Raw genomic sequence first — 72,089 nt, forward strand, 5'->3', positions numbered from 1 at the left:
GTGGTACAATGAGATGAGCTCTTTCCACTTGCCCATAGAGAGATGTTATTGATGCTTTTGGATGTCTACCAAATTTTATACCTTTTGATCCATGGAGGGATGGTTATATATGACATGGATGAGGGTGTGGATACTTTGCACCAAGGAGTACATGTCACTTGGGATGAGATGGATGAATTAGATGTAGTGTTACCAATAGTTGTGGGAGTGGTGATTAGTGGATATGTCTATCCAAACAAGATGACACATGGGTTGGTAGCTAGATGGGGATGGGTTATGGAGAGGATGATTACTGAGGGGACATGGTTTTCATTGGGGCCATGCCTACTATCTCACCAATATCATGATCTACATATGTTTGTGTACCTAGGACGATGTAGGTTATTAGCAAGGGTGATGCTACTACATATGTGGGCCTATGAGTATATTGTAGTGACTAGGCTACTTTGTTATAAATTTCATAATATAGGATAGTAATATGTGCACATGTACAAGATGATCATCTCCAAGACACAACCTAAGAAGATGGAGTACTGGAGATGAGATATAGATGACATAGACACTATGATATGGAGACCATACTTGGACTATGAGGTTTGGGAGGAGGGAAATGAAGTATTGCCTTATTAATATCAGACCTAATGCCTAATTAGAAGGACACCATACATTATAGAGAGGAATATATTAGATGTGGTTTTGTGGTAGTTCTGTAGCATATAGGGACAACTAGTGGGATTGGGTCAGCCTATGAGGATACAATGGGAGGTATCATTATGGGAGTTGACACTATATTATATGAGGTGGTTGTTGCAGAATTTGGGGCTCTAGCCTTAGTACAATGAGACCTACAAAGGGATGTTCCAAATGTAGGGATGACTCTAGAGTTTGATGGATACTTCCAGGTATACCCCTTCCCATGGTTAATAGATCTAAGTGAGATGCACTTACAGATAGATGATGATATAGACAAAGTGGCTCCACACACAAGGAGGAGGTGCATGAGAGACCAATGAGGATGTGGCCAAGGGGATAGAGGAGAGGGAGACGATGAGGGTGATGGATGCAAGGAAGTATGAACACCTAAGGGGAGGGGAGGATAGGAATGAGGAGAACAAGGTTCTCAGAGATAGGAATAGGTATAGGTGTAGATACCTATATAGGTATAGGCATACTAGGGTCCTCAAAGAAGAGAAGATGATAAGGCATAGAGGGACGAGGTTACTAAGGGATAAGTACATGTTGACCATTTTTTGTCAACCTTGCCTTGCAAATAATTGATCTAAGAAAATCATCATGTTATAACCTTGCGTGTTATGCTACAAGGCCTAAACCTTAAAACCCTTAAGGCTTCATGCCTTAGCCTTTTTCGGCCTTATTCTTTTTTTGTGTTGGCTTATTGGGTGGTCATTCAACTTAAATGCACTAGTTGGAGGGTCCCCTTTTTATATTGGGAATCGACCCCTTTTACCAACTACTAGCAAGAAGGAGGTTTATATTGCTCATTGCAATATTGTGGTGGTCGAGATGCCTTTTGGTTTCCCCATGATATTATGATTTCTGAATGCTTATCACAATTTCATAGTGGTTAGGAATGAATGACGGGTTACCTTTGTGATGTTGTGATGACCAATAGAGAAGGAGTGAAATACATTTTTGTAGTTTCATGGCAATCAAAGATGACCGTTGGGTCAAGACTGTGATATTGCGATGACGAGCTGCAAGTTGAAAATGAATGTTTTCATGGGTTTACAGTAGTTAAGGCAAACCATCGCTTGACCCCCACGATATTGCAATGACTTAGATTGGAAGGAGGAAACTTTGTTATCACAATTTCATAGCTATTAGGGGAAAGCACTTTCCTTCCCTTGCGAAACTGTGATAACCTTGGCAATCACATATTGTTTTTTGAACATCATAGCAGCCAATGGGTATGCGTTAACCTTGGTTGTGATATTGCGATAAGTTTTATTTTAGCTAGTGGGACTAGCATGTCTTCATGGCACACCTCAGCCATCCACCTATGCACAAAGAGGAGGATGTGATGACACATTTTCAAATTGGAAATGAACATTGCATTTCAACTAGTGCTCAAGGGTGGTTGTCGACTTGATGGGTCTAAAATAAGTTTATGACCCCGTTGGCTAACCAAATCAAATCTTATCTATCTCAATTGCTTTCAAAGGATTGATGGATGAATGCGATTACTCTACCATGGACCTACAGATGCTTCTCTCAACTGTCCATGCTCATTTATTTCAGATACAAGACTTATGGATTTAAGAGAGGACATTCACATGCCATCCCAATGTAGGAGCTTCCTTAATTTTAGGGATTACTGCTCCTTCTCAATTTAAGGAGGATTTATAGTGGCATGCAACCATTAGATCAATTGGTTTCAATCTAATTTTCTTTTTTGTAACCTAGCCCTTGTCAATTTAGGGTTTCTAGGCCTAAGGTTCCATCTGAGTTATGCCTAATCTATAAAGGAAAATTTTATAACTATTGTAAGGGTTCTTCTCACTTTTCACTTGCAAAGATCTATGATTTTGCAACTGTAATCGCATTTTCTTTATGTTAATATATTATTTTCCTTACCTTATCTCACTTGTCAAGTACACTGTGTGTTATTAGCCTCTTATTTAATAATCTTTCTTCTTTTGCCTCTAATTTTCAGTTTTGTGTTAAATATACTTGTTGTGTTATATATGGATACCTTTCCTTAACCCCTCTCAACATAGGTTAAGTTATAACCTTTTCTATTTTCTTTGGAGATAATTGATAGTTTGAAGTTTGTCTATATTTTTGGGTGGTATATTAGTGTCTTGTGCATTCACAGGCAGGGAAAGAAACACATTTCAATCTAGGTGCATTACCTCACATTTCCCTTCCAGCATTCCTTCTTCCCCTTTTCTCCTCTTGATTAATAAAATAGTGGTGCAGGAGAACATCTTCAACAAGAAAATCATGGATCTAAGGATGAAGACTAGGATCATAGTGTTTTGTCTTAGTGTCTTGTGTTTATGCAAGTTTCATGTACTCAATAAAGACCCCACCAAGTAAACCAATGTCACTGGTTAGGCAATTTGATAAGCCAATTGGGACAATGTGGTCAATAGGGGTAGTAGGATATTTTTTTTTCTATTTGATGAGTTTTGGGGATGTCTTAGTGGTGTTTGGTTGATCCAAGTTGTGTGGATCCCAAACTTGTAGTGTTTGACAACTTTTTGCAAAAAATGCAACTTTTGAGAGCAAAAGTGCAACTTTTCAAAGTGCGATTGATGTAAGCCTTTCAACGAATCCAACCTCTTCCAAATTTAGTTGGTAACCATTGGAGAGGATTTTAAGCCTTGTGAAAATGATTCCCAAGGTAGGAGGAAGTTGTGATTTGAAGTTTTGATGCAATAAGACACAAACAAAATTGAGTTTTCCCATAATTTCCGAGTTTGCAAAGATAGTATGTCCTTGTACGGATTGAATTGAGAAAAAAAATTCATGGAGTAGTTTGAGGGTTGAATCAGATTTTTTTTGGTGGTGGTTTGAGGCTTTGATCATTCCTTAGTAGGGAGAACCCTTCATTTTTTTTACTATAACCCAGAAAATAAGGGTTTGGCTAGGGTTTTAGCAAAAAATGGCCATATCTTGCATTCTTTCAATCTAGAAGCTTCTTCCTTTGGTGGAATGCAAGATTGGCCCATGTATTTTAGGATTTTCATGGGTTTTTGCATGGGAGACTTGGTTGTGTGGAGAAAGAGATAAATCTAGGTAGGCATCTCCATGTGACTACCTTAAGCAAAATTAGGACAGTCATCTTAAAATATGATAGTGGTGGATTCCAAGCATGCAACCCTGTAATTAAAGGTTATTCACCATCCCCCACATCCTCATAAATCTAGTTTTGCAGTTGGCAAACTGGTAATGGGGTTTTTTTTGCAATTTAGGCCTAATCACCCTAATTAGGTCTCTAGGTTTCTAAGGGGTTTAGACCGTTAGGTTGCAAATCTTTCCAACCCATTTTGGGGATGAGTGTAACTCCCAAAAGGGTATCTAGAATGGTTAGTATCTTGTTAGAGTGTGTGGAATATTTTGGAGTTAAGGTCAATTCTCTCGCTAAATAGGGCTACTAGCCTAGGGGGTAGGTTTCCAAAGGAGGTATAAGGATTTGAAGACAAAACCTTAAACCAATGATTGGAATAGTCCTTAGTAGTCATGAATAGACCAATTCCAAAACCCCTAAGAGCAAGAGTCACCGATGAGGCATGATAGAGAAGTTGAAGCCATTTACTCATTTGGAGTAGGTGTTAAGCTTGAGTAGTGGAGAGTAGTTCAAAACCATAAGATGTGAAGTCCTTCCTTGTAGGGTCATTTTTTTCATTTGAACGGTCAGAACCTAACCTTTTGGACTTGTCCTTAGGTGTAAGAAGGCCTCTGCATGAAGTAATATTAGAGCATAGGAGTGTACTTTGGATTGGAGAAGAAGACAAGATGTTAGAGGAAGAGGGATCCCAATATATCCTATCAAGGATGACCAATGTTGAGTTGGTTGTCTTGGTAAAGAAGCTAATGGACCAGAGTAGAGTAGTCAGTGATGGGAATCGGGCCTTGAGAAATGAAATGGACCAGTTGAAGGGAAAAGTGGAGAGGGGAGAGAGAGACTCTAGAGGAGATGAAGAAGGGGATGAAGAGGAGAACCCAAGGTAGGAAGAACTAGAGGTTCTTGTAGACCAGACACCCTTGATGAGTGTCCTCAAGTCCATGGAAAGAAGAACAATGGATGTCAAATTGGATTTTCCAGTGTTTTCCGATAAGATGTAATCAGATACAGTGATGGAGTGGATAGAATCCTTAGATAATTTCTTTGAGAGTGAAGACATACCATAGCACCAAAGGGTGAAGATGGCCCAATACAAAATGAAAGGGGTTGCACAGAATTGGTCGACTTTCAGCCAAGATGAGAGGGTGGAAGAGGGAAAGAGAAAAGTGGCTACTTGGAAGAAGATGATGGCTTTGGTGAAGGAAGCCTATGTTCTAGTGGACTATAATGTCCAATTGCATAAGAGAAGACAAAATTTGAAGTAGAAGGAGATGGACGTGAGTTCCTACACAGATGAGTTCATGAATTTGTGTGTGAATACTAAGGTAAAGGATAGTGAAGATGAGAAGATGGCAAGATATCTCAATTGATTGAGATTTTCCATCCAAGAAGATTTGAACCTCCACACCCCGGAGACAGTCCAAAAGTGCATTCAGTTGGCACTCAAGGTGGAGGAGAAGATAATGAGAAGGAAAGAATAAAATAGAAGAGGAAAAGGGAGACAACAAAGAGGGGGAATAAGTCCTTTCAGAGGCATGGTGCAGAGGCACCTAAGCACACAAGCATACCAAGAGGTCAAAAGTCGTAATATGAAAAATTTATTGTATTTGAGTCATTCATAATGTATTAAGGTTATTTGAGTCAATTGAATATAATATGTAAGGCTAAATGAGCCATTTTTTTCCAAAGATATCATATTTGGTCCATATTGAAGTTTTAAAAGTGTCCATGTAAGAGTTAGAGTCATTTATGTCAAAAATTGTAAAAATTGCAAAGTTGCAATACTGCCAACAAGTGCAACAAAAGTGTAAAAATGAAATCCATTGGTTATGCGGTGGTTGGAGTAGTTAGAAAGGAGTTGGAAATGGTTTATAAAACCATGTTTGGTCGAAATCAAGAGGGTAGATCAGTTTGGAGGGGATTTGATAAAGATTATCCATCAAACCCTCAAACTGTCATGAGGTTTTAAGGAATCTGTGACTGTCATAGATCCATGGAGGATCACATTTGATGTAATTTTTGTATGTAGATGTTAGTGAATGATATATTAATGAAATATATTTCAGATGAATCCTTTCTTATGAATTTTTGTGGAGTATTTGGCAATATATGTTTGTTTTTACAATAATTGTCAAAACCCTGCCAAGGGTTACCCATTTTTTGGAAAATAATCATAACTTTTTTATTTAACCGTTGGATTTGGCTGAAATTTGGAGATAATATTTTTAACTCAGTACTATAAATTATGACTGAAGCGATTGTCTTTAGAATCAATATTGAAAAGGTTATTGATGAGGTTTTGTTACAATTCATGGTGAAAGGCAGACTGTTGAAGGCAGTAGCAGTCCGGTTGCAGCATTTGGTGTGGTCACATGAGGGGTAATAATGAAGAAATGATATATGTTTTGGAAAGGTCTTTGAATCTTCTTTCCATTTATTTTTGTCTTACCTAATTTGGTTAAGAATTGAATATTTTATGGTTATTTTGGTGAAAACAGTTTTTAGGGGATGAAACACTGAACTAGGGTATTCCATGGCAAATAAGAATTTGTTCTCTCATGTTATGGTGAATTTTATGATCTGAAATATTGAATGAAGGTCTATAGGGATGTGATATAACCTTTGAAATTGTTTTGGAGTTGAGAAGAGTGGTTGATCTTTTTATATGTCTCTTGATTCAAGTTTAAAGTCTACCCTTGAATGAAAGTTTTATGGTTTGTGATAGATGCTCTGCATCACAAAGGAAGTGATTTTGGATACCAAGGTGAGCCTAATCAAGAAGGCACTAGAGGAGAGAGAATTTACAACCAAGGAGGATGCTACAATCAAAGAGGGAACTTTAGGGACAAAAGACCATTCTCTAGAGGAAGATCCCAAGGTAGAGGACCTCTTAGATGCTACAACTATACCCAAGAAGGGCACATGGCCAATAGATGTTCGGAGAAGGCTACAAGCTCCATGGGAGAAAAGATGAGCAATTGGGTGCAGGAATCTTATTTCCAAAGTGTGGCAAGTGCAAACACCTATCAAAGTGTTAATTCTCTTTATAGCTATGGCTACCCTGAAAGAGGAGAGTAGTAACCACCATGAAGGTACCTGACAAGGAGCCCCCACAAAGAAATTCTCTTTTCAAGACTACCTGCAAGGTAGGAGGAAAGGTATGTAAGGTCTTGATAGACTCTGGGTCTACTAAAAAATTTGTATCACATGAAATGGTAGAGAATCTTAAACTGAGAAGGTTGCCTCATCCTTACCCCTACAAAGTCTCATGGCTCACCCAAGGTCAGCAAGAAGTGGTAGAAGAGTAGGCATGGGTGAAGTTTCAGATTGGATCATACAAGGATAGATTGCTAATTTATATAGCCAAGATGGATGCATTTCACCTCCTATTTGGGAGACCATGGTAGTTTGATTCGAAGGCTTATCATGATGGGGTTAGAAAATCCTACTCAATCACGAAGGATGGTAAGGTGATAGAGCTTTTACCCTTGATGGAGAGTGAGATAGAACAAAAGGGAAAGGATGCAAAAGTTTTGTTGGTAGAAGGAAAGCAATTGATGAAGGGGATTGCAGAGAAGGATGCAATTTGCTATGCCCTCATTCCCAAGTCTAAAGGGACAAAGAAGGAGAAGTTTGCAGAGAGGAAATAAGAAGGACAAAGGCACATAGACCCTACAGTTAGAGAGTTGCCTGACAAGTACAAAGGCAACATCTCTGATGGAATGCCAAGATCCCTGCCATCCGTGAGAGACATCGATCATTGCATAGATCTGATTCCTAGATCTACCATACCAAATAAAGCAGCATACAAGCTTACCTCATATCAAAATGTAGAGATGCTAAGACAAATTGAGGAGTTGCCAGAATCAGGGCTAATTGGCAAAAGCTTAAGCCCATGTGTAGTACCGGCTATCCTTGCACCCAAGAAAGAAGGCACTTGGAGTCTATACATAGAATCAAGGGCCATCAACAAGATAACTATAAGGTATAGGTTCCCAATCCCTAGGATAGAGGATTTACTTGATTGCTTGGGGAGTGCAAAATATTTCACCAAAATGGATCTAAAGAGTGGATACCATCAATGGAAAACAACTTTTAAAACCAATGAGGGGTTGTATGAATGGAAAGTCATGCCATTTGGGTTGTCCAATTCCCCTAGTACCTTTATGAGGTTGATGAATGAAGTCTTGGTGGAGTTCATAGGCAAGTTTGTGATAGTATACCTTGATGATATCTTGATTATTAGCCACTCAAGGGAAAAGAGCCTCAAACACCACTAATGATAAATTTGGATAAGTGTTTGTTCATGTAGGAGGAGATCATCTACTTAGGCTTTGTAATCTCACAAGGTGAGTTGAAAATGGACCAGGAGAAGGCAAGTGCCATATTGTCTTGGCCTACACCTAAAACTATGAATGATGTCTGGAGTTTCCATGGATTAGAAAAATTTTATAGGAAGTTTATAAGGGGATTTAGTCATGTTTGTGCACCAATGCTTGACACCATAAAGGGAGGACAAAAGTGCAGGTTTAGTTGGACCAAGGAGGCAGATGACTCATTTGAAACCTTGAAGAAGAAATTTGTAAAATAACCAGTCCTTTCCCTACCAAAATTCAACAAGATATTCCAGGTAGAATGTGATGCAAGCCACATGGTTGTTGGGGGAGTACTTAGTCAGTAAGGAAGGCCAATTGCCTTTTTTAGTGAAAAGATAAATGATGCTAAGAGGAGATACTCATCGTATGACTTGGAGATGTATGCTTTGGTTCAGTCATTGAAGAAATGGAGGCACTATTTATTGCCTAGAGAGTTCATAGTTTTCACTGATAACTAGGCTCTAAGCTTCATAAACAGTCAAGAGAAGTTAAACCACCAACACATGAAGTGGGTAGAGACCCTACAAGCCTTCACCTTCAACCTCAAGCATAAGAAGGGGATCAAGAACAAAGTTGCAGATGCCTTGAGCAGGAGTGTCTTAACTATCAATCAAATTAAGATGGAAAGTGTTGGCATTGACTCCTTGAAGAACATGTATGATGATGATGAATACTTTGGAGAGATCTACAAGATATGTGAGTCTTTTGGTGACCGGTATCATGTTGAATTTTTTGAATTTCTGATACAAGATGGATTTCTATTTGAAGGTGGATAGTTATGCATTCCGAAGTGTTCAATGAGACTTAATATCATTAGGGAGAAACATTGTGGAGAAATGGCAAGTCATTTTGGTCTTGAAAAGACCCTTGACCTTGTGAAGAGACATTACTACTGGCCTAAGTTGCAAGCAGATGTAAGGGAGTTTGTGGAGACATGTGTAATCTATCAAAAATCCAAGGGGAAATCCACCAATGCATGCTTGTACTAACCCTTACCCATTCCTTCTAGGCCATAGGAAAGAATAAGCATGGATTTTGTGTTGGGTCTTCCTAGGACAAGGAGAGGGTTTGACAATGTTTTTGTAGTGGTGGACAAATTTAGCAAAATGGCTCATTTCTTGCCATGTAAAACCTCTTGTGATGCCTCATATGTTGTAGACTTGTTTTTCAAAGAAATAGCCTGGATACATGGGTTGCCACTAAACATAGTTTCAGACTAGGATGTGAAGTTCATAGGTCATTTTTGGAGGACCCTTTGGAAGAAGTTGGGAACTAACCTATCTTTCTCATCAGCCTACCATCCTCAAACAGATGGGCAAACTGAAGTTGTCAATAGGTCCTTGGGGAACCTACTAAGATGATTGACAAGACAACATGGAGAGAAATGGGACAATATACTGTCACAGGTAGAGTTCTCATACAATGACACCATAAATAGAAGCATAGGGAAGTCTCCTTTTCAAATTGTGTATGGCATCCACGCAAGGGGTGTATTGGAGTTGAGGGATTTTCCTAAGGAAGAGTCCATTAGTGTAGATGGTGAAGATTTTGCATCAGCCATCAAGGAGGTCCATGACCAAGTGAATTCTCATCTCCAACAATCTGTAGAGAAGTACAAGGCTTATGCTGATAAGAAAAAGAGGGATGTGCAGTTTAGTGTCACGGACTCGGTATGGGTACATTTGAAGAAGGAGAGACTCCCAAAAGGTAAGAACAACAAGCTCATGCAGAGGAAGATTGGACCAAGTCAGATTTTGAAGAAATGTGGACAGAATGCCTATGAAATCCAACTTCCTCTTGATCTTTGATTGTCACCCAGTTTCAATGTGTGTGATCTTACACTTTTCAAAGGTAATGGTAATGAAGAAGATGAACCAATACCGGTTGTAGAAGATGATGATATTCCAAAGCATGATTCCCCAAAGTTGAGCAAGATTCTAGACACTAGATTCACAAAGAGGACAAGGAACAAGGATTAAATTGAGTATTTAGTGGCTTGGCAGGGCAAACCAGACTCTAAAGCAGTTTGGATGACAGACAAACAAATTTCTAACCATGGTGTAGACCTCCAAACTCTAATCTCAAGTGGGCTTGAGTTCTCTTCTCCCAAGGAGTATGATGTAGGAGCAACTCTTCAACAAAAAAATCATGGATCTGAGGATGAAGACTAGGATCATAGTGTTTGTCTTAGTGTCTTGTGTTTATGCAAGTTTCATCTATTCAATAAAGACCCCACCATGTAAACCAATGTCACTAGTTAGGCAATTTGATAAGCCAATTGGGACAATGTGGACAATAGGGGTAGTAGGATGTTTGTTTTTGTGTTTAATGAGTTTTTAGGATGTCTTAGTGGTGTTTGGTTTATCCAAGTTGTGTGGATCCCAAACTTGTAGTGTTTGACAACTTTTTGTAAAAATGCAACTTTTGAGAGCAAAACTGCAACTTTAGTGTGGTTGATGTAAGCCTTTCAATGGTTCCAACCTCTACCAAATTTAGTTGGTAACCATTGGAGAGGACTATAATCCTTGTGGGCATGATTCCCAAGGTAGGAGGAAGTTGTGATTTGAAGTTTTGATGCAATAAGACACAAACAAAATTGAGTTTTCCCATAAATTATGAGTTTGCAAAGATAGTACATCCTTGTACGAATTGAATTGAGTAAAACCATTCATAGAGTAGTTGGAGGGAGCAATCAAATTTCTTTTGGTTGTGGTTTGGGGCTTTGATCATTCCTAAGTAACGAGAACCCTTCATTTTTTTTACTATAACCTAGAAAATAAGGGTTTGGCTAGGGTTTTAGCCAAAAATGGCCATATCTTGCATTCTTTCAATCTAGAAGCTTCTTCCTTTGGTGGAATGTAGGATTAGCCTATTTATTTTAGGATTTTCATGGGTTTTTGTAGGGTAGACTTGGTTGTGTGGAGAAAGAGATAAATCTAGGTAGGCATCTCCATGTGACTACCTTAAGCAAAATTAGGACAATCATCTCAAAATATGATAGTGGTGGATTCCTGTCATCCAACCTTGGAATTAGAGGTTATTCACCATACCAAACATGCTCATAAAGTTGTTTTTTCAGTTGGGAAACTGGTAATGGGGGTTTCTTTGCAATTTAGGCCTAATCACCCTAATTAGGTCTCTAGGTTTCTAAGGGGTTCAAACCCTTAGGTTGCAGATCTTGCCAACCCATTTTGGAGATGAGTGTAAATCCCAAAAGCATATCTAGAATGGTAAGTAATTTTTCAGAGTGTGTGGAATATTTTGGAGTTAAGGTCAATTCTCTTGCTAAATAGGGCTACTAGCATACGGGGTAGGTTTCCAAAGGAGGTATAAGGATTTGAAGACAAAACCTTAAACCAATGCTTGGAATGGTCCTTAGTAGTCATGAATGGACTAATTCCAAAGCCCCTAAGAGCAAGAGTCACTGGTGAGGCATGTTAGAGAAGGTGAAGCCATTGACTGATCTAGAGTAGGTGTTAAGCTTGAGTAGTGGAGAGTAGTTTAAAACCTTAAGATGTGGAGAGTCCTTCCTTGTAGGGTCAAACCCTAACCTTTTGGACTTGTCCTTAGGTGTAAGAAGGCCTCTGCATCAAATAGGCTTTATAACTATTGGGTTGGTTCAATACTGCAATTTAATTGGAAAGGAAGTTGGCCTTCTCCGAAGATTCAACCTCTCATGCACAAGGTCCCACACTTGGAGGTTGTTTCCATGTTTCACAATATTTTTGAGCATTAGTGTTCAACAAGGTGTCAACAAGTGTGCAAAATATTGTGACAACATTTTCTGGCATGCCCAAGAGGACCAATTTTTTTCTTTTTAAACTTTGATGTGAAGGATTAATCATTGTTCTTAGCATTTTAGCCTTTGGAGGTAGTTAGTATTCAAGCACTTTGTGACTGTGATGATAGATCTAGTCTCTAGTTCATGACCTATTGCTGATTTCATGCCTAGAAATCAAACAAGAGCAACTTCTAGATCTATTTTTCAGTATTGTGAGCTTTGAAATTCAATATCTAGAAGAGGAAAGGGTAGACTTTCATTATCACCAGTTAGTGGTACTGAAGTGGTTACATCTACAACCCTTAGGTCTCATTCTACTCCTCCATTCACAAGACTATCATGGTCTAGAACTCCCACTTTTCAAGTCAATAGACCATTATTTCCTATGGTTGTCCCTAGAAATCATACTTTTGTCAGCTTTAATGGAGGCAGTCCTCTGGTTTTAAACCAAAATGATGATATGCCAGTAGTTGCCTTAAAATTTATACCCTTTTTCATCAATGAAAACTTTATTACCTCGGTTGAGCATATTCAAGATGTTTCTAGTATTTGCATTATTAGGAGCAGCCAAGAAGGAAGACTGAGAGGGGGGGTGAATTAGTCTTCATCGAATTAGCAAATTTAACTACAAAAGCAAATCTGATAAACTGTAGTAATAAGAAAAATAAGAAAATTGAAAGTACAACACACAACACCAAGATTTTTACATGGAAAACCTAGTTAAGGGAAAAACCATGGTGGGAACCTACCCATGGTAAGATGATACTCTGCAGTAGTATGTGAAAATATTACAATGGGGAATGCATATGCATTCAAGAACACTGCCTAGAGCTCACTGCTCAAAAGATAATGGTCTAGAAGGCTACAACCCTTAGGGAAGTCTCACTAACTTACCACAAGATTCAGACTACAATTCAGAAGGAATGAACTAAAAGAATAGCATCTCCAAATGCCTGATTACAGTTTCGGGTAATCACAAATGTCTTCTTTGCAACACCAATCTCTCCTCAATCTCAACATCAAAGGATATATCTCTTGTTTGCACATAAATTTATCTTTGATAATGCAGACATAGAATCAACACCTAAATTATATGAGCATATCACCTATATATCCAAATCATCAACCTTGACAACAAGGTTGGGTAAACCCTCAACTCTTAATTACAAAATTATATCACACAATAGAAAGATCAACCACCAGTCTAATATAATGATTTACATGATATAACATGGACCTAAATCAAATTCCCAAATTCTCAACTCCACTGGAAATCACACCAAGATCAATCGCAACACGCTACACCACCAAGAAAATTGCATATCACAAAAATCATCACCGATTGACAAAAATCATCACCGATTGACAAAAATCATCAAAAACTCATAACGATCAATGCAGATCACTAAAAAACAAGGAAACAAATAGGAAATGCTAACAAGCACATTAGAATCATCAGGAATAGCTGCACCAACACTACTTATCAAATCTTCCTTTGTTAATGTTTGAAAGCTCAAGAACACAACTAATCAACAATTGTCATGAAGAAAGATAACTTTTGGAGCACCAAATCATGATCCATCTAAACTGAAGATACACAAGACCATTCCAAGCAATATCCCAAAATATCAACACAAGATATGATCACACTAGAATACCAGAGGATATACTGAACTATTCAAAATAGTGATCAACAAATCAACACTACAAACCAGATCATAAGATCTTCCCAATCTACAATCATCAGAGAAAAACACAAGAATATGTTGACATCAATGACAACAACATATCCTAGCAGAAATAATGACCAATAATATCGAACATGCACTGTATTTGATGTAACTAAGGATAATGTAGTAGTTAGGCTTCTTACATCATCCTTTAAGGGTAAAGCTTTACAATGGTTTAGGGGACTGCCCTCTAACTCCATTCACAAGTGGGATAAGTTAGTAGACAAATTATGCAAGCACTTTGAAGTCAACAGTGATCATTTATCTCTTGTAGAACAATTAACCACTATCAAGAGAGAACCTCATGAGTTTATGGGAGATTTCAAATATATATTTCAAAAGACAGGATAGGATCCTTACTTTAGTCAAGCCATCTTTCAATCATGAATTTTTATACTTCCTTAGGGATCTCAATAGTTTTGTTGTTAACATGATACAATCAATGGGAGGAGAGAACCTACCAGAAGCACATGACATGGCCATAAGGGCATAAAATTATCTAATGAAAGTAGGTAAGGTAGCTCCTAGATGCCCAATGCCCCTATTCCTAGAGGCTCCTAAACAACAACCCATTTTGGCACCTCTTTTAGTAGCTTCTAGAAGTTATTAGCTCACACCTATGCCAACCTCATCACCCAAAGATTTTTTAGGAGCTCAAGGCCATGATGCAAGGATTTAGCAATGAATTGGTTGCAATAGAGAGACAATAGTCTCAAACTATCATACCCTACCAAGCACCCAATAAAAATTATCAACCTAATAGGCGACCATTTCAAGGGAAAAACCAATGGAGTAATGACAGGCCTTTGAATGGTTTGAATCCTACACCTACAAGTAACTCAAGTGTAATAGTTCCAACACAAAAAAATCTTTCCCAAGAGAAAGATTGGTGTACCCCATGCAATCAACCTCACACTTAGACTACATACCAAAATGAAGAGCTCTCTCAAGCCCTGGTAGCACAATATGAACCAACCACTTCAAGATAGTAGTGCCATGGTTTTTCAACCTATACAGAAGGGGATTCTACCCTTACAAACTATTAGGTGGCATATTTTTGTGGTGTTAATAACTTGAAAAGTGACACTATGTCTAACAACACTAGGTCTAAGTAGAGGGCTATATGCGATGATGCATTTTCTACAAAAACCCAAGTTTCACAGGCTGCTACACAAACTATAGCTCCGAAAAACATAGACAAGATAATAGGCCCAAACAAAGATCAGAATATGATTCAAATTGGTAGGAGGTAGGAGGAACCCAAGGTTTCTTTAAAAACAAGACTTGATCTTGTCACTACTAAGGGTCCTTCCAAATACATTTTTCCTTTCACCATTGTAGAGGAAATGAAGAAGTATAATCTCAATGTGTCCATGTGGGATGCACTCTCTATACCATCTTAGAGAGATTTTCTCCAAGAGGCCTTAAAGGATATCAACAACATGATAAAAACAACATCTGGAAGCATATTATCTGCTTCAATAAGTCTATTACAACCTTTGAAGGTACAAAATTCTAGCAAGTCTAGTAAGCCACATCCTTTATATCTCTCTTTGATTATAGAAGATAGTCTTGTTCATAATTGCATGATAGATTCAAGGGCCAATAGCTCAGTCATTCCCAAGAGTGTGGTTGACCGTCTATGTATCAAGTATGAACCTATAGCTAAGCGAGTTGTGCAACTTGATGGCACTTTAGTTGAAACAGTGGTAGTAATTAAAGATTTAGGTTTGACCTTACATGCATGCCCTGGTTATAGTGTCTAACAAGACATTTCAATCATTGACCTCCTTTCCCTTTTTGTTATTTGTTTAACAAAGGATTTTACTACCAAAATAAGAGGATACCTATCTTCAAAATAGTCCCATATTCTTTTTGGAACAAGATATGGTACAAAGGTTACCATAAGGCAAATCCCATTGCAAAAGACCATATTAACCCTTATATTTCAAGCTCTATAAACATGAATTATACTCTTGATGAAGAAAAGGAGGAATGTTTGATCAATGAACCTACTAATATTTTGGAGGAAGTCCTTGACTACTTTCTTGATGAGTGGGCTAATGCTTTTAAGTTTGACCCAATTGGTGAGGTCACTAATACAAGTCTTGGTAATTGTTGTATTCATGAGGAGGGCACTCCTACTCCCATTCTCGCCAAAGAATGCAATGACCCCAAGAGATTGTGGAACATGTTTTTTAATGGTTCAAGAAACAAAAATGGTGTTGGGTTTGGTGTGATACTTGTCTCTCCTAATGAGAATAAATACCATTTTTCTTTCAAGCTTCTTTTTAGCTACACCAATAATGTAGCAGGGTATGAAGCATTGATCTTAGGTCTCCTAGAAAACAAAAAGAAAAGTGATCAAATACTGACATGCACATGGAGATAGTGAGTTGGTTGTCAATCATGTCATAGATCAAGATTAGATTATGCAACTCAATTCAAAAAAGTTTCCCAAAGGATTAATCACCTTGGAGGGGATCTTCAATTCAGATGATCAAATGAAGGGAAAAGCTATGAACCTGGCTATAAGAAAAGGAGACTACAAGCCAATCTCAATGGTTGATGGAAGATCTCTCATCTTGGGAAAGGTATGTTCCAAAATAGGCCAAGAAGTATTTATTGACCTTTGTAAAGAATATAATGATATATTTTCATTTATTTATGAGGATCTGAAAAGGTTTGACCCTAGTTTAGCCCAACATACCATAGAGTTAGATCCAAATGCAAAGCCTATAAGGCAAAAGAAAAGACCCATAAATAACAAGGTTGAGTCCTTGATGAGAAAAGAGTTGTCCAAACTCATGGGATCTAATATAATTTTTCTAATAAAGCATTCTTCTTGGGTATCTAATCTTGTTTCGATTAGGAAAAAGAATGGGGAAATGAGGTTATGTGTAGACTTTAGGGATTTCAATAGGGCCTCCCTTAAATATCATTATCCCTTTCCTTCCATGGAACATATCTTAGCTAAGTGGTTCAGAGAGATTTTCATTCTTGGATAGATATTTAGGATATAATCAAATCCTAGTTCAACAAGTAGACCAATTCAAAGTCACATTCACTACTAAATAGGACACCTATGGTTATTGTAAGATGCCTTTTGTACTAACCAATGAAAGTGACACTTTTGAAAGAGCTATGGATATGGCCTTCATAGGAATATTAGTAGAGTTTGTGTTGGTATACCTAGATTATATAACTTTATACTCCAAGTACTCAATAGATCATTTCAGTCACTTGGAGTAGGTATTCTAGAACTATAGAGAGTATGGTGTGTCCTTAAATCCTAGCAAATATGTATTTACTACTAATTAGGGAAAGTTGTTAGGACACATTTTATCAAGGGATGGTTTGGCCATAGATCTAGAAAGAGTGGATGCCATTTTGTCTCTTCCAATTCCAAGTCACAAAAAGTGCTTGCAAAGTTTCCTAGGAAGGATCAACTTTGTAAGGAGATTTATTCTAAACTTGGTTGTGATGGTTAAACCTCTCACAACTATGTTGAAGAAGTTATAGTTATCTTTGAATAAATTAAACAAGAAATTTCTCAGGCTCCGACCCTAGTAAATCCCAATTATGACAAGGATTTCATCCTTTATACTTTAGGAGGAGGAGAAAGAATCTCAGCTATATCAACACAACTAAATGATGATGGGTTATACTAGGCCATTGCCTTTTTCATTGAGAGCCTAAAATATTATTAGCTTAAGTATAGCTATGTGGAAAAATAGGTTATCACAGTGGTTAGAGAATTGAAGAAGTTTAGAAATATGCTTTCTAACAACTAGATCCAGCTCCTAGTCCCACATGCAAGTGTGAAGAACTTTCTCCTAAACAAGGATATCAATGAGAAGAGGGCTAGATGGATCACCAAGGTCATGGAGTATGACCCCAATATCAAAATCACCAAGTTGGTATGAGGCAAAGGCTTGTGTGAGAAGTTTGTTCCATCTTTTGGTAAGGACTAAGAGGCTTCCCTTGTACTATAGGAAGAAGAACATCTAGCCAACAATGAATGTGAACAAACTAATTGGTTTGAAGACATGACTACCTTCTTAAGGGATGGTAGTTACCCTCCTAATTTTGATAAAACAAAGAGAAGACACTTTAGGCTTGAGCCTATCCCTTATGTAATAATGGATGACATTTTATTTTTAAAAAGACATTGATGGAGTCTTACTGAGATGCATTAAAGAAAATTAGGTCAACTAATTATTAGAAGAGTTTCATGATGGCCCTTCAGGTGGCCATTTCTTTGCAAGGAAAACTACCATGAAAATGATCAGGGTAAGCTATTATTGGACTTTCCTATTTAGTGATTCCCATAGGTGGGTGAGGAATTGTAAGGAGTCTGCCATTTTCTTAGGAAAATAAAGGTTGGCTACCTTCCCTCTTCATCTATATAGAGTAATCGACCCTTTACTCAATAGCACCTAGATTTTATTGTCCCAATCAATCCTCTAATAAGTGCTAGTCATAGGCATATTTTGGCCGCCACAAATTAATTCACAAGGTGGACAAAGGAAGTTGCCTTGAAGGATGCTACCAAAAGTTCAATGGTTAAATTCTTGGAGGGAATTGTAAATAGATTTGGTGCCCCTTGCCCCATCATATTCGACAACACCAAGGCTTTTGTCAGATCCCAAATTAGTTTATGGGTAGTTAGGTATGACATATACTTGAATACATCATCAAAATACTACCCCTAGGTAATGGCCTAGCTGAGTCCTCAAATAAGAACCTCATTAGAATCATCAAGAGGACTCTAGATGACAATCACAAGTCTTGGCATCTAAAGTTGGGAACAACCCTATGGGCTAACATGATCACACGTAAGAGAGAAATTGCTAATTCACCTTTCATGTTAGTATATGGAATATAAGAAAGGCTTCATTTATCTCTGGAGTTTCCCTCTTTTGACTTGGCTCATGAGCTAGAGCTCATGGAGAATGATGCCATAGCAGTCAAATAAGTAGAGCTGGTGGAGCTAGAAGAAATCCAAAGTAAGGCCACAGATACCCTCACTATCCATCAGGGATAGGTTAAAAGGAGTTTTGATAGGAAATCCACTCATAGGACCTTCAAGGTTGGTGATCTTGTCCTAAGGTGGGATGTTGACCAAGCCAAGCCAGGTAGGCACTCCAAATTTGATGCCATTTGGAGTGGCCCATATATAATCACCAATTGCAAGGAGGCTAATTCTTTCCACCTATTCAGATTGATCGTGAGGTCCTTCCCATTGTATTCAACAACATCCACCTCAAATCTTTCTCTTGAGGGAATTTGGACCTTGTAAATATTAGTTAGTTTGTAGCTTTCGAAGAAATGCACGAGCATTGGATATTTCCCCTAGAATGGTGAAACTTTGATCTTTTGTAGGTTGTTGGTGTAGAGGTTTTTATCATGTTTCAATCTTGACTATGTGCCCAATGAATTCCCCTATGGCTATTGGCCATATGCCAAGCAGGCTTGCCATCCCCTCTGGGTCACTAGATATGCTGACCATTTTTGTGTCAAACTTATATTGTAGATAACCAATCTAGAAAATCATCATGGCATAACCTTGCATATTATGCTACAAGGCCTAAACCTTAAAACCCTTAAGGCTTCATGCCTTAGCCTTTTTCTACCTTGTTCTTTTTCTATGTTGACTGGGTTGGGTGATCATTCAACTTAAATGCCCCTATTGGAGGGTAACCTTTTCATACCAGGGACAGACCCCTTCTACCCACTACTAGCAGGCGGGAGGTTTATATTTCTCATTGCAATATCGTAGCGATCAAGACTTGCCTTTTGGTTCCCCCGTGATATTGTGATTTCCAAATGCTTATCCCAATTTTACATTGGCCAAGAATGAATATCAGGTTGCCTTTGCAATGTTGTGATGATTGGCAAAGAAGGATTGAAAGAGGTTTTCATAGTTTTGCGACAATCAAGGTTGGTTGTTGGGTCAAGACTGCGATATTGGGATGACCGCTCACAGGTTCAAAATGAATGTTTTCACGAAGTTGTCATGGTTAAGGCTAACCACTTCTTGACCCCTATGAGATTGCAATGAATTAGACCAGTGGGAGGAAAGGTTGTTATCATAGTTTTATGGTTGCTAGGGGAAATCACTTTCCTCCCCTTGTAAAATTGTGATAACCTTGTCAGTAATAGATTGTTTTCACAATATCGCAATAGTTATTGAGTATGTGTTAACCTTGGCTGCGATATTATGATGTTTTATTTTAGCTGGTGGGGCAAACATGCTTTCATGGCACATCTCGGCCATTCACCTACATCCAAAGAAGAGGATTTGATGGCCCATTTTCAAACTGGAGATGAACATTGAAATTCAACCAATGCTTGAGGGTGGTTGCTGACTTGATGGGTCAAAAATACATTTCTAATCCCATCAGCTAACCAAATAGAATTTGATCTATCTTAACCACTTTTAGAGGGTTGATGGATGATGACCATTACTCTATCATGGCCCTACAAACACTTCTCTTAATCGCCTATTCTCATTTATTGCAGATAGAAGACATGGTTCTGATAGAGGACGTTCATACACTATCCCAATGCAAGGGCTCCCTTAATTTCAAGGATTGATGCTCCTTCTTAGTTGGACAAGGATTTACATAGGAAAGCAACCATCAAATCAATCAGTTCTAATATGATTTTCTTTCTTTGTAACCTAACCCTAGTCAATTTAGGGTTGTTGGACCTCAAGTTCCATCCAAGTTATGCTTGATCTATAAAGATAAATTTTGTAACTATTCAAAGGGTTCTTCTCCATTTTCTCTTGCAAAATCTATGATTCTACAACTTTAATCACCTTGTCTTTATGTTCAGAGATTATTTTCCTTACCTTATATTAGTTGTCAAATATACTATGTGTTATTGACCTCTTATTTGATAATATTTCTTCTTTTGTCTCCATTTTTTTCAGTTTTGAGTTAAATATGATTGCTATGTTGTCTATGGATACCTACAGCATCCTAAAATTATACCCCTTACAATTTTGATAATATTTTGGGCCCTCACCTTATTGGTCTCATCCCTATACTTGATCGAGACCCATTTATGCCTCCCCTATGCAACCAAGATTCATATTTTCATCTTCTAACTTGCATAGGCCCTTGTTCTTGGCCTAAATTAGGGAAGGACTAGGGAACCATGCCTTGGTCCTCCCTAATCAAGACCTATTTTGGCTCCTAGGCCCTATCTCAAATTTGAGTGGGAAACACCCCTCTATGTCAGCCCATGTTGAAAATTTAAACAATTGATGGTGGACAAGTATATAAGGAGATTTCCCCTCTCATTTGAGCATAGCATGACAAAATGGAGAAGGAAAGGATATTACATTCAAGCATTCAAGCATTCATCACCAAGCATTTTTGAAGGCTACACATTCTTCATCTATCCATAGGAGCATTACATCATTCATTTGCAAGAATGTGTGTGTTAGGGTTTTATCATGTTCATGCCATTTCATACAACATACGTGATTACATCTTAGAAGCAAATCATCATCATTATCTATTGCAAATCTGAAGGTATAATTTTCCATCATTTATTTCAAGCAATTGCAGTATTTCATTCAAGGTTGATTCCAAACTAGGGTTTGACTTAGGCAAACCCTTATTCCCAACCCCTTTCTTCTTCTTTTTGTGTGCAAGAAGTAGGTGCACAGTTGTAATTTTGCAATGAAGCTTTATTTGCAAAGATGGAAAAACCCTTTTTGACACACAAAAAATTTGGAGGACAAATAGGAGGGCGACCTGGTCTAGACACACGATCCCTTCAACTTTTGGTAGATTTTGTAGAGCATCTCCGAATCATCTCAAACTTATCAGATCTAGGTGCACGGTGAAATCCCAAATTTGTAGCTCACTATTTTCACTTTCTTTGTCTTCAATTCCACCACTTTACTTATTCAATTTACAAAAGAGGGTCAAACACATTTCAATCCTAATCAATCTAATTAGTCTCCAGTCCTTGTATCATTTATGATTGGATCTAGTTGATTCATCCCCTCTTTTGAATGTAAAGTTTTCCAAGTAAAAATTGACTTAGTGAATTATCCTTTCCAAGTGGTGAATTTCTTAAGCCCCCATTTTTCCACTTTACATTTTGGTGAACCCGACTCCTTACACCATTAATTCTGAATTTTGTTTTCAGATTTGAGTGTATGCAATTTAAAACTCATATTTTTATTTACGTGTTTGATTTCTTTGAAAATAAATGTTATTAGATTTCCACAATCCATTATTCTATGTGTAATGCTTATGGATTTGATTGTGTAAGGATTTTTGCATCAACGTTTCAGATCACACTTTGTTATCCATTGTTGGCATTATAACAGACAAGGAGAGATTGTTGGCATTTCAATAAGGATATTGAGAAGGTTGTTGATGATTATGGATATAACTGATCAAGGATGTTTTACTGTCTTAATATTATTATTTTGTCATTGATGTCAAGAAATTGATTTTCTAATTCAATATGATGTTGCCATATCTTAAGAAGTATGATTTGATGAGTATAAAGATGTCGGTAAAAGACACAGAAAGAATATGATGAATAAGGGGAGGAATAAGTTATTCAATGGGCAACTATTACCAAGTTAGACAATGATGAGATCATGATGTTTAGATTGTTTTGATATCATACATATGTTATTGATTTTAAGGTTAATACTATACTATGTTACTGAGAAAAGAACCTAGTCAGTAAACCCTAAGGAACCTAGTCCATAAACCCTTAGGTTATCGTTATCGATTAATAAAGGCGATATGTCTACCGAGTAAAGTTTAGTATTTATCGAGTAGTAATAGAATGCATTGAATGAATAAAAGCATTATTTAATGAAGGAAGCTGATGAGCTAGCTATGATTAAATGATTGGTATGCCGTGAATGAAGTTTGTTAAAGAATCTATGGCAAAGGAAAATTGGCAAGAAGATCTACAACGCAGATTGAACCGCAATAACCCTAGCACAAGTTCCAAGAAATGTATGCAAGTTCCAAGGTAGGGTAAAACATTTTCAGATCAAAGGATACATTGAACCTAGTCAAGTTTGAAGATCTGATGGCTATGATTGATCATAGGAAATGTGATCAAGGAGATTAAGCAATTAGCTATTGTTTATAAATAAGGAACTATTGATAAACAATGTATGCGGGCAAGTGTATGCACAGGGATACTACATAGTGATTACCGAGCACTGAAGATTGAAGACCTGTTTTGAATAACAGAGAACAAAGCCCGACAAATAGACAAGATTAGTTCTATGTCTATATTGTATTGAGCAAATAGATGTGAAGTTGTAGATAGATTTTTATTACTGTTATTTTGTAAAGTGACAGAAAATCTCTTAATCAAGTGGACTTAACAGTCTTATTTGTAAAACCCTCTAGCAAGGTGACATTCTGATTGAGTGTTTGAAATCCTTTAACAAGGTCACTTCTAACAAGGTGAAGATCCTAATAGATCTGAGGGAAATCCCTTAAACGGGTCACATCTAGCAATGTGTTTGTAATCTTTAACAAGATTTGCTTTTAACCAAGCATACTCTAGAAGAGTATATTTCTTAGTGGGTCTGAAATCCCACAGTGGTTTTTCCCTATTTGGGTTTCCACGTTAAATCTGGTGTTATGAGTGTTATGATGTTCATATGCTTTTGAGTTTGCATGTTTAGTAGTTTTGGCTATATTACTGAAGTATATATTACCAAGGTTGAATCTGTTGTTTTTATGGAAGATTAAGTTTGTATGATTCACCCCCCCCCCTCTCTCATCTTATTAGCTTGGAATATGTACTTAACATTAAGTATCAGAACTATCATCCATCATCAGGATGAAGAGCATAAGGAGAAGAAAATAGATAATGTTGCAGACCTGGACCCATTAAAAGAAATGAGAGAGGAGAGAGAGAGTGAGGGTATCAAGATAGGCCAAGTGGTAGTTTAGGATAGGAATATTAAATTAAATGAATACAAAAGAATACAAGAACCAAAAATTAAAAATGAGAAGTTGAAAATAAAAAGATCGCATCAAAGAATAATGTAATAAAAATAAAAAAGAATAAAAAGAGACAACTAGGATTAAAAAAAAGGAAAACAACAAATCAAAGACAACCAAATTAAATACATCACCAAAAGTAAAAAGAAATAAAAAATAGAAAATAACCAACCCCAACACTAGAAAAATAAATAAATAAAATACCAATAAATATCAATAAAAATAAAATAAATAAATAAAATAAAGACAAGAAAATAAACTCAAAGAACAAGGAAGGAAAGCGAAAAAAACACAAAACTAATGCCAAATTCATATATAACATATATATTATATATGTACATGTAATATATATATATATTATATATGAGAAAAGAAAAACATATTAAGTATATATAAAAGAAAAGAAAAACATTAGAAAAAGAGAATCAAAAACATAAAAAAGGGGAATATATATATAAGAAAAGAAAAACAAATTGAAAAAGACAAGGAATAAGATGAAAAAACTAACAAGGTAAAAATCAAAAGCTAACATGAAAGGGAAAAGAGAGGAGAAACAAGGAAAATGAGGAAGGAGAATGACCACGAAGCAAAAAGAAAGAGGAAAGAGAAAGGATAAAAAGCAGAGGGGCACTACGAAGGACAAGAAGAAAAGAACACAAGAAGGAAACATGAACAAAGAGGTAGGTAAGGTCGATGATACCAACCTAAGAGCCAAAAGGTATGGACAGCCAAGAGGGGAGGGGAAGATAGGAACCTAGGGGTGCAAGGTAAAATAGAGACAAGGAAACCCAAGGGAGAGAAGGCATAGTGGGAGGAATGGGATAGACGAGAGCCAACCGGGGAGAAGGTCAAGGATGGGGATGATGAAGGTTATTGACGCTAGAAAGAAACAGTTGCCAAGACATGCTTGAACTCCAACCCTCATCATGATTAAGGTTAGAGGTGTGGTTGTATATTTCAATGGCCTCCTTTAATTTCCTCTTAAATAAATTATCCTCTTTGAACAGGCTTTACATGCTTTCAAGACAAATATGGTGCTTGGTGGATATAAAGTGCTCAACTAGAGCTAATTTAATGATACTTTCATGTTTAATGTCAGTGCTATGTTCCTTGATTCTAGTACCAAAGGAACATCATGTTTCACCTATATAAGGTGCACCACATAAACATGCCACCTTGTAGACTCCTGAGTCCAATAGAATGTCCCTAGAGTCTTTGAGAGGGGAGATTCAGTTCCTAACCAATGAGAAAGGCTTGGAGGCACAACGAAACCCTTTCTTGGACTGAATTTTAGAAATTGGATGGGAGATGCCTTCAATATAAGGCAAGGAGACACACAAAAGGTCTAAATTTTAAAAATTTAGAGGTTAATTTCATTAAAACCCTACTTTTTAATTTCCGAATTGAGCTTGTGATTTGTATAATATGGATTAATTATTTCAGATCTGAGCATTCATTCAATTTGCAAATTCAAATTTTCATCTACAAAACAAAATTCACAATTAATTTTTAAAATTAAGTGGTTAACTTCAAAAGCCCTAATTTTTAAAATAAAGCTTGAGGGTTGTTTAAATTTTGAATTTCCCTCTTCAAATTTGGTTGCTAAATTCAAATTCAAATTCAAAATTGTAATTTTAAATTTAAATTTTAAAATTAAGTGGTTATTTAATCAAACACTAATTTCTAAATTTAAAATAATCTTGTGCATTTTCCATTTTTTCCCAAATTACAATCTTAGATCTATTTTCATATTTAAATTTTAAATTAAGTGGTTCTTTCTACAAGACCCTAATTTTAAAATTTAATTCTCTTGTGGACAATTTCAAATTTAAATTTTAAAAAATTAAGAGGTTAATTAACAGAGCCCAAATTTTAAAATTCAATTTTTATTAGATAAATTCAAATCTGCTAGTGGGCGATTTTAAATTTAAATTAAGAAGTTATTTTCAAGGCCCTAATTATAAATTTAAATTTCCTAGGAGGTTGCATAATTTTTCTAAAATTGAATAATCATTTTTCAAAAACTTTGAATTATTCAAACTCCAATTTCCAAATCTCAACTTTCAAATTCTCATTTTTAAATTTTCATTCACATTTTTCAAAATAAAAATAAAAAATCAAATTTGAATCTCATCAATTTAAATAAATTAAGTGGTTTTATTTATAAAATCCTAATTTATTTGAACTTAAATTTCAATATTCATCATGACAATTAATGGATCTGACGTATTTGGTATTTCACATATGATTACATTTCTATTTATGTATATTTATTATAATCATGTGTTGGATAATGGCTTCTTTCACTTCATGTTACTTATTTTCTTTCATAGGTTTTGGACATATTGTTAGATAGTTCAAGTAACTAGAGGACAAATAAGGAGGGGGAGAGGGGGGGTGAATCAGTTGTCACAGATTATCAGAAGCAATCATCAATTAAACTTTAATACCGGAACCCAAAAACAATAATACCAGAATAGTAGTTAAACCAATTAAGCATAAACAATAATCACACAATAAAAGCCATCACACAACACAATGATTTGCACCTAGAAAACCCGATAAAGGGAAAAACCATGGTGGGAAGCCTACCCATAGTCAGATAATACTTCTCCAATAAGTATGTGAATTACAATGAAGGGGCCTGCACTTGCAGGAAGGCCAATAGCCTAGAGCACACTGCTCATCACAAAAGGAGTCTCACTGACTACATACAAATCTAGAGAAGTGTTGAACTGCAAAAGATAGCATCTCCTATGCCAGAGTAAAGTTTTGGTTAAGCTCAATACCAGAGGACTAAATCCTCTTACAAAAACCCAATTCGATCTCCAATGATCTACCAACTCCTTTGCCTGAATGATATTACATTATTCACACATTACATTCCTTGACCATGACCTCTTACATTAACCATGATGATCTACAATGAGATCTTACATCTATTTATACAAACCCTCAAACATAAACAATCAGGTCGGCCACCAGACAATAAACCGATTACATAATTACAAACCATGTTGGCCTTAGACCAAACAAGTAATAACAACACATAAGACATCTCGAAAATACAACAATAGGTCCTATCCACACATTACATTAATGTCGGTCCATAACCTAGATCAACTGGGACCAAGTATAGGTCCACATGCTTTAGCAATGATCTCCAACTACCAAGTTTGGAACATGATCACCAACAACATCCTAAAACTCCATCAGAAGCTGCACCAACACCACATGCAATTCATTGAAGATCTTCACCAAAAGCTCTACCAGTGAAACCCTTACCGGAACTAGAAACCAATATTCTAAGAAAGAAAGATAGCATCCAATCACCATTCCAAAACCAACTGACCAAATATGAGTATGAGTATCATGAACAAGCCAATTCCATCACCATATTATAATGGATCCAACCCGATCATGCCGGATCCAAGTCAAACAGAAACCACTCATCCTACTGGGACCAGAAGGGTGCCGATAAATCATCCAAATAGCTAGTGATGACATCAATGACAAAACATCAATGCAACACATAATCAATTCCACCAAATGGCCAACAATCTCCCCCTTTGGCATTGATGGAAACACTAGATGTGAAAAACATCTAAGTACCAATAAATGCCAAACAAATCTCCCCTATGGAAGATAACCAACAATCTCTTAGATATAGCTCTGAATATCAATATCTCTCCCTCTTTGGCATTTATCATTTTCCTCCTTTATCTTTTTCACATCACTATCTCTACCCCTTTGACATCAATGCCAGAAAACTAACTGAAATATCAAAGCAGAAACATAAGCCTCTGAATCTCAAAGCTGACTACTCCCCTGAGAAGTAGAATCCCACAATAGTGCTAGAATGAATAGTATCTCTAATAATGCATTCCAAACTGATGCCAAACTACATCAATCAGGTCTCTATCGGAGGGGTAAAAACCCCCAATTTGTCTCTCAGGTACTCAAATGCTTTTTGGATAAAGTTTTAGCGAAAATGTCTTCAATATGTTCTTTAGTGTTCACATAAACCAGTTTAACTTCATTTGCTTCCACCTTCTCCTTCAAAAAGTTATTCTTTATAGATATGTTTTTGGTCTTAGAATAAAATACCAGATTCTTTGATATATCAATAGCAGCAGAGTTATCACAGTGAATAACTATCAGTGCATCATAATCCACCTTTATATCCTTCAACATTTTCTTCATCCATAAAACTTGTGTATAGTTAATAGCAGTAGCAACATACTCAGCTTCAACAGTAGATAAAGAAGTACATGATTGTTTCTTGCTAATCCATGAAATCAACTTCTTTCCAAGAAAGAAAGATCCACCAAAAGTACTTAACTAGTCATCAATATCTCCAACCCAGTCAGCATTTGTACATGCACATAAAGTAAAGTTGTCATTCTTAGGGTACCATAAGTCATATTTTGATGTACCTTGCAAGTATCTAAAAATCCTTTTCACCACCATCTCATGATTTTCTCTAGGATCACTTTGAAATATTGAAACAATACAAACAACATTCATAATGTACGACCTAGTCTGAGTCAAATAAAGCAGACCTCCAATCATAGATTTGTATCTTGTAGGATTTACTAGTGTAGAAATATCTTTTCTTGTCAATTTCTCACTTATAACCATAGGTGTGCTTACCGGTTTGGAATCTCCCATACCAAATTTCTTCACCAATTCCTTAGCATATTTAGTTTGATAGATAAAAATACCTATGTCAATCTAAGTAATCTACAAACCTAAGAAAAATTTCATCTCACAAATCATAGACATCTCAAATTCTTTCTCCATATTCTTAGAAAATTCTATGCATAATTTATCTTCACCTCCAAAAATAATGTTATCAACAAATACTTCAACAATCAATATATCATCATCAGTAATTTTATAATATATATTACTGTTAGCACTGCCCTTAGTAAAACCAAGCTTCAAAAGATATTTATCCAGCCTTGCATACCAAGCTCTAGGTGCTTGTTTCAATCCATATAAAGCTTTCTTTAACCTGCAAACCATATATGTATCATCTGATAGTGAAAAACCATTAGGTTGATATATATAAACTTCCTCATTAAGCTCCCCATTCAAGAATGCACATTTAACATCCATCTGATAAACTTTGTAGTTTTTATAAGAAGCATAGGCAAGAAATAATCTTACAACTTCAATCCTAGCTACTGGTGTAAAAGTCTCTCCATAATCAATTCCTTCCTTCTTATAATATCCTTTACAAACCAATATAGTCTTATTCCTTAGAACTTGACCATCCTCATTCAATTTATTCCTAAAAACCTATTTAGTTCCAATAACATGTTTACTTTTAGGCCAAGGAACCAAAGTCCATGTGTTATTTTTCTCAATCTGATCTAATTATTCTTCCATAGTTTTTAACCAAAATTCATCTTTACATGCCTCAATTACTAATACTGGTTCAACTTGTGAAATTAAACATACCTCATTAGTTACCATCCTTATTCTTGTCATCACTCCATTGCTCTTACCCCCAATGATTTTATCTTTAGAATGATTCAATCTCACATACCTAGGTGTCTTTTGACTCTATGTTCCTCTTCCCTGTTCTTCAGTTACTATAGAATTCTCTGATGTTGCCAGAGTAACTGGTTCAACTCTTTTTTTTGGTAAAGGTGCTATCGGTTCAAATATAATCATTTCCACTGCCAATTCCTTCTCATAAACTCTGATTTGAATTTTGTTCACCTCATCTACTTTGACATTAACACTATCCATAATTCTTTGCAATCTCTTTTTATAACATCTATATGCTTTTCTTTCAATAGAATAACCAAGAAATATGCCTTCATCACATCTAGGATCAAATTTCCCAATAGTATCATCTCTCCTAATATAACATTTACTACCAAAAATTCTGAAATACTTAATTCTAGGTGTATTGCCAAACCATAATTCATAAGGTGTCTTACCAGTTTCTCCTTTGATATGTACTTTGTTGAATGTGTAAACCATTGTACTCACTACTTCTCTCCAGTAGATATGAGGTAGATTTACTTCCATCATCATTGTTCTAATAGCATCCAAGATAGTTCTATTTTACTTTTCCACAACTCCATTCTATTGAGGTGTTTGGGGAGCAGAAAATTGTCTTCTTATACCATGCTTGTCACAAAAGTTATTAAACTCACCAAATGTGAATTCTCCACCATGATCTGATCTCAAACATTTAAACAATCGCATCTTAGTTTCCACTTTAGCCTTAAAGATTTTAAACTTTTCAAATGCTTCAGATTTTTTGTTTGAAGAAAGTAACCCACATCATTCTAGAATAATCATCAATGATTAGCATGAAATATCTATCACTGTGAAATTTTTTAATTCTAGCAGGGCCACACAAATCAGTATGAATAAGATCAAGAATATCATTTGATTTATCTTGTATACTTCTAAAAGAGGTTCTGACCTATTTACCCATTTAACATTCCTTACATACCGGATTATAGGGCTTCATAATCTTAGGTATATCTCTAACAACCTTAGTTGAATTGATCTTCATAATGCAATCAAAATTCACATGACACAAACTTTTATGCCATAGCCAACTCTCATCAATCTATGTAATCAAACATGTCTTCTCACTAGAGATCAAATGAAATATATTACCTTTTGTCTATGTACTGGTTGTAATCTCCAAGCTAGATCTGGTAATGATTTTGCATTTTCCATCCTTGAACTGTAATTGAAATCCCTTATCTACCAATTGTCCTACACTCAAAATAGTATGCTTAAAACCTTCAACATAATAAACATTGTCAGTATTGTTCTTACCATCCAATGATGTAGTTCCTTTTCCCTTGATCATACATGCCTTGTCATCTCCAAATTTAACTAGTCCACCATCAAATTCTTGCAAAGATAGAAACTTCCATTTATCTCCAATCATATGATGTGAACAACTACTATCAATTACCCATTCATCCTTGCCCTCAATTTTAATAGCAAGTGCCTTCTCCTTGGGTACTTTCTCTTCCAGTGCCAGATCATCTTCCTTGATAGCAAGGAACACCCATTCCTTCCCATTGCCAGATCCACTAGCGGAGTCTTCTGTTGGTTCATTGTCTGAATCAGTAATGCCTTCGTCATCCGCTATGTAGCATGATATTTCTTTGTTTTTCTTGAATCTATACTTGTTCTGATATCTAGGGTTAGGCTTAAATGATCTTTTAACTCTTTCTTCAAATCTTGAATTTCTTTCAGGACATCTAGATGGAAAATGACCAATCTTATTACATGCAAAATATTCAAAAAGGTGCTTTTCTTTCTTACTTACTTCATACCGATCCTTTTGGTACTCTTCTAAAAAATAGTGCTTCAAGTTTCTCAAACTCATCATCTTCTCTCTTCATATCTTCTAATTCCTTTGCATATAAAGCTTTCCAGTCTTTCTTACCGGTTGTAGATGTAGATGCATGAAAAGAAGGTTGAGTCTTCATAGCTCCAGAAGGTCCAAATTCCTCAAGCTCAAAAGAAGATAGATTCCCAACCAAAGTATCTCTATTGACAGATGTATTAGCCATTGTTTTCAACTCATTGATAGCAATAGCCTTAATTTTGTAAGCCAGTGGTAAGGTTCTCAGGACTTTAAAAACAATTTCATATTCACTCAGAGTTCCACCACAACATTGAATTCCCATGACAATCTCATTAACCATTTCCATGAATGTAGTAATCCTTTCATCTTCTTCCATCTTCAGGTTTTCATATCTCACCTGGTAACCATCAAGTTTAGCAATCTTCACTATAGGGTCACCTTCATTAAGAGTCTGCAACTTATCCCATATAGCCTTTCTAGATGATTTGTCGATTAATCCTATTATTTGCTGATCAAAAAGTACACACAAGAGGGCTTCTCTTGCTCGACAATCATTCTCAAGCTCCTTATCCAAGTTTGCTAGAGGAGGATTTCCAAATACTAGATTATAGGGTGTGACGCCATTCTATGTGATCTCCAAATCTCCTTTCCAAGACATCTCAGATGAGTCTGCATCTAAATCTTTCATACTATGTAATTTGTTCCTTCAAGCCTTGATATATCCCTTCGAAAGATATCTTCAGAATAACTGGATGAACTTGAACTGTTAGTTGCCATAGGATTTTCCTCAAGCAGTTAAGCTTTATGCATGGAGGACCAAAGCTATGATACCAATTGTTAGATAGTTCAAATAACCAGAAGACAATTGAGAGGGGGGGGTGAATTAGTTGTCATAGATTACTGAAAGAAATCAACAATTAAAATTTAATACCGGAACCCAAAACAATAATACCATAAAATCAGTTAAACCAATTAAGCACAAACAATAATCACAGAATAAAATCCATCAACACAACACCAAGATTTGTACATGGAAAACCCATCAAAGGGAAAAACCACAGTGGGATGCCTACCCACAGTCAGATAATACTTCTGTAGTAAGTATGTGAATTACAATGAAGGGTCCTGCACTTGCAGGAAGGCCAATAGCCTAGAGTACATTACTCATCACAAAAGGAGTCTGACTGACTACATACAAATCCAGACTACAATCCAGAGAAGTGTTGAACTGAAAAAGATAGCATCTCCTATGATAGAGTACAGTTCCAGTCAAGCTCAATACCGGAGGACTAAATACTCTTACATAAACCCAATTCGATCTCCAATGATTGACCAACTCCTCTTCCTGAATGATATTACATTATTTGCACATTACATTCCTTGACCATGACCTCTTACATTAACCATGATGATCTACAATGAGATCTTACATCTATTTATACAAACCCTTGACCATAAACAATCAAGTCGGCCACCAGACAATAAACCAATTACATAATTACAAACCATGTCTGCCTTAGACTAAACAAGTAATAACAAAACATAAGACATCCTGAAAATACAACAATAGGTCCTATCCATACATTACATTAATGTCGGTCCATAACCTAGATTAACCAAGACCAAGTATAGATCCACACACTTAAGCAATGATCTCCAACCACCAAGCCTTGAACATGATCACCAACAACATCCTAAAACTCCATCAAAAGCTACACCAACACCACATTCAATTCATCGAATATCTTCACCAAAAGCTTCATCGGTGAAAACCTTGCTAGAACTAGAAACCAATTTTCTAAGAAAGCAACATAACATCTAATCACCAGACCAAAACCAACAGACCAAATATGAGTATAAGTATCTGTAGACACCTAAAATTGTCACATCTAATTAAATAAATATTTTATTTATTTAATTATTTTAGCCTAATTCTTCTATTAATTAAATAAATCTTTATTTATTTAATTAATTCATTTATCCTCTTCTAGCCTTATTTCTCATTTAAATAAATACATTTATTTATTTAAATTATCCTTTTTCTAAATTAAATAAATATCTTATTTATTTAATTGATCCCACTTCTTCTATTAATTAAATAAATCTTTATTTATTTAATTAATTCATTAGCCTTTTCTACTTATGACACATGTCATTCATCTCTTAATTCCTACACTACCTACCCTCTCATTATTTTATTATTTTCTATACCTACCCTCTAATCATAGCCGACCATTTATCTTTTACACCTCTCAATCTTATCCCTCCATTTCATATAGTGTCTTCTATATAAGGAGATGCTTCCTTCATTATCAACCCTAACTAACTCAATTGCACACTCGACTACACTATGCCTTTTGCACTTTCATAAGCGATCCTACTTGCAACCACATTTCCGTTATTTGTTGAGCTCTTGTACATACATATAAAATCTGAGAGCAAATATATCAAGCAAGATCAATGGAGATAGGAATAATGGAGATCCAAACCCTATTGGACATGTGATGGTATAATCTTTGTGATTTCATTTGATTTGCATTGTCTTAGGTAATCTTCATATGTTATGGTGGATCTTTGTTGTTGTTAGGCTAGGGTTTTGTGGTTGAATTCATTTATCCTTTCAATATTGTTGTTATCCATTTTCACCATATACTTTTTTGCAGGTTTTCCTAACCATATATTGTTGTTTTATAAAACAATTTGGAGGATAAGCTTGTGTAGCTAGGGTTTTGGACACAAAATCAAGATCTTGGAGAGATTCAATCATATCTCACAAATGGCTTGGACATTTTGCACCAAATATTTTTTGCAGAGCATAGGCACGTTTGTGTATTTTAGGCACGTATGTGCAGAGCAAGCACGTTTGTGCAGTCTGTAAGCGTGTTTATGTCTTCAAAGTCAAATCGGCAGCTTTGTGATGAACATATGTTGTTGATTGGATAAGCTGCTAAGAGGATACACTCAAGCAGGTCCTCTAGGGAAAACTAGAATAGATCGAGGCACTTTGTGATGAACAGTGAGTACAGTTTCTTCCAGTTTTCTTCAGTCTATCCACGAACAATCCGCAATAATAAATCAGCTCCTATCTGTGGCTAAGGCAAATCCTACATCTAGTGATGGGTGTGAAACTGAGAGCATCACATGTTTCGAGGAATATAGTTTCTTCTAGTTTTCTTCAGTCTATTCACGCACAATTTGCATTAAAGCAACACTTGCATCACCAATCCGCAATAAAGTTCTATCTTCTCCAGAATACAGTATCAGTTGCATGGATTCAATTAGTTTCAGATGAGACACAATAGTAACAATGGGCTTCAACAAATCAAATCTTTCAATAGACTCAAACAACATTATGGTTCAGTGCTATCTATCCTTTTTGTGAAAGTAAACATTGTGACCACAATCAAATAAGACTTATACAAGTGACAAGAGACACTAAACTTGAGGACTACAGTGGATGTTGGTGTTGGGTCTTGGTTTTCTTTTGATATTTATCTTTTGGTGACATGTCTTTTAGCTCTTTTGGATGGTCTCTCACTAGAGATTCTATCTCCAGGATGTCTTTGACTAGAAAGGTGAGGATGGGGTATCGTCACCTATTTGTATTTGCTATTTGTGGATTGTCTCTTAGTAATGCTATGACTTGTCCAAGGATATGAGGACACTGAGATTCTAGTATGAACTGGGGTATTCCTTGTTTGTGACTGTCTTATCTCCATGCAAACAGGTACAATGAATTTCTAAGTCAAACATATGTCTCGATTGTCATAACCTACTTGCCATAATAAATCTCAATGATGATAATGCACAAGAAGCTCTTTCATTTTCATATCTTCTATCTTCCATCCCCCTTTCTTGATTGACCTCCATCGTCCTTCTTGAGTCTGTGTAGCCCACTATCGCATGATTGAGTATAATGACATGCCAAAAACATTTGCATTTCATGTAGTTGCACCTGCATTACCACATGTTAAAAGTTCATACATACATATAGATATCGAAATTGCATCACATCCTGCACACAACACATGTTAGCCCATTTTACATTTTCATCATGTAAATAATCATTTGCATTATCATATTCATTTGCATTTCATACATTCACATTTGCATCATACATAACATATTAAAAACATAAAAGATCAAAAAAAATTGCATTTCATTATGTACATATTTGCATCCATAACATAAGCATCACATAGAAACATACATCATGAAACATCTCATCACATAGGTACATATGCATATAGCTACCACAAAGAATCATCTCATATATATATCAAAATCATAAGTGTCATGATACAATGATGTCAAAATACATATGGCAAAATCACCTGAAGGTGTCTACATCATCATACAAAATGGTACAAAACTAATACATAAGGAGCCCTCTAAGGCTATGATGAACTCCCTCCCTTAGAGTCAACTAGCCTCGATGGAGTCTGAGCCCTAGAAGGACCTGCCCCAGGATCATCTCTCTTGTCCCCTCTATCTCCTGAGCCTAGTTGTCTCATCCTCCTCCTCTCTTCCTCCTCCCCCATCCCGTAGCCAATCCTCGTCTCGTCCTATCCAGATAGAGGAACCCACTGATCACTCCTCCTAGCACTGTTGGTAGTGCCAGTCCTGTCACTATCATCATCTCCCATGCCACGTGTCTAGTCCTCATCTCTAGTTCTGGATCCCAGAACACTCATCTCAATGCCTCCCTGTCTCCATCTTGATCGTAGGGTATCAACTCCCCATCGATCAGTATCCGTAGTATCCTGTACACATCCTCTAAGGTGATTGTCATCTCACCCATTGGCAAATGAAATGTGAATGTCTTAGAGTGCCATCTCTCAGCTAGTGCAATCAGCAAACCCATGTTCGCTTGAAACTCAGGCACATACAGAATGTATCTCAGACCCATAACCTCAATGGCATCCTTGTCCTCGAATTTCAGCTCTGGTCATAACCTCTGAGTCGATGGGAATCTCTCCCGTGACTCCAGCATAGGTAGATACTCCTACAGTCAAGCAAAGAAATTGTGTCAATCAAATTGGTATTCCTTGTTCATCACAAAATGTTGCTTTTTATCCTAGTGACACTCACTATTCACCACAAAGTGTTGCTTCTTAGTGACACTCACTGTTCATCACAAAGTGTTGCTTTTATCCTAGTGGTACTCCCTATTCATCACAAAGTACTACGTGTTTTTGCACTCCCTATTCATCACAAAGTGCTACACATATTTGCACTCCCTGTTCATCACAAAGTGTTTCTCTTTTTAGTACTCCCTATTCATCACAAAGTACTATGTCTTGGTACTCATTGTTCATCACAAAGTGCCTTGATTCATCCTCTCCTAGGGCCTTTGCTTGAGTGTATCCTCTTGAGTAGTTTCCTAATTGGCAACATATCTTCTATCACAAAATTATCAATCCTCACCCTATTTGCTATCCTAGTCTTCCCTAGAGGACCTACTTGAGTGTATCCTCTCAGCAGCTTATCCAATCGATAGCGTATGTTCATCACAAAATTGCTGATTTGGCCTAGAAGACATAAATGCACATTTTTGACACAAACGTGCCTAGCTTACCCAGACAGACCTGGCACCAGTGTAGACTCGTCATGACATTTTTTTTACATTACCTAAAAGCGCATTTATTCCACTACCTTGACATGCATTTATGACAACATTTATTGTGACAAAGTACAAGGAGGTTTTGGCTGTACTTACCGGCTCTCCTGCATCTGTTGCCCTCTGAAATTGGTGAACGCAATCGAATCTATGCACCAATGCCATCGCTGCTGACTGCTACTGCTCTATTCTCTCTATACACTCTAATCTCTTGGATGTTTGGATGATAATGAGGATGTATTCCCCTCGTGGTCTATTTTATAGACTACCCTAGCCCTAGTTTCCCGAGTCAGTCTTCATTATCCCTTGACTCTGTCACTCTATCCTGTCCAGTCAGTCCTTTCTAGCCTTTCTTTCTTATTGAGAGATTGTCTATGATCTTTTTAGACATTTTCATCCAATCTCTTGAGGGGGCATATCATTCCCATCTTGGGGCAACTTTGTATTAGTTCATATTATCTTCTTTGAAACAACACGACAAGCTGCATTGTCTCAAAGGGGCAAAATGTAGACACCTAAAATTGTCATGTCTAATTAAATAAATATTTTATTTATTTAATTATTTTAGCCTAATTTTTCTATTAATTAAATAAATCTTTATTTATTTAATTAATTTATTTATCCTCTTCTAGCCTTACTTCTCATTTAAATAAATACATTTATTTATTTAAATTATCCTTTTTCTAAATTAAATAAATATCTTATTTATTTAATTGATCCCACTTCTTCTATTAATTAAATAAATCTTTATTTATTTAATTAATTCATTAGCCTTTTCTACCTATGACACATGTCATTCATCTCTTAATTCCTACACTACCTACCCTCTCATTATTTTATTATTTTCTATACCTACCCTCTAATCATCGCCGACCATTTATCTTTTACACCTCTCAATCTTATCCCTCCATTTTATATAGTGTCCTCTATATAAGGAGATGTTTAACTAACTCAATTTTGCACTCAACTACACTACACCTTTTCCACTTTCACATGTGATCCTACTTGCAACCACATTTATGTTCTTTGTTGAGCTCTTGTGCATACATATAAACTCTGAGAGCAAATATATCAAGCAAGATCAATGGAGATAGGAAGAATGGAGATCCAAACCCTATTGGACATGTGATGGTATAATCTTTGTGATTTCATTTGATTTGCATTGTCTTAGGTAATCTTCATATGTTATGGTGGATCTTTGTTGTTGTTAGACTAGGGTTTTGTGGTTGAATTCATTTAGCCTTTCAATATTGTTTTTATCCATTTTCACCATATACAGTATCATGAACAAGCCAATTCCATCACCATATTATACCCGAGCCTTCTCGATCATGTCGGATCCAAGTCAACCAAAAACAACTCATCCTATCAAGACCAGAAGGGTGTCGGTAAAGCATCCAAACAACTAGTATTGACATCAATGACAAAACATCAATGCAACACATAATCAATTCCATGAAATGGCTAGCAATCAGATAATACTTCTACAATAAGTATGTGAACTACAATGGTGGGAAGCCTACCCATAGTCAGATAATACTTCTACAGTATGTATGTGAATTACAATGAAGGGGCCTGCACTTGCAAGAAGGCCAACAACCTAGAGCACACTGCTCATCACAAAAGGAGTCTCACTGACTACATACAAATCCATACTACAATCTAGAGAAGTGTTGAACTGCAAAAGATAACATCTCCTATGTCAGAGTACAATTCTGGTTAAGCTCAATATTAGAGGACTAAATCCTCTTACAAAAACCCAATTCGATCTCCAACGATCTACCAACTCCTCTGCGTGAATGATATTACATTATTTGCACATTACATTCCTTGACTATGACCTCTTACATTAACCAAGATGATCTACAATGAGATCTTACATCTATTTATACAAACCCTCGAACATAAACAATCGGGTCAGACACCAGACAATAAATTGATTACATAATTACAAACCATGTCAACCTTAGACCAAACAAGTAATAACAACACATAAGACATCCCAAAAATACAATAATAGGTCCTATTGACTCATTACATTAATGCTGGTCCATAACCTAGATCAATCAGGACCAAGTATAGGTTCACACACTTTACCAATGATCTCCAACCGCCAAGTCTCGAACATGATAACCAACAACATCCTAAAACTCCATCAGAAGCTGCACCAACACCACTTATGCAATTCATCAAAGATCTTCACCAAAATCTCTATCGGTGAAACCCTTGCCGAAACTAGAAAGCAATCTTCTAAGAAAGCAGGATGGTATCCAATCACCAGACCAAAACCAACTGACCAAATATGAGTATGAGTATCATGAACAAGAAAATTTCATCACTAGATTATACTAGAGCCTGTCGGATTATGCCAGATCCAAGTCAACTAGAAACCACTCATCCTACCAGGACCATAAGGGTGTTGGTAAAGCATCCAAATGGCTAGTGTTGATATCAATGACAGAACATCAATGTAACACATATTGCATTTTTTAGATTTCCAAGTTGATTCCTTTTAATAAATTAGATCTCAAAGATTTCATTTTTCATATATGTTGTGCTATGGTGATATTTTTGGGCAAATGCATTTCATACGTAGATAAGCTAAAATCTTTTGTAGATTCTAATCCTAGAGATGACAATGAGAAACCTAATACTTGTACCTCTCCTAGGGTATCCAATCCAAATGAAGAAAGAGCTAATACTCCTATCAATAATCTATGTAATGGAAATAAATAATTGAAGAGAAACATGGCCCCATCTTCTTCTCATACACATACCCTTATGCAAGGGGGGAAAATCAAAATACTGGTGTTTCCATCTCTTTAGATCCTCCTTGTTCTTGTAGAGCCTATCTTGAACATCAAAGCATCTATAGAGAAGATGATGTCATGAATTTCATTCACGATCTCTCTCCCCATATAACATTAAAAAAAGATAAGGCCTTAGATGATAAGGATCTTCCTTCCTAGTCTACCAAAGAAGATATGAATAATGAAAGAAGGGAAAGTCCTCCTTCACAAGATATTCCTTCTTCATCTACTAATCTTGTCATTCCTTCTAAACATCCTTACACTACAAACTTTAAAGAAATTTATTATACTATTCCCTCTCCTTCTCAATTAAAAGATTCATATAGGAGTGGATTTAACATAATATCAAAATAAGGTTTTAGAGGATAGGGACTTGGAAATTTTGAACAAAGAATTTGAGTCCCTATAAACTCTCTGATGCAGATAACCATGGAAGGCCTAAGAAATGATATTAAATCTCCTATGAATGAACTCCTTAGGATTCAAGACTTCAAAAATCTTTTTTAAAGACAACAAGTCATTAGTTCTTGCAAAAGAGATTCTTCTTCAAAAACTCCCTTTTGTTCATTTTATCAAACCCATGATCACCATGCTGATGATTGTCCTTGTATATCGTGAAAATGGAAACAACAATGTTGAAAGACTAAATGAATTCAACCACAAAACCCTAGCCTAACAACAACGAAAATCCACCATAACATATGAAGATTACCTAAGACAATGAAAATCAAATGAAATCACAAAGATTATACCATCACATGTCCAATAGGGTTTGAATCTCCATTCTTCCTTTCTCCATTGATCTTGCTTGGTATATTTGCTCTCAGATTTTATGTGTGCACAAGAGCTCACAAAGAACAGAAATGTCATTACAAGTAGGCTTGATTGCATATGCAAGTTCGAAAGTGCAGTCGGGGTTGAATGCATAGTGAGTGAGTTAGGGTTTGATAATGAAGGAAACATCTTCTTATATAGAAGACACTATATGAAATGGAGGGATAAGATTGAGAGGTGTAAAAGAGGCCGGCTATGATCAGAGGGTAGGTAAAGAAAATAATAAAATAATGAAAGGGGTAGGTAGTGTATGAATTAAGAGATGAATGACATGTGTCATAGGTGGAAAAAGCTAATGAATTAATTAAATAAATAAAGATTCATTTAATTAGTAGAGGAAGTGGGATCAATTAAATAAATAAAATATTTATTTAATTTAGGAAAAGGATAATTTAAATAAATAAATGTATTTATTTAAATGAGAAATAAGGCTAGAAGAGGATAAATAAATTAATTAAATAAATAAAGATTTATTTAATTAATAGAAGAATTAGGCTTAAGATAATTAAATAAATAAAATATTTATTTAATTAGACATGACAATTTTAGGTGTCTACATTTTGCCCCTCTTTGAGGCAATGCAGCTTGTTGCATTGTTTCAAAGAAGATAAGATGAATTGATACAAAGTTTCCCCAAGATGGGAATGATATGCCCCTCAAGAGATTGGATGAAAATGTTTGAAAAGATCGCAGACAATCTCTCGATAAAAAAGAAAGGCTAGAATGAACTGACTGGATAAAGTGACAGAGTCACGGGATAATGAAGACTGACTCAAGAAACGAGGGCTAGGGTAGTCTATAAATAGACCACGAGGGGAAAAACATCCTCATTATCATCCACACATCTAAGAGATCAGAGTGCAGATAGAGAATAGAGTAGCAGCAGTCAGCAGTGATGGCATTGGTGCATAGATTCGATCATGTTTGTTGATTTCAGAGGCCAGTAGATGCAGGACAGCTGGTAAGTACCGCAAAACCTTTTTATACTTTGTTGCAATAAATGTTGTCATTAATGTATCTTAGGTAGGGTAATATGTCTTCAAGGCTGAATCGACAGTTCTGTGATGAACATATGTTGTTGATTGGATAAGCTGCTAAGAGGATACACTCAAGTAGGTCCTCTAGGGAAGATTAGAATAGATCGAGGCACTTTGTAATGAACAGTGAGTACCAAGACATAGTACTTTGTGATGAACAGGGAGTACCAATAGGAGCAACACTTTGTGATGAACAGGAAGTGCAAATATGAGTAGCACTTTGTGATGAATAGGGAGTGCAAATATGAGAAACACTTTGTGATGAACAGGGAGTGCAAGAACTTTGTGATGAATAGGGAGTACCACTAGGATAGAAGTAACACTTTGTGATGAGCAGTGAGTGTCACTAGGATAGAAGCAACACTTTGTGATGAACAGTGAGTGTCAATAGGATAGAAGTAACACTTTGTGATGAACATTGAGTGTCAGTTTGACTGACATGATTGATTTGCTTGACTGTAGGAGGATCTACCTATGTTGGAGTCATGGGAGAGGTTCCCTTCGACTCAGAGTTTGCGAGCAGAGATGACATTTGAGGATAGAGCAGTGATCAAGGTTATGGGCTTGAGATTTATTCTATATGTGCCTGAGTTTTGGGCAAACATGGGGTTGCTAACTGCGCTAGCTGAGAGATGGCACTCTGAGACTTGTACATTTCATTTGCCGATGGGTGAGATGATAGTCACCTTGGAGGATGTATATAGGATTTTGTGGATACCGATCGATGGGGAGTTGATACCCTATGATCGAGATGGAGACAGGGATGCCCTGAGATGAGTGTTTCAGGATCCAAGACTAGAGATGAGGGCTGGACATGTGGCGTGGGATATCATGACACATATCAGATTGGTGCTACCAGCGGTGCTGAGAGGAGTGATCAGTGGGTTCCTATGTTCGGATAGGGTGACACGAGGGTTGTCTGTGTAGCCATATGTATTTTGACATCATTGTATCATGACACTTGTAATTTTGAGATATATATGAGATGATTCATCCTTGCGGTAGTTATATGCATGTGTACCTATGTGATGCTTCTGTTTCTATGTGCCTTATGATGTGGATGCAAATATGTACATGAGGAAATGCAATATTTTTGTTCTTTTATGTTTTATATGTTATTTTGGGCCCTCACCTTACCGGTCTCATCCCCATTCTTGATCGGGACCTGTTATGCCTCCCCTATGCAACCAAGCTTCATATTTGCATCTTGTAACTTGCATAGCTCCTTTTTCTTGGCCTAAATTAGGGTAGGACAAGGGGGCCACACCTTGGTCCTCCCTAATCAAGACCTATTTCTTCCCCTAGGCCCTATCTCAAATTTGAGGGAACACCCCTCTATGTTGGCCTATGTTGGAAAAATAAACAATTGATAAAAAACAAGTATATAAGGATTTTTACCCTCTCATTTGAGCATAGAATAACAAAGTGGAGAAGGCAAGGAGATTGCATTCAAGCATTCTTGAAGGTTTCATATTATTCATCTATCCATGGGAGAATTATTACATCATTCAATTGTAAGTTTGTGTGTGTGTTAGGGTTTTGCCATGTTCATGCCATTTCATACAACATATTGTTGGAAACCAATAACATTGAGAGGGGGGTGAATCAGTTTCATACAAGAATAGTAAATTTTAGCCTTAACAAAACATTCATACACCAACCAGTATATCGGTTTAAATAGAATTGAAATAAGTAATGCAACCAATAAGCCAAACACATAAATGAGAAACATAACACACAAATTTATATGTGGAAAACCTCAAAAAGGAAAAACCACGATGGTATTTGTGACCCACAATCTCAATTCATTATCCATATGAAGAGATATTACAATATATGATGGGCCTGCACTTGCAGGAAGACTTACAACCTAGAGCACATTTATCATCACAATAGGAGCCTCACTAACTACATAACAGGCCATACAACAATCCGAAGAAGTGTGAACTGCTTAATATAGAATCTCCTATGCCAGAATATAGTTTCGGTTTAAACTCTGTCTGTTCCGGTTAAAACCCTAAACCCCAGTACAGGAATAACCCTTACATTGAATTCCTCACATACATAGTCTCTTGATATATTTTGTATTACATCACATCCAAATATCCATTCCACATATCTATCCTTTTTCAAAATTATCTAATCAATCTCCCCTATATACCCTATACAAATTTATGCCTTATGTGGACTTACAAAGATATATACAATATCATATTTACATGTCGGCCATATAACATAAATGAACAAGCATTAAAACAAGTTGTCGATGCTAGATCCAAGATATGTCAGCTTCCAATACCGATGACCTTTACCATACCATGTCGGCCTGCATTATCGGTGGCCAAATAAATCTTCTATCCTACCAATGCCAGTGTTGGTGCCGGTGTAGAGTTTGTGAAGTGCTTGTTGGTACACCATATGAAGCCATAACCCAAAATCATGTTGCCATCAATGACAACATAATGAAACCTAACCAATAGAGTGTCAATTTCCAACAATCTTCCCCTTTGGCATTGATGGCAACACTCATGTGAAAAATGGTCATGGTTTTAACTAGTGGTTTCATCTTGCCTTGCTCCCCTTGAGTTGAATATGCAAAATACTCCAATAATCCAAAATTCCAAAAACTCTATAACTCCCCCTACTATATGAAACCCTTCATTCTTTTTCACATCTATACTAAATCTCCCCCTCTGGCATTGAAGGCAACACTCATGTGAAAAATGGTCATGGTTTCAACTGTCAGTTTCATCCTGCCTTACCCCCCCTGATTTGAATATGCAAAATACTCCAATACTCCAAAATTCCAAAAACTCTATAACTCCCCCTACTATATGGAATCCTTCATTATTTTTCACATCTATACTACTCCCCCTTTGACATCAATGCCCAAAAATTATGAAAAGAATGTCAAAAAATAATAATTGTACACTAAATACCTTTCATATCTTTCGAATTTGAAAATGGCTTTCAAATATTTTCAAACCCCTTACGTTTGTTGTGACCTAAGGTTTCAACTATCAGTTGTCTTCACACATGTTTATATTGTCCATATTGTCTGAAATTTTTTCTTCTTCATCATATAAAGGATTTGAGAATACATGAAAATCCTTTTCACACATACCATGGTAGTAGGGAATATGATTTTCCTCTATCACTTCATCACATAAGGGGTTTGAAAATATTTGAGAGCCATTTTCAAATTTTCATACCTCTTGTTTATCAATTGTATCATCAAGGTACTTAGGTATGGACTCACTTTCCTCGTGACTAGTACAATATTCTTCATCAATGTTACCAGCAATTTCTTTAGGTTCTAGCTTGTACTCACAAACATCATCAATAGCTTCTTCATCATATGGGACTTCCAAAGGGATAACTAATTCTTCTATATATTCATCTTCATTTGCATCTCTTATGTTGATGTTACTCGTCTCACGCAAATCATGTAGTTTTTTATTCAATTCTTCAAGAATTGAACATGTTGATTCCAAATTGTCAGACCCAGATTCTCTCACGATCAATTCCTCCAGTATAGTTGAATTAAGTTGTATATTATTAGGCATTTGGAAATAAGTCACCATTATTCTGCCAATTAGTTTTTCTATAGATTCACCTTCCTTTCTTCTTATGTTGTAGATTGCATTTCCACAATCATAATCCGATTGATCTGATTTTGGTATGGAGAACCAATTGAAGGGTTAGCGGCTAAAGTGTTGTCCTCGATTACACCGTAAAATTCTTCCATGAACCACCACTCAAGTTCTTCCCATGATGAGATACTTTGTGGGGGTAACAAGCTGAATGACTGCTCTGAAACATCCTCCAATGTTAGCACAAACCATTTCATGATCATTTCTTCTAAGTAGATTTTGAAGGTCTCAATAAACTAATAAAATGAATTTAGATGCCCAATTGGTGATTCCCTTTCATCTCCATGGAACCTTGGCATACAGATCTTCAACTCACAAGGAAATGCATATGGATACTCAGGGATGTTACCAAAATCCAATGGCTTAAAACTTCTTGGAATATTCTTGCCTCTTTGTGGTTGTGGTTGTGGTTGCCACTATGCATATTTTTCTGATGATGCTTCTCCATAAAAATATGGATATTGAAACATACTGAATGCTACTGATCGTTTTCATTTAAATTTCCCTTTTACAGAGTCGCCACCTCTTTCATAGAGGACATATGTTATTTATTTCTTCTAAGTTCTCTCCCATAGCAAAGTGTTAATAATTCTTCCCCAGCATAGTCACTGTTGGAACCCTAAATTTTGCAATTTTTAGAATTCTAGATTCCAAGACAAGGAACAAGAAAAATTATATATATATATATATATATATATAGCTACAAGTAATATGTTTTATATTTGTTGCACAATATGAAACCATAACATAAACATAATAATGGGCATAAAAAATGGATTGTGAAGCACCAAAGGGGGTATTTACATCATTTAAAGACCATTTATCCATTATATACCCATAAAATAGCCTTAAAACACCTCTAATATGCCTAAACAACTTGTAAAGTGACAATTAATTACATAAACTAAGGCAATTTCAGGATTTGGAATTATTTTTATTTAAAAGAGGGGTGTCTTTTCACCCAAAGGGGTATGAAAACCATTCAGCCCCATATATATGTGTGATGTAAAATGTAAAGAGGGGAGAATAGAGATACATGAGGTGGAGGCAATTTTGTACTTTTATACTTTTTATCAAAAATAACCAGTTGCATTTTCTTTCTCATATGTGTTGAGAGTTAACATATTTTCAAAAGGCAGTTGCATGTGATATTATTTAAAGGAGATAAGGTTGTTTGTGTTCTTCCAGTGAAATTCTGTGTTTCATATTGTAGATTTGGATGAAAAAAGATTTACTTGTGAATTGTAATTGTTCCTTGTATTTCTTCCTTGGATGGTCTCTTAAAGTTAGGGTTAAATTCATTCAAGCAGTTTACAATATAGACATTGAAGTAGAGCTTATAAGAAACATTAACTAACAAACTCACCGAGAGGGGATGGGTTTCAAAACTATCTCATAAGTTTACACAATAAATCCTGGAGAAATATAAGACTCTATAGCCCAAAAAAGAGTAAAGGCACTGATCATTTGTAAACAAACCCTTTAACCATACCAATTACCCTTTACTTTTAAGCATTAGGATTAGTAGAGTAGGTATAGTAGGTAATTTAGCCAAAGTGTAACATATATACTTTTTTAAGATACATAGATCAATACACACATATGAAATCAGTTTGTTTAAGAAACTTATGCCATTCTGAGACTAGGAGATATCAGATTAAGACACTAAATCTGCTATAAAAAGCATTAGTTGAAGGAACAACTAGTGAGTAGGTATACCCGCCTAGGTCCTGCAAAGCCTAAAGTGAGAGAGTTAGTAACCAATTAGGTTCACTCTATAAGTTGGCCAAGTCAATTGGAGGGTTTGATCATAGGAGTTGGCATTTCCTTAGAACCTATCCAATCTGTTGATTTGAGACCCAACACATTGGCAACTCTGTTGGGGAGATTCATTTAAAAAGTACTCTGTTGTGGGAAGGAACTCATATACAAAATACAAATTCCTTTCGAGAAGAAAGGTGGCAACTTTGAAATAAGAAATTTTATGTACGGAAGGAGGTCAATAACACAAGGCCATCCCATAGTCCAATTAGACTTTGATCAGAAGAGAAGTAAAAGAAATCCAAAGGAGAAATCAATATATAGTCTGATGGAACCTAAAAATGACTTTATGAATGGGACATATAATCAACACTATTCTGAAATCCATTCACATCTAGCCTTGAGTAAATAGAATTATACAGTTCCCACATATCCTAGGGATGAGGATTTGGTAGTTGTGGATAGAGCATAGAAAGGGAAATACCCTCCTGGCTTTGAGAATCACTATCCAAATTCAAGGGTAGGGGCTTTGAGCTCCCCAGGCTCAAGCAAGGTGGATGCATTAGATCTTATGGTAGACTTGATGAAACAAATGATTGAAGCAGCCATTGAGATGAGAGATGATGGAAGAGTATAGGAGTGTGTAGAATTATGTGCTAAATTGGGTATAAATATCAATGAAGATGATATTAATCATGACTTGGAGAGATATAGAGTGAGAAGTGAATGTGTGGCCCAAGGACCAAATAGAGGAAGATGCAACATGGATAAGACTGGTGCAAAAATCAACACCTACAGAGTATCTGAAAACCCTTTATATTATGTTAGGCCAAATGACTTCCCATATAATAATATACCTCCTAAGCACCAACAAAACCACCCAACAACTTCCCATACCCCAATTTACCTCCTGAGTATCAGCATAACCAGTTCAATGCCTTTACATATCAAAAACACTTTCAACCACAAAACCAATTTCCTCCTGGAAATAACAATGTGAGACCAAACTATGGAAACTTTTTCCAAGGTGGATATGGGTTGATGAATATAGAATGCATCAAGTAGTTCAACTTTTTAGGGATGATGGTGTATCCTCATCCTATCCCTAATGAAATTAGGAATGCATTACCAAAGTTCACTATGAGTAATGCCATCTCAGGGGAAGCACATTGCAAAGCTTTTGAAATAGTTATGGAGGATTTTTGTCTCCCATATGAGGATGTCAAGATGAAGTTGTTCATGCAGTCATTGATAGAGGACACCCGAGATTGGTTCGGAGCACTACCAAATTTTTCAGTAAACATCCTTACAGAATTCAAAATACTTTTTCTTGAACAATACGGAGACCACAATAGCTTAGAGTTTGCCTTACATGAGATCATAAGCATCAAGAATGATAAAAATGAAGTAGTGGCCAATTTCAATAAGATATTTAATAGAGTTATGAATAAAATCCCTAATAGAATAAAACCGGTTCCTGAAGTTATCATTTTCTACTACATGAATGCTTTTGACAATAAAACAAATTATGAGCTCAGCACAAAGAATCCTACAACCCTTCAAGGAGACATGAAAGTGGCCATAACTATAGAGAATAATATAAAAGTAGCTCAAACTATAGGAAGAAGGGAGGAGGCAAGGTTGTTCAATCCAAAGGCCCCTAAACAAACAAAGGACGATGACAAGTTGGATAGGGTTTTGAATGTTCTCAAGGATTTGTCTGTCAGAGTGAATAAAACAGAGAAACAATAGTTTTATCACCATGATAGGCCCAAATTGCATGATATGCCTTATAATACCACATGGAAAGATGGAAAACTAGTGGACAAGAACCCAAAAGAAGGTAACCAAATACCAGACCCTTTGAGAAAAGTGGTGAACCAGGTGGTTGATGAAGATATCTGGTGCTTAGCGTGTGATATGCCTCATTCTCCTTACCAGTGTGCGGTGGTAATGAAGTTGCAAGGAAGAGAGGAAGAATGTGAAGAATATGCAGATGATCATGTGATAAACTTACTATCCTTTAAGGACTATGACTCATCTGAGGGGAGTGAAGGAAATGATGTAAATTCTAGGCGGATTAATCAGCAATGTTGTATACAACAAGTATTCTCAGATGAGGAAGATGAAGTCAGGCTGAGGATCCCTACTAAAGAAGAACAAGAGAGGATTACTAAAAATATTGTTGAACAAGCCAAAAGGACTTATATGCTAAGAAATAGAACTATAAACCCTGAACAAGGCAAACCATCAGGCATGTTCATAATGGAGATTAATAAAACCTCTAAACTGATAACTAGGCCGAGTAGAACCCAGGGTGAAAACACAAAGTTAATTAAGGAAAAGGAGTTGCAAGTTTCTAGGATGCAAAAGGGTGATAAGGATGGGACGATGTACACTTCAGTATTGCCTACTACAACATCATTTGATATTGCCAACACCTTGACATAGATGAAGGTCTCTGTCCCACTACTTGAGATGATGAAGTTCCCGGAGTATCGAGAAAAAATCTTGAAAGTGATCAATGGTGTATCTAAGAAAGAGACCAAAGAACATAAACAAAATAGCCAAAATAATGATAACCCTATTCTAACCATATATTTGGGGTCAACAATAACAAAAAATCCTTCTCAAGTAGACCCATTTTATGTAACCCTGATGATCAATAACAAGATGATAAAAAATTGCATGATTGACTCAGGAGCTACTATAAATGTTATGCCAGTATGAGTCATGAGGGAACTTGGAATGTTAGTGGACACAAATTTTGGTAAATGTTACGCCATGGATAACCATTCCATCCCAATAGTAAGTGTCATGAAGGATGTTGAATTCAAATTTGTAGCATGTCTAGAAGCATCTTATAAAACGAACATCACTATGGTTGATGTCCCTCATAACTATGGTATGTTATTGTCAAGACAATGGTTGAATCTGATAGGAGGCCATGTCCAGCTAGACTTATCATATGCTACTATACCAGTAAATAGATAGGAGGTAAGGCTTGAGAGAGAACCTTGCTCTGAATACATCATCGAGAAGGCTGGACCTGTTGATTCAGTATGTTTCATCCAGTCAGATATGGACAACTTCAAAGTAGAGTTGACAGAAACAAAATTGAGAGGATTGACCCCAATAGAGTCTATAGTCAAGGAGAGTGAAGATCAAGTATGGAAGATGTACTTTGATGGATCATGCAGCAAGGAAGGAAGTGGGGTTGGGATCGTATTTATTTCACCAGATGGAGAGATGTTCAAATATTATTTTAAACTGATGTTTGAGTGTACAAATAATATTGCAGAATACAAAGCTTTACTCACTAGACTAAATGTGGCTACCAAGCATGGAATCAAATTGCTCAATGTCTTTGGAGACTTAGAACTAGTAATATCTCAAATCAAACAAAAATATTCCTCCAAACATCTCAGGTTGAAACAATACAGGGATGTTGTATGGGATACCATAGAACTATTTGATACTTTCCAAATAAAATGGATTGACAAATCAAAGAACATTATGGCTGACTTCTTGGCCAATGTTGCTTTGAAGGAGAATGATATAACACTGAATGGAGTCTTAGAAATGGAAATAAAAGTCAGGCCTTCTATTCCAGATAATTTGTACAACTAGCAAGTTTTTCATGATGACAACGATTTGTTAAAGTTTTTGCATTGTGTGGATCACTACCAAGCACAAGCTATCAATTTTAATAACTTTGTAGAGATGACAAATGGGAAGGAGACTTTGTTTGGACAATAAATCATACAGTTAAAATCTAATAAGATACCTAGAGGATTAGTCACATTAGAAAGAGCTTTCAACATATAGGACAAAGTCAAGATCAAAGGAGCCTCAATCAAAGAGACTGATGTTGAGTAGATTGATTTGGGAAGCAAAGAATCACCAAGGCATGTTTTTATTGGTAATAAATTGACCCCTGAAATGAGGCAACAGTTAGTAAGGTTACTCAGAAAATATAAGCTTGTATTTTCATGGTCTTATGATGACCTCAAAGCATATAATGAAGATCTTTTCCAACATGAGATGCCTCTCAAAGCTGATGCTAAACCATTTAGACAAAAACAAAGACCTATAAATCTGACTTTACTACCTAAAATGAAAGAGGAAATAATAAAGATGAAAGATGCATGGATAATCAAACCTTGTAGATATTCTACTTGGGTTTCAAACTTGGTGCCTATCAGAAAGAAAAATGGGGACATAAGACTATGTGTGGACTTCAGAAATCTAAACATGTCATCATTAAAAGATAATTATCCTTTGCCAAACATGGATAATATGTTGCAGAAAGTAACTGGATGTGATTTATTGTCCATGATAGATGGATTCTCAGGGTATAATCAGGTGAAATTTAAAGAAGATGAACAATATAAGAAAACTTTCACAACACCATGGGGCACATATGTGTATGCAATAATTCCATTTGGATTAACAAATGCAGGAGCAACATTTCAGAGGGCAATGGATGTAGTGTTTGCAGAACTGATTGATGTAATAATGGTAGTGTATCAAGATCATTTAACAACCTATTCAAAAATGGCTAAAGACCATTGCGGTCACCTTGAGAAGATATTCAAGAAAGCCCTGGAATATGGAATTTCCCTCAATCTGAAGAAATGTCACTTTGCAGTTAAAGAAGGGAAGCTCTTGGGACACATGGTATCCAAGGAAGGGGTGAAAATTGACCCCAAAAGAGTAGCTGCAATAAATGAAGTTCCTATCCTAAAGACTGTCAAAGCTATTCAATCATTTTTGGGACAAATCAATTTTGTCAAGAGGTTCATCCTTAATTTTGCAGATATCATAAAACCTATAGTGAGGATGTTGAAAAAGGAAGCTAGAATTGACTAGGATGCAAAGGCACTAGATGCATTTATAAACATAAAGAGAGCAATATCTGAGGCACCAGTATTGATATCCCCAGATTTTAATAAACCCTTCTTGGTTTTTTCATTTGCATCATGCCATACAGTAGCGGCAATCTTGCTACAAAAGAACCAGGATAATTATGAACAACCTATTGCATATTTCAGTAAGTCACTAAATTCACCCGAAATTAAATATGACCTAAATGAGAAGCAAGCTTATGCCCTAGTAAAAGCAGTAAAACAATTCAAACCATATTTGGTAGGTGCAGAAGTCATAGCACATGTTCCCAATGCAATGGTAAAAGACATATTCAGGCAGACTGAGGTCATAGGGAAAAGGTGCAAATGGATCAATCAAATTCAAGAATTCAATATTGAGCTCAAAATTTCCCAAGATATCAAATGCTAAGGACTAGGTAAACTTATGGCAGGAGAAGAGGTTGAAGAATTTCAGGTAAATGAGGTTGGCATGGATGAAGCCAGATTTAGTATTGAAAATACAGCCTGGTATACAGACATCATGCACTATCTCAAACACATAAAATGTCCAAATGATATGACTCATAATCAAAAGAGAACATTGAAATTAAAATCCGCAAGATATGTGATCATCAATGGAGACTTGTATAGGAAGAATAGGGATGGGATATTATTGTTATGCCTAGATGAACATCAAGCAGAGAAAATCCTACAAGAGATGTGTCATGCCCAAACTTTAGGGCAAGAATGGGATAAATTTTATTTTTTTAAATCACAACCTAAAACAATAAACTAGCAAAGAAATACTCTAACATGTTTTTTCTTAACTATGCTTAGAGTTAACTCTATCTACTAACTCAAGTAAGTAAAAATAATTTTAAAGTTAAATGTGGAATATTAAATGAATAGTTTTATTGCCTCATCGATTTTAATCAATATACTAATTTAGTCAATTAATTGGCATAGATAAAATTAATCTCCAATAGCCATTAATTGATTTTAGAACTAATTAAAATAGTCATAGCATATAGTTTTGTAAGTGTCTTTATTTTATTTAACAATAATTAAAAAGTAGTTTAAACTAAATCGACTAGAGGGTTGATTAAATTTCATAAGGAATATTTTCCTATAAAGTTTAATTACAAAATAACTTACCCTATTTGTCATACATTACTAAAGGGATTAAACTTCATAGTATTTTAAATATAAACATTTTATTTTTCTTCTTTGAATAAATCCATATGTTTATTAAAAACATATATAAATTATAACTCAAGATAAAATATTTAACCTAAGAGGTTTTCCTTTATACACATGCTCTCTCTCTCTCTCTCTCTCTCTATATATATATATATATATATATATATATATATATAAATATAAATTCATATATATAAATATATATTTAACTAATATACTAAACTACACATCTTTATTAAATAACCCATGCAAACCCTAACTAAGGATATTTATTATATAATACCCCAACTTTTTAAAATTTCATTGTTGTTCTATACTACCCTAGCCCTACCCAGGCTAGGGTTTTATATTTTTTTTTTGCTACTATGTTTATGCAGGGGGGGAGTGGGGGGGTGCGGGGGGGGGGGGGGGGTGCGAAAGATTTTTCAAAGGAGCGGCGACCATGTATTATGACGGGGGCAGAGGTTGAGATGGTGGCAGGCGGCGACCCCGGGGAACCGCTCACTATGGACTTCCACAGTGGCGGCGACCACTATGGCCGCCCACAGTGGCGGCGCTTGGGCGTCTACTCTGGGAAGCCACAGTGGCGGCAACATTGTGGATACCCAAAGTGGTGGCCCTTGGGCTGTCCACTGTGGAACACCACAATGGCGGCTCCCGGTCGTGTTGACCACTGTGCAAAGCACAATGGTTCGACTCGAAACCCCTATGCACTCTTTTTTTTTTTTTAAAGTTTAACTTTGTTTTATTTTTTTATTATATATATATATATATATACATACATACATACATACATACATATATATATATATATATATATATATATATATATATAAAACATGCAAATAAGTATATATATATATATATATATATATTTTTTTTTTATATTAAAAAAAAAAAAAAAGAATTGATTCAAACATATATATGTGCATATAAATTCTTTTTATATATATATATATATTGCATATAAGGCAGATTCTTTTTTTGTATAAATATATGTTGATATTTGTGCTTTGAAACATATCTTTATATTTCTTTTTTTTTTCTTTTATTAAAAAAAAATATAGATAGAGTTTTTATTTATTTATTTATGTCCAATATACGTATTTCTTGTAATTTTTAAATATCTTGCATCTAAAATTGAATTCAATGAATTATTTAATCCTCAGATTTATTTGCAGCAAGTAATTAACAGATTTAAATAAACTTAAAACAACAACTATTTAAATCTAGAAATTATTGAAATAAACTATAGAAATGACTATAATAAATTTTTATTTTTATTTTCTGCTATAAACAAAATGACCGATTTGAATAAAATTAAATATTGCATTTCCATGTATAGATCTAAATTTTAGATTTTATTTTATTTCCCAACCTACTACATGCATGTAAATCTATTCCACTTCCTTTCTAATATTTTATTTTAAATGCATAAAGGGAATGAATAAATTTCTTTCTTATCAAAATATCCTATACACAACAAATGTTATTTTTCAGAAATATAGAGATCTAAAACCAGAAATACTCATTTATTTTCTGTCATATAGCATAAATAAATATTCATTTCATTAAAACATATTTCCAAGGCATAATCGTCACTTTACAAATAGGTCTCTCATTTCTAATAAATGAGAAAAATAATAAATACATTTCCAAATGTTTTTCTGCAACAAATAACTCCAGCCACATCTACTTGTCCTATTCTTTTCTTCCAACAACGTGCAAATAAATCAAAGGCTGTGACCATGGAGAGCTCACCTCCCAGCCTAGGCTAACTAGTAGCCACCCTCGAGCTTGGAGAACCAAGCCCTAGATAGGATACAGACATGAAAACACACACAACCAAGGGAAAAAAATCACAAACACATTCCCAACCCAGGGCTACACTGCACCACAAATTGTGATGTCTTTTCAAGGGTGGTAGTGGAACAAGTACCCTGAGGAGACTGCAAGTATGGTAAAACATATAGCCACCTCATGGAAAACCAAATACATCATAAGTATAACAACCCCACATGCTTATGCCCCCTAAGGAATTCATGCCTTATTTCTCTCCTTATGATTCCCAAATGCATAAACAAGCCATCCAGCAAGGGTCACATAAAATCCCTTGTGATCACTCTCATAACTAGAGCCTTTCACTCGAGGGTTGTCACTTCTAGCACCCACAAGACCATCCTCTCTCCCAAGAGTAGGAGGCCTTGATTACTCCAAAAGCACATAAAATGCATACAAAAAGTAAAACATAGAATACAATAATTTTCCAAGGAAAACATGCAAGAAACTGGCCTTTTTACACAAGCAAATCCTTTCAACACAACATGCAATATAAAACAATACAAGGAGAAAATTTGACCAACCTTCAACTACCCAATGTTATGCTAGATTGGTTGAAGATGAGCAGCCCAATTCCACAAACCCTTGCCTCTCTACATTTAGCCAAAATTCCTTAAACCAAATCTATCTTTCTTTCAAATTCTTGTCTCCAAAAATGGAGAGTGGGTGATTACTTGCAAAATCTCTCATTCTTGCCTAAAAAGGCCTCAGTGAGAGTTCTCACAGGTTTCTAAAATTGAAAATGAAATAGTCAGAAAAAAATCCAAAAGGATCTCTCATCAAAAAGGAAAGTTAACAACTTAGGTGGTGCCTTCTAATTTTTAATTTTCGCTCAACTTAGGAAACCCACTTTTTAGGGTGTCTAAATGGTCACATGGGAGTTGAAACATGCCTAAAATTTCTCCTAACCCTTAGGTATACCTTATGGGCTTTAGGAAACACTCTTAAACTACCCCTAGGTGTCCATTTAATCCCTTTTAAACCCCTTTGAAGTTAATTTTCAGATCAAAATTAAGTTGACCACCCCAAAGATTTTCTTCCCAAGGCAATTATGGAATCACATTAAATTAATTGAAAAAGCTATGGTTAAACAACTCCTTCCAAGAGACATTTAAAAATAAAAACCAAAACATAAATCAACACGTGTCAAGTGACACAATAAAAATACCTTTACAAAATTATACATGAAATCTTGTCTCTTGTTGGATTTACACAAATAAATAAATTCAATCTAACACACATGCAACATCCACATTTACAAATAAAATACTATACAAATGGGGTGTTGTCTCTCCAAATAGACAAACTCTTGTTTTATGAACATACATAGGTCTAGGTTTGGTTCTTCATAATATTTCCATGGTCACATGGATAATTTTCCTACGCATCTCAATTACACATTACTAATTTCAATTAACCTCATATAATATAAAACACATGAATAAGAATACACATCAAACACTCTACATACAATATACACTTAAACAAATCAATACACCTTATATCCAAATAAATCCACATAAGCAATTATCATAATTCTCATAATTCTAATCCACACATAAAACATGCATCCTATTTCTATCATCATAGTAAAGTCCTGCAAATCCAATAATGACATATATCATCTCAAATTCATTCTATTCTAGAATCATGTAGAGTTATATATCATAAAGCATATAAATGAAGCATCAACATATAGCAATGTTATCCAAATCATGGAATCACATAAGTTCTAAATCCATAATGCATAAAAATAAAGCATCCATAATAATCTCAACATAAAAATCACTGAAATGCTAGACTGAGTCAGGGTAGGGCCTCACACCCTCCCCCTCTAGGCATGAACTTCCTCCTAGAGTTCATCAAAAAGATGGGGGTACTCAGATCTCATATGTGTTGCATCCTCCCATGAAGTTGTAACCTCATCATAGCAATCCCACTGGACCCTAACCTGGTCTAGCTCTCGACCTCGAAGGGCCAGTGTCCAGCGTGCCAAAATGCGAATGGGCTCCAAAGCTAGCTGCACATCTGACTCCACCTACAAGGCATCCCAATCTAAAATATGAGACTCATCATAGATATACTTCCTCAAAACTGATACATGAAACACATCATTGATGCATGATAGGTTAGGTGGCAATGCTAAATGGTAGGCAACTGGTCTTATCCTCTCAATGATCTCAAACGGTCCTACAAAGTGAGGTGCGAGCTTAGAACCCTTTCCGTGATGGATTGGACTCTTATGTGGTCACACTTTCAAGAAAACTCTGTCTCCAACCAAGTAGCTATGATCTATCCTCTTCGCATCTACATATTTCTTCTGTCTATCATGTGCCTCTCTAAGATGCTGCCTAATCAAATCCACCTGCTGTTCCATATCCCTAACTATCTCAGGACCAATAGCAACTCTGTCCTCTATGCGGTCCCAACTCAACGATGTCCTGCAAGGCCTGCCTTATAATGCCTGGTAGGGTGGCATCCCCAACGAAGTGTGATGCCCATTGTTATAGTCAAACTCCACTAAGGGAAGGTACTCTTCCCATCTAGTTTGATGATCCATGACGTACATGTGAAGCATATCCTCTAACACTTGGTTAACCCTCTCTGTCTGACCATCCATTTTTGGATGATTTGTTGTACTGAAGTTGAGCTTAGTGCCCATAGCTACCTGTAATGCCTTCCAAAAGGAAGAAGTGAAGAGGGAATCCCTGTCAGAAATAATCTTACGTGGAATGCCATGAAGTCTGACAATGTCTCGCAAGAACAACTGTGCTACTACTAGTGCTGTGAAGGTAGTCCGAACTGGTGAAAAGTGGGCCACTTTGGTCAACTTGTCAACTATCACCAAGATGGCATCATGACAATGAGATGACATAGGAAGACCAATGATGAAATCCATGGATATAGTATCCCACTTCCACTCTGGTATAGCATGAGACTGGAGCAACCCACCTAGACGGCGTTGCTCCGCCTTGACTCTTTGACACTCAAGGCATCGAGCTACTAACTTAGCAATGAGCTGCCGCATTCCTAGACAATGATATAACTGTCTCAAGTCAGCATGCATCTTCTTAACTCTGGGATGTGCTGCATAAGAAGCTCTATAAGCCTCCATGACAATGAACTCTTGTAATCCCCCAGAAGAAGGTACATAGATGTGCCCTCTATGGCATAATAGTCCATCGGACTCTAAGGAATAATCCACATATTTTCCTTCTTAAATTCCCTGAGATCATATCACCTGACAAACCTCTGAATACCATCCATCCTCTGGCAACTGCTATAGTATATGGTCTCTCAAATCCATGCCCATAGATATGGTGTATACCTCGTGACATCTCCTACTCAGAGCATCAACAACTATGTTTTCTTTCCCTTTTATGTAGTGAACGTCAAAATCATACTCGCACAAGAACTCCATCCATATCCTCTATCGTGCATTAAGGTTCGGCTGAGTGAATATGTACTGAAGACTCTAATGGGCTGAATGAAGCTCAAAATGATGACCCAAAAGGAAGTGTCTCCACCTCACAAGTGCATGCACTACTGCTGCAAGCTCAAGGTCATGAGTAGGGTAGTTAAGTTCATGAGTCTTAAGTTTCCTAGACTCAAAAGTTATAGCCCTACCATCCTGCATAAGAACTACTCCTAAACCCTCTAGGGAAGCATCTATGCAAACCATGAAGTCACCTGAGGGAATTGGTACTACAAGGATAGGTGTGCTAGTAAGTGCCTTTTTGAGTTCTTGAAAGGCCCTCTCACACTTCTCTATGCACTCAAATTTCTTCCCTTTACGCTGAAGAGAAGTAATAGGATGTGCAACTCTGGAGAATCCCTCTACAAAGCGTCAGTAATAACCTACTAAGCCCATGAAGCTCCTGACCTCTGTCACACCAGTTGGCACTAGCCAATCCATAATAGCTTTGATCTTGGATGGGTCTACTAAGATCCCATCACCAGAAATAACATGCCCAAGGTACTTGACCTCTGAACAAAAGAAAGCACACTTTGAAAAACTACCAAACAACTGATTGTCCCTCAAACACTGCAAAACCTATCTTAGGTGTTCCTCATGCTCTTTCTCATTTCAAGAATATATCAATATATCATCGAGGAACATAATCACAAAGCAGTCCAGAAATATGTGGAATACCCCATTCATGACGCTCATGAAAATAGCTGGAGCATTCGTAAGACCGAATGGAACCATGGTGAACTCATAGTGGCCATATCTAGTGTGAAATGTAGTCTTGTGGATATCACTTTCTACTATTCTCAACTGATGGTATCCTGACTTCAGATCAATTTTGGAAAATACTTTGGCACCCTGAAGTTGGTCGAATAAATCATCAATTTTGGGCAAAGGATATCGGTTCTTGATGGTTACTTTTTTCAACTAATGATAATCCATGCATAATCAGAGAGATCCATCCTTCTTCTTCACGAAGATGACTGGTGCACCTCAAGGGGATACACTAGGATGAGTGTGACCTTTCTCTAGTAATTCCTCAAGCTGCATCTTGAGCTCATTAAGCTCATTTGTGGTCATCCTATAAGGTGCTCTGGAAACTGGCTCAGCTCCTAGTACAAGGTCTATATGAAAGCCAATCTCTCTACAGGGTGACCTTCCAGGTAGCTCCAAAGGAAACACATCTGAATATCCCTTAAGGATAGGATAGTCATCAATTGATGTTTCTTTTTCATCCTCTTCCTCCCTATCACTAATGGTGATGGCAAAAAGTTGACATCCCTTTCGCATGCTCCACTTAAGCTGCATTGTGGAGATCATACGAAGAGACATGGGTCTCTAAATCCCTGTGATTACTATGGGTGAACCATGATCATCCTCACACTTGATCTTTTTCAGGTGGCAATCCATCTTGGCTCCATGGACATAAAACCAATTCATGCCAAGTATGATACCATAAGATCCAAGTGGTGTGACTCTAAGGTCTACTAGGGTGGTGGTATTGCCAATCTGCAGTTGGCATGTCCTAACTTCTGATTCCACTAACACTCTAGCCCCTGAAGCTAATTCCACTTCCCAACTAACACCCTGTCTAGTTGCCACTAGCCCACAATGCTTCACAACCAGTGGAGATATAAAGGAGTCAGTAGCTCCTAAATCAAATAAAATAGATACATTGTTACCTTTGATCATACTTCCAGCCTCAATAACCATGGCCTAGTGCTCAGCCTGGCGGTTGTCCACTACTATGAAGACTCTATGGGACCTACCCATATCTCCAACTGTAGGCTTTGATGCGGCCATCTATTGATTCCCTGCCATCTGACCCTAAGGAAAATCTCTCGCTATATGCCCCATGGCTCCACATGTAAAGCAAGCACCGCATGCCTAAAACTGGGCGCCCTGAGGCCTAGAGAAAGCCTATCCCCCTGTCCTGCTAGATCCACTGTACCCACCCCTAGAGGACTGTTGAGTCCTTACCGGAGGTGTGTAAGGAACCTGAGATTTCTAATCTCACCTCTGACCCTAAGACTGCCACTTCTTACGCTTTGCACCTTGCTAATACTGTGGACGCTTCTGCCTCTAGTTTTGTTGTGACTATTGTGTAGGACAGGGTTTGGAGAACCCTTGTGAGTTTCTATTATTTCCCTTCAAATGGGGTTTCTAAAATCCGTATGTCTGGGGTGTAGGGTTTTAGTTCTAAAACCAATCCCTAGTATCCTGTGGTTTAACCTGAATCTCCTCTACTATCAGTGCCTTCTCTACGACAACCCGAAGGCTCCCTAGAGCGGACATCCTCACTGGGCCTGTTATGCCGACATTCAGCCCTTTGATGAAATGGTTGATGAGAAGCTTCTTGTCTTTCAGTTAGTCCACGTAGGGAAAGAGCTTGAATAATTTGCTCTTGTACTAGGTCACTGAGAGACCCTTCTGCTAGAGGTCATGGAACTCATCTATTCTACGCTGCCAGTAATGCTCTGACAAGTACCTCTCCCTAAACCTCTATGTAAAAATCTCCCATGTGAGAGTATTAGCAACTAAACCACACTTGTATTCCTCCTATCTCCACCATGTGGAGGCTGTCCTTCTCAATAGGTGGACTACTACACGTGCCTTTAGATTGCTCTCGTAAGAGCACAATGCAAAGCACCTATCAAGGATCAATAGCCAAGCCTCAGCTTCTACCCCATCGGTAGATCCCCCAAAAGATGGTGGCTGGAGGTGCATAACATCCCTGATAAGATTCCCTAGCTCCCGATAAGCTCTCTCATAATACACTGGCTTTGCCATTGGAGGTGGTCCTGGTAGGTGCATAGACTCTAGCTCATTCGTGCCTTGACTCTCTATAGGAATAGGAGGTGGACTCCTGCTCTATTCCCTATCTGCCGATCTATGACTCCCTAAGTTCTGATTTTCAACATGATGATTCTCTGCTGGAAACCTATTCTGGACTATACCAATTAGGTTCTAGAGTGCTTCTAATATGTTTCAGTTTGGGTCATCTGGCTATTCGGGAGGAGCCTCTGGGTTCACTTCCAGAACCGATTCCTCCCTATCTACCTCTTCGCATGCTATGGGTACATGCCTAGGACCCCTTCCTCACTTGCGAGCTTGTCACGTAGTCGGAGGCATCCTAAGAGAAAAATAAAATAAATTAAATAACTCATTTCTTTGGAAAAATATTTAATTAAGTAAATTTAAATATCCTAGAAAATTAAAATAATTAAATTAATTAAATAATTAAAGCAAAATGTAATGGAGAAGGTTCCTAGTGTTGGAAACCTTGCTCTGATACCAAAATGTCATGCCCAAACTTTAGGGCAAGAACGAGATAATTTGTTTTTTTTAAATCACAACCTAAAACATTAAATTAGCAAAGAAATGCTCTAACATGTTTTGTCTTAACCATTGTTTAGAGTTAACTCTATCTACTAACTCAAGTAAGTAAAAAGAATTTTAAAGTTAAATGCAGAATATTAAATGAATAGTTTTATTGCCTCATCGATTTTAATCAAGAAACTAATTTAGTCAATTAATTTGTGCAGATAAAATTAATCTCCAATAGCCATTAATTGATTTTAGAACTAATTAAAATAGTCATAGCATATAGTTTTGTAAGTGTCTTTATTTTATTTAACAATAATTAAAAAGTAGTTTAAACTAAATTGACTAGAGGGTCGATTAAATTTCATAAGGAATATTTTCCTATAATGTTTAATTTTATCAAAATAACTTATCCTATTTGTCATACATTACTAAAGGGATTAAAATTCATAGTATTTTAAATTTAAACATTTTATTTTTCTTCTTTAAATAAATCCATATGTTTATTAAAAACATATATAAATTATAACTCAAGATAAAATATTTAATCTAAAAGGTTTTCCTCTCTCTCTCTCTCTCTCTCTATATATATATATATATATATATATATTCATATATATAAATATATATTTAACTAATATACTAAATTACACATCTTTATTAAATAACCCATGCAAACCCTAACTAAGGATATTTATTATATAATACCCCCACTTTTTAAAATTTCATTGTTGTTCTATACTACCCTAGCCCTACCTGGGCTAGGGTTATATATATATTTTTTGCTACTTTGTTTATACAAGGGAGGGGGAGGGAGGGGGGGGGGGGCGAAAGATTCCTCAGAGGAGCGGCGACCATGTATTATGGCGGGGGTGGAGGTTGAGATGGCGGCAGGCGGTGACCCCGGGGCGCTGCTCACTGTGGACTTCCATGGTGGCCGTGACCACTATGGCCGCCCACAGTGGAGGTGCTTGGCCATCCACTGTGGGACGCCCACAGTGGCGGCTCCCGGCCGTGTCGACCACTATGCAAAGCACAGTGGTCCAACCCAAAACCCCTATGCACTATTTAAAAAAAAAAAAGTTTAACTTTTTTTTTTTTTTAAATTAATTTTTATTAAAAATATAAATATATATATATATATATATATATAAATATGCATATATATATATATATATATATATATATATATATAAAACATGCAAATAAGTATATATTTATTTTTTATTTTTTTATATAAAAAAAAACAAAAGAATTGATTCAAATATGTGCATAAAAATTCATATATATATATATATATATATATATATATATATATATATATATTGCATCTAGGGAATATTCTTTTTTTGTATAAATATATGTTGATATTTGTGCTTTGAAACATATCTTGATATTTCTTTATTTTTTTCTTTTATTAAAAAAATTATAATTGATAGAGTTTTTTTATTTATTTATATCCAATATACATATTTCTTGTAATTTTTAAATGTCTTGCATCTAAAATTGAATTCAATGGATTATTTAATCCTCAGATTTATATGCAACAAGTAATTAGCAGATTAAAATAAACTTAAAACAACAACTATTTAAATCTAGAAATTATTGAAATAAAACTATAGAAATGACTATAATAAATTTTTATTTTTATTTTCTGCTATAAACAAAATGACCGATTTGAATTTTTATGCAATATTTAATTTTATTCAAATCGGTCATTTTGTTTATAGTAGAAAATAAAAATCAAAATTTATTATAGTCATTTCTATAGTTTTATTTCAATAATTTCTAGATTTAAATAGTTGTTGTTTTAAGTTTATTTAAATCTGTTAATCTGAGGATTAAATAATCTATTGAATTCAATTTTAGATGCAAGACATTTAAAAATTACAAGAAATACGTCTATTGGACATAAATAAATAAAAAACTCTATCTATTCTTTTTTTTTTTAATAAAAGAAAAAAATAAAGAAATATAAAGATATGTTTCAAAGCACAAATATCAACATATATCTAGGACATATTCTTTTTTTGTATAAATATATGTTGATATTTGTGCGTTGAAACATATCTTTATATTTCTTTATTTTTTTCTTTTATTAAAATAAAATTGGAATAGATAGAGCTTTTTTATTTATTTATGTCCAATATACGTATTTCTTGTAATTTTTAAATGTCTTGCATCTAAAATTGAATTCAATGGATTATTTAATCCTAAGATTTATTTGTAGCAAGTAATTAACAGATTTAAATAAACTTAAAACAACAACTATTTACATCTAGAAATTATTGAAATAAAACTATAGAAATGACTATAATAAATTTTTATTTTTATTTTCTGCTATAAACAAAATGACTGATTTGAATAAAATTAAATATTGCATTTCCATGTATAGATCTAAATTTTAGATTTTATTTTATTTCCCAACCTACTACATGCATATAAATCTATTCCACTTCTTTTCTAATATTTTGTTTTAAATGCATAAAGGGAACAAATAAATTTCTTTCTTTTCAAAATATCCTATACACAACAAATGTTATTTTTCAGAAATATAGAGATCTAAAACCAGAAATACTCATTTATTTTCTATCGTATAGCATAAATAAATATTCATTTCATTAAAACATATTTCCAAGGCATAATCGTCACTTTACAAATAGGTCTCTCATTTCTAATAAATGAGAAAAATAATAAATACATTTCCAAATGTTTTTCTGCAACAAATAACTCCAGCCACATCTACTTGTCCTATTCTTTTCTTCCAACAACGTGCAAATAAATCAAAGGCTACGACCATGGAGTGCTCACCTCCCAGCCTACGCTAACTAGTAGCCACCCCTGAGCTTGGAGAACCAAGTCCTAGATATGATACACACATGCAAACACACACAACCAAGGGAAAACAATCACAAACACATTCCCAACCTAGGGCTACACTGCACCACACATTGTGATGTCTTTTCAAGGGTGTTACTGGACCAAGTACCCTGAGGAGACTGCAAGTATGGTAAAACATATAGCCACCTCATGGCAACCCAAATACATCATAAGTATAACAACCCCACATCCTTATGCCCTCCAAGGCATTCATGCCTTATTTCCCTCCTTATGACCCCCAAATGCATAAACAAGCCATGCAACAAGGATCACATAAAACCCCTTGTGATCGCTCTCATAACGAAAGCCTCTCACTCAAGGGTTGTCACTTCTACCACCCACAAGATCATCCTCTCTCCAAAGAGTAGGAGGCCTTGATTACTCCCAAAGCACATAAAATGCATACAAAAAGTAAAACATAGAATACAATAATTCTCCAAGGAAAACACTCAAGAAACTAGCCTTTTTACACAAGCAAATCCTTTCAACACAACATGCAATATAAAACAATACAAGGAGAAAATTTGACCAACCTTGAACTACCCAAAGGTATGCTAGATTGGTTGAAGATGAGCAGCCCAATTCCACAAACCCTTGCCTCTCTACACTTAGCCAAAATTCCTTAAACCAAATCTGTCTTTCTTTCAAATTCTTGTCTCCAAAAATGGAGAGTGGGTGATTACCTGCAAAATCTCTCATTCTTGCCTAAAAAGGCCTCAGTGAGAGTTCTCACAGGTTTCTAAAATTGAAAACGAAATGGTCAGAAAAAGATCCAAAAGGATCTCTCATCAAAAAGGAAAGTTAACAACTTAGGTGATGCCTTCTAATTTTCAATTTTCGCTCAACTTAGGAAACCCACTTTTTAGGGTGTCTAAATGGTCACATGGGAGTTGAAACATGCCTAAAATTACTCCTAACCCTTAGGTATACCTTATGGGCTTTAGGAAACACTCTTAAACTACCCCTAGGTGTCCATTTAATCCCTTTTAAACCCCTCTGAAGTTAATTTTCAGATCAAAATTAAGTTGACCACCCCAAAGATTCTCTTCCCAAGGCAATTATGGAATCACATTAAATTAACTGAAAAAGCTATGGTTAAACAACTCCTTCCAAGAGACATTTAAAAAAAAAAACCAAAACATAAATCAACACGTGTCAAGTGACACAATAAAAATACCTTTACAAAATTATACATGAAATCCTGTCTCTTGTTGGATTTACACAAATAAATAAATTCAATCTAACACACATGCGACATCCACTTTTACAAATAAAATACTATACAAACGGGGTGTTGTCTCTCCAAATAGACAAACTCTAGTTTTACAAACGTACATAGGTCTAGGTTTGGTTCTCCATAATATTTCCATGGTCACATGGATAATTTTCCTGTGCATCTCAATTACACATTAGTAATTTTAATTAACCTCATATAATATAAAACACATAAATAAGAATACACATCAAATACTCTACATACAATATACACTTAAAACAAATCAATACAACTTATATCCAAATAAATCCACATAAGCAATTATCATAATTCTCTTAATTCTGATCCACACATAAAACATGCATCCTATTTCTATCATCATAGTAAAGTCCTGCAAATCCAATAATGACATATATCATCTCAAATTCATTCTATTCTAGAATCATGTAGAGTTCTATATAAATGAAGCATATAAATGAAGCATCAATATATAGCAATGTTATCCAAATCATGGAATCATATAAGTTTTAAATCCATAATGCATAAAAATAAAGCATCCATAATAGTCTCAACATAAAAATCACTGAAATGCTAGACTGAGTCAGGGTAGGGCCTCACAAGATGCATGAAGGGGTTTGCGGTGGTCATTTCTCAACCAAAACTGTTGCACACTAGATATTGAGAGCTGGTTATTTTTGGCCACAAGTCTTCAATGATTCCTATGCTTATGTTAGGAAGTATGAGGCCTGTCAGAAATATTCGAGAAAAATGAAATATCAAGGATCATTCCCACTAAGACCAATGCAAGTTGAAGAACCATTTCAACAATGGGGAATAGAATTTATAGGAGAAATATCAGAGAAATTGAGTGGGGGACATAGATAGATCTTGGTCGCCATAGATTACTTTACCAAATGGATGGAAGCAATACCTACTAAACAGGCTACTAGTAAGGTGGTGATAAGATTCATACTGGAAAATATCATCACTAGATTCGGTGTTCCTACAAGGATAGGTCTGAGGAATACAATGCTTTATGCAGGGATTATGGCATTATAATATCTCATTCATCCCTATATCATCCTCAAGGTAATGGGCAAGCCGAGTCAAGTAACAAAAATATCCTAAAAATCATCAAAAAGATGTTAGGACAAAATAAGAAGGCATGAGATTCAAAATTGAATTTAGTATTATGGGCAGATAGAGTGACAATAAAAAAATCTATAGGGAAATCTCCATATGAATTGGTCTATGGTAAAAGGGATAGACTCCCTTTGGATAACCTCTTACCGGTATATAAATTCATAGCACAAGGAGGGATAGAGATTGATGACCCTTTACAAGAAAGGCTGATGCAGTTGATAGAGCTTGATGAAGTCAGGGCAGAAGCTCAAGAACAAAACATTAAAATCCAGAATCAGATGAAAAGGTTGTATGACAAATGAACAACAGATAGGAAATTTCAAATTGGTGATTTGGTTTTGATGTGGAATGCCAGGAGTCAAGATAAAGGTAAACATGGTAAGTTTGAAGCTTTATGGCTTGGACCTTATAAGATTATGGATAGAGCAAGAGAGGATTCCTATTTTCTCCAAAATGTTACAAGAGAACTTCTCCAAGAACTTCCAGTGCACAGACAATTCTTTAAAAATTTCTTTTCCTAAATGGAAAAGGGAGAACCATCCTCATGTACAATAGTTTAGATCTCACTACCATTGTAAAAAAGTCACATTTTCTTCAAATCTCCTTTCCCTTATATAAACCAGAGAGTCTAGATTCTTGAAGGTATCCGTAACATACCCCCATCCCCAGTCAGAGACACTGTTGAGCATCAAATCTGAATTAAGTACAATATCTTGATTTGAGAAATTAAATCATAGAAGCCATCTATCTTTGGAAGAAATCATCATTTTCATTGATACCGTAATAACCCATAAGTTATCAAACAAGTCTAATTGCATTCTATCAAAATATCCAAAATTCAAATAGTATCGATGAGACCCAGTGATGTCTCATCGATATAAAAAAGGGTATTGAAGGAAAGGGAACACCGATGAAATCTAAAAGGGACTCATCGAAAGAAATGATTCCACTAAAAGAGGATATAGAAAAAAGAAGAGATAGTTTTCATCGATAGGAAAAGGCTTCCGAGGAAATAATACCATCGATGCAACATAAAGGAAACTTACCAAAAGAAGCGTTCTTATCGAAAGAATGATATCGATCAAATAGAAGGAAGATACATCGATAAAAGATATCGATAAGAATATGAGTTTCGAGGAGGCTAAAAGGCATGTTACCGATATGTGTGGTTTTACTGATGCAACTTTATTGAGTAAGATTACTAATGAGCTCATTGATGAAAGATGATAGTGGAAGAAAATCATCAAAAGAAAGATGGCCTTGATGAAACAATAGACCCATTCATCAAAGGAGTGTAGTGATGTCGATAGAAAAAGTGTTTCGATGGAAGGATAAAGGAAGTTACCGAAGCCCAAGGTTTCTTCGACATGAAACCTGATGGACATTAGATATATCAATGAGGAGGCAGCAATAATGACTGAATGCAGCATTTTGATGAAGGAAGAAAATACCTAGTCGAAGTAACGTTCGAAACAAAAGTGTTAGTTAATAGTTATATGTTGAAAAGCCACAAAGCTTGGTGATAATGTATACTCTCATTATCGATGAGACCCAACAATGTCTCATCGATATAGAAGGGCCATTGAAGAAAGGAAACACTGATGAACTTCAGAAAGGACTCATCAAAGATAGTAATTCCATCGACAAAAGATATCGAGGAAAGTGCAGATGGTTTTCATCGACGGGAAAAAGGTCTTTGAGAAGATAATACCATCGATGAAAAGGGACTCACCAAAAGAAACATTCTCATAAAAAGGATAAGGTCGATCAAACAAAAAGAAGTTACATCGATAAAAGATATCAATGAGGAAATAGGTTTCGAGGAGGCTAAAAGGTATGCCTCCAATATGTGTGGTTTCGCCGATACAACTTTATTGGTGGAAGATGACAAGAGAGGATAAAGAAAGGCTTCGGTGAGACAATAGATCCATTCATCGATGGGACATAGTGATATTGATGGAAGAAGTATTTGGGTGGAAAAATAAAGGTCACCAAAGCCCAAGGTTTCTTTGACATAAAACCTGATGGATATCAGATAGGTATTGGTGAGGAGACAACCATAGTGACCGAATACAGTATTTCAATGAATGAAGGAAATACTTGATCGAAGTGATATTCGAAACAAAAGTGTTAGTTAGCGGTTATATGTTATAAAGCCACAACACTTGGTGATAATGTATACTCTCATATAAAGGAGGGAGCTTTTGTAATTTGGAGGAGGATTGGAGAAAGGAGTAGATTATAGCCTCAGGCTTACCACTGTACTATTTTGGTGAATATATATAATAGAATCGGTTGTTTTTCCTTTTCATATGTGTTGTGGATTACTGCATTTCACTGCATGCAGTTGCTTATGATATTATCTAAAGGAGATAAGGTTATTTGTGTTCTTCCAGTAAAATTCTATGTTTCATATTGTAGATTTGGATCAAAAAGATTTACTTGCAAATTGTAATTGTTCCTTGTATTTCTTCCTTGGATGGTCTCTTAAGGTTAGAGATTTTGGATATGTTGGGTCTCAAATCAACAGATTGGATAGGTTCTAAGGAAATGCCAACTCCTATGCTCAAACCTTCCAATTGACTTGGCCAACTTATAGATTGAACCTATTTGGTTACTAACTCTTTCACTTTAGGCTCTGCAGAACCTAGGTGGGTATACCTACTCACTAGTTGTTTTTCAATGACTAATGCTTTTTATAGTAGATTAAGTATCTTGATCTGATTTCCTCCTATCTCAGAATGGCATAAATTTCTAGGATGGAGATATAGTAGATGAGTTCAATATTGTTGTTGTAGAAACTATTTGATCTTTGTGCTTGAAATTTATATGTATACACTATTGCTAGTTTACTCTATATTTCCTACTTAGCTACTCCTATTACTTTTAAAGTGAAATGTGAACTGATGAGTTGTATTTTATAGATGACCAGTGCCTTTCTTTGTTGTTTGGGCTATAGAGTCTTTATATTTTCTTTAGGACTTATTGTGTAAACTTATGAGACAATTTTTAAACCCACCCCCTCTCAATGAGTCTATTAGTTACTGTTTCTTATTATCTCTACTTCAATGGCTATATTGTAAAATGCTTGAATGAATTTAACCCTAACCTTAAGAGACCATCCAATGAAGAAATACAGGGAACAATTACAATTCGCGAGTAAATATTTTTGATCCAAATCTACAATATTAAACACGGAATTTTATTGGAAGAACATGAATAACCTTATCTCCTTTAGATAATATCACAAGCAACTACCTTCTGAAAATATATTAACTCTCAACACATATGAGAAAGAAAATGCAACTAGTTATTTTTGATAAAAAAATTTAATGTACAAAATTACCTCCACCTCTTGTATCTCTATTCTCCCCTCTTTACATTTTACATCACACATATATATGTGGTTGAATGGTTTTCATACCCCTTTGGGTGAAAAGACACCCCCCTTTTTAAAAAAATAATTCCAAATCCCGAAATTGCCCTAGTTTATGTAATTAATTGTCACTTTACAAGTTGTTTAGGCATATTAGAGGTATTTTAAGGCTATTTTATGGGTATATTATGGATAAATTGTCTTTAAATGATGTAAATACCCCCTTTGGTGCTTCACAATCCATTTTTTATGCCCATTATTGCGTTTATGTTATGGTTTCATATTCTGCAACAAATATAAAACATATCACTTGTACCTATTCAATATATATATATATATATATATATTTAGAATTTTAATTGTTCCTTGTCTTGGAATTTGGAATTCTAAAAATTGCAAAATTTAAGGTTCCAACAATGGCTCTATCTGGGGATGTATGCTCCTTGCAGGAATAGCAAGAATTCAAATCTCTGGTGAAGAATGTTGCCATTTTTTATGATTATGTTGTGATTGTCATTGATGGACACACACTTGCATTGAGATCACTTTTGTATGTATGAGTTAAAGCTCAACCGACATTTGTTCCAACCAGTATGATGTATTATAGTCTTTAGACTATCAGTGTTTTGCAGAAAGTGTTTACCGATCTGAAGCGGTATGATGATCCCAAGCGTTTCAAGGATCTCATGTGGTATGAAGGATCAAAGTGGTAGAACACATATTTCCCAGTCTTCATTTTTGTCAAACTGGCAACCGGTATTTTGTATGAACCGGTAATACTCTGTGATGAGTTACCAACTGACATTTTGTGATGAGTTACCATCCATCGACTGTTTGACGGTGCTGACACTTTAACAGTGTTCTTTGTGTCATGTTACAAAATATGCCTAGATGCATTGAACCTAGGAAATTGTATTGTAATCCTATTGGACCGACATGAAATCAGATTCCTTTATAAGGACATCATGTCTAGGGTTTTAGGTTGTTGCTAGGGTTTAAGGTGGTTGATGAGTTAGAGAGAGTTTGAATGTGTTGAAGATTGAAGTAATGTTGGAATGCATTAGGAACGAGCTATCAAGGATCTAACCAAGCAATCAGTGCTATTTACTAGATCACTCACTTGTTGATTACTCACATCTTTGACAAGTCTGAAGCCCTTAACTGGGTAGGCCCAAAAGCCTTTTATAAATCCTCTATCAAGGTGGTTCACATCTGTGGATCTAAAATCCTCTAGCAAGGTAGTCTTTAATCAGATCAGTGCCCTAACTGCTCAACTCCATGTGAGCAAAGTGGAAAAGGAAGACATGCAAGGAGAACTGAACATGGCCATCTCTAAGAATGCAAACCTGATGGAAACAAATGCTTCTATTTCTAAAGAACTCTCTGAGTCAAAGGAAATACTTGCTAAGTTCAACAAGAGTACTGTTAAGCTAGAGAAAAAGCTTGAATCAACCAAACCTGTCAAGAATACTGATGGACTTGGTTACTCTAGTCATGAGCAAGGTGAGACCTCTGGTGCAAATGTTGAAGCATCAAATAGGCAACCGACATTCAAAGATAAAGGCAAGAAAAAGTTCAAACCTGTTTGCTTTAACTGTCTTAAAGAAGGACATACTGCTAATGTATGTAGGAGTAAGGCTTATAATAATTTTCCTTATTTTCTAAATGATAAGCCTAGATCCTATAGATTCAATGGTAATTATTATGCATGCAACAAGTTTGGGCATAGAGCATCTAAATGTAGGTCTGTTATGAACAACACTAGAAGATATCCTCAGAGGACTCAAGGAGTTGGTCCAGAACCTTTTGTGAACCAAAATCACAACCGGTTTAATACCATTAATTATCAATTAGGAAGCAGTGGCTATCAATTGACAACTAGATGGAGAGAAAACTGTTGGATTTGCCATGGTCATGGTCACACACCTGCAAAATGCAGAAGGAAGAGTGGAAACATGAATAATGGACCTTGGAGAGCACCTGGAATGGTT

The sequence above is a fragment of the Cryptomeria japonica genome, chromosome 7 (genome assembly GCF_030272615.1).
Source record: "Cryptomeria japonica chromosome 7, Sugi_1.0, whole genome shotgun sequence".
NCBI lineage: Eukaryota > Viridiplantae > Streptophyta > Pinopsida > Cupressales > Cupressaceae > Cryptomeria > Cryptomeria japonica.